Consider the following 71,420-nt stretch of genomic DNA (forward strand, 5'->3'; position numbering starts at 1 on the left):
TGTCCATCATGTGTTAAAAAAAAATAAGAAAATGGTTTAAACGTTTTCCCATAATGGCCACCTCTCATTAAGTTACCCGTTTCTACTATTTATTTCCGTGTGCGCGGTCGACTACATCAGCTGATTCCCCGCTCAAAAGACAAATTAAGTCGCCTCAGTCAACTACACCGAATAAACGGAAAATGTGAGTAAAACGTTCCGATAGATACATTCTTATTTTATCTTTTACCATAAAACACCAAGTAAACATGAGGGACGTTATGTTCTTTTAAAAATATATTGCGCCAACACAACTGACAACACACGAGGAGGATTGCATCAGTCCACTTTCTACGACCAGGTGAGTAAACGTTACAACCGGAAAAAGCTTTCGTTACAACACGACATAGATAAAGAAAATTATTTTTTGTATCAATGAAAGATAAGGTGAATTACCTTTATAGTCTTCTTGTTGACAATAGTGAAAGGAGACAGACAAAAAGACAGGAAAGCTGTTGCCGTCGTCGCTGATGAAATATCCCGCTCGGTCGCGCGTGTGTGCGGAGTTTTATCAGCCGCGAGGGGCGGGGATGTGTATAAACAAACTGACGCAAGCGGAGGTGGAGCTCTCCACTCATGAATGGAGGGATGAGTCTTTAGGTTTCTGATAAGGCTGTAGTAATATATACAGTAGTCAATATAAAAGAGAGCTTGGACGACAAAGAAAAAGATGAAACTAACATGTGAATGCGCGCAAAACAACGCGTGCTGTGTGTGTGTGTGTGTGTGTGTGTGTGTGTGTGTGTGTGTGTGTGTTTTCCCGTAGTAGAAATGACCATAAATGGACAGTCAGCGTCAGCGTCCCCCCCACCCCCCCTACTGTGAAAGCTATGTATGGGACCTGGCTCCAGCTTCTATTCTATATCCGCTCTTGCTTTGTCCCTGCAGATTAAAAGAGCAGGAGGGAAAAACTAAACGATTTCTTTCATGTGTATATGCACCCAGTGACCTGAGCATGCTGAAGGGTCAGTGGTGGTGTCCAAACAATGTGATTTTCAACATTTTATTCTTGTGTCACCCACTGACTGAGGCCTCACCATGCAAAATCTCCTCCAAAATCTGGCCTGTGATGCAAGAAGCGCTCAGATCTTTTACTTAAAAAGTAATAATACTAATACCACACTGTAAAAATACCACATTGCAAGCAAAAGTCTTATGCTGAAAATGTTACTCATAATGAGTAAAATGTACTCGAAATATTAAAAGTAAAAATTACCCCAGTGTTGTACTTTTATATTGGCTAATACATCACAAGATTATTATCATATAATAATAATAATATATTATCGATTGTTATTATTGTGTGTAACTGTGTAAAGCAAGATTTTACTGTTGTAGTTGGAAGCTCATTATTAACTATTTTATATAAGGCTGCAACTAAGGATTATTTTCTTCATGGATTAGTCTCCTGATTTTCTCGATTAATCAATTAATAGTTTAATTTGTAATAATTCAGAAAATGATGAGAAATGCCATCTCAATTACCCAGAGCCGAGAGACATGGTGTCACAAAGCCTACTTTGTCCAACTCATATTCCAAACCTCAAAGTTATCAAATATTAATTAAAATTCATTCAAATATGAAAAGTACAAGTCACAAATGCTCACATCTGAGAAGCTGGAAACATAAAGTAGTTGAGCAAATGTACTTAGTTACGTTCCACCACCAAAATCTGGCCTGTGTATGATGAAATTCTGTGACATCATGCATGTAAATGCACATAAATCCCAACAATGAGAGACTCAGTTCAAAATACTCCTGTCTGATGCAACAGCAATACTATATGACATCAGAGTTAATAATAAATAGAGTAAACATAGTGCCTTCACAGTGTTAACAAAATGTCACTGCTGAATATAGCCTGACCAATACTGGACTCTTAAAGGTGACTCCATTATTTGAGAGAATAACAATTACTTTTTTTTTGCAGAAACACATAATCTTATTCAGTGTTTTTTTTTTGCAAGAACATATAAAATTCTGCTTTTGGTAGACAAATATTTTTTTGTACTGCAGTCATCGAGGATCCACCCTTAACCAGCTTAAGAGTTTTTAAGTCAAAAGAAGTTGAATAAATGGTTTTTATTCTTAAGTTTACTAGTAGCAGTAAAAATTAAGATTTTTATTTTCTAAAATTTTCATTTTTATGATTTAATAAATAGTAGATGTATCAGCAAATGGAGCTGGCTGCAGGTCAGTTCAGCTCTACAGCTGAACCATGGAATTACACAAAACCTGCTCTTCCTGTGGCCCTCGGAGTTTTTAAAACTTCCCTTAACATACAGTTTTCCTCTTTTACTTCCCCTTAAGTAGACACATCTTAGTCCACAGTGTCTTCTGTATCGGCTTCTGAAAACTCTTCATTTCTTCATTCTGTCTAGTGGATATATTAAAAATGTCTTGCGCATCATTTTATACACATTTACCACAATAAAAAAGTCATATTTGGTATCTTTGGAAACAATGGGATGCCTACCAGAATTTAAAATAAGGTTGTGTTGTTTTGAACAGTGGGTTGGCCACACTGCATGAGTTTGTATCAACTGACTCACTGACTTCTTAAAAATATATTAGCATTCAAGTAGATGTTTAAACAAGAGTTTGAGAATACATCAGAGAATCTATACGTTTTTATTACTGTAATGTTTTTACACTTGAGCTATGGAATATCAAACACACATGAACACACAGATCGCAGTCACATAGCCGACGCTGTAATATTTATACAGATGGAAAACATGGTTTTGCCTGAAATCTGAAAAGGTTGTGGAACTGGGTGTGTTAATATTGGACTTGCTAACACTGCACAGGGAGTTTCTCCACCCAGCAGACATACATTATGAGACATTATTATTAACTTGTGCAGTCATGCAGTCATACTTTGAATGTGTTGCAAGGCAATGAAATGGATTGTTAAAATGAGTGAAATGTATAAATTACCCAAATTTAAGAAATTCAACATTCTGTCATGTGTCTAATTACAACACCTGATAGATAAGACCGGTGATGAACCTGCCTTAAAGTTCTTCATCATTTTAACTAATATTGTGGCTTAGTGTTGCATATTCCCAAACATAGGACAGTTGCTCACTTTGCCTGATGGGTAATCCAGCCATGCAAGGGAACACATGATTGTGACTGTTGTTGAGCAAATAATTTTACTTATAACATGTTCACACTGGTGGCCACTGTATAAGGTATCTCACATGTTTTTACTGACAACATAGAACTAAAAAGAGAAATCAAGGGCTGCAGTGACTTAAGGAATGGGGACTTCTGTGTGTGAGTGGATGTGTGTTTGTCTTCTTCGTTATGTGTAAAGGTCTGGATTACTGTTTTTATGGGATCTGTTCCTGGGAAAGACTGAATGTACTGACAATAGCCAGAGAGGTAACTTTAAATGAAATGGAATTATAAATTTCATTTTCTCCCTTTCAACCCATCACTCTCTGTCCAATGGTACTATAGTAGCCACTCGTCTCACCTTTTGTCCTTGCCCAGTCACACTGCTTTGGGTTGCTCTTTCAATTTACTTCCACTTTATCAAGCTAACCCAACTGGGTGTCTCTGCAAACACAACAAGCGTCATGGCTGCACACTGGGCTCCAGTGCTAGAACTGCTAACAAAACACCACCTAATCTCTGCCTTGGCCCACTGTGCCCATCCTGTCTGCCCACTTTCATTACTCAGGACAAGGCCAGCACATCAAAGCGCACTAGTTTTGTAGGTCACAGTTACTTGCTGATGAGGAAGGTCAGGCTCGGTGTATGTATCCCAGGCTTCCCGCAGACTTTCTAATTTCATTATTCATTCTGTTCTTGTTCCACTAGATTTGAAGATATAGTTGTGCTCTATATATGATTGATTCAAATAGCAGCTGAGAATCAAAACAATATTATCTTGTAGTTTACCAGAAGATTAATCTTCATAACCATCTTAATAACATTTGTGAATGGTGTGCTGTAATTTAAGATGTATTAAATGTATAGTCACAGAACTGCAGCATTTTCCTATTTTGTTTCTCATTCAAAATGTATTCAGGAAAAAGAACAAAAATCTCTAATTCATTTTCTACTTCTTTCTATTCATACATACACATGTATTGCATATTTGTGTCATCCTGGAAGAGGGACCCCTCCTCGGTCGCTCCTCTAGGGGTTTCTCATTTTTCGTCTCCTAAATCCAGGGTGTAAGGGTAAAGGATGTAAAATGTTGTACAGGATGTGAAGCCATCTTTTCTTATATGGGACCTTGTGTAGTTCAGGGCAAAACAGGTTGTGCACTGTATGAATCTACTGTTTATAATTCCCTTTTTGACATATTCATGTGGAAGCCACAATTGTGTCCAATTACAGTTCTGTCTAATTTGGATTACCTGCAGGTCAAGGTCTACATCACAAGATCACTATTCTGGGACAACTTTAATCCACCTGTGGCCAGAATTCCCCTTGCCCTGTTAATCCCCGCATTTCCTGAGGGTGAACGACAACAAGAAAAAGATTAGAGGAATTTAAGATTCATGTTTAGTGAAACAAAAAGACCCAGTGTTGCCACTTAAGTGCCAAAACCTGTACTTATTATGATACCTCCTTCCTGACTAATGAGCTGTTTTTTAATTGCTGCACTAGCATTGTGGGCTGGTTAAATCTTTTTGTTTAAAGGATTAATAATTGACATTGTAATGCACAAATTACACACTACAAAAGCTTTATTTTGTTTATTGATTTGTTTACATGAGCCACAAATAAAGTTCAGAAAGTTATTTAACACATTGCTGCAGGAAGGTGGAGCATGTTAGGTGTCAGCTAATGCATTGTTCTGGCAGTCAAAGCAGCCAAACAAAGAAAATATTCCAGGTTTATTACTGACTGTACAAAAAATTATTAAGGGGGAAAAGAGGGTGTCTGAAAGACACATCAGAGGTCCTTATTTTTTCTCACCCTGAATTTATAATTTTAATCATGGTTTTCAATATAGTAAGACTGAAAATAAATTATTTTCATTAGCAATGTATCTGTTGGTTATTTTCAAGGAATTCATCATTTTGGCATTTTGCAGTGAAAAGATGCTCATTATGAATTAATTATATATTAATCTGTACGTTAATCTCTCGATAATTCAATTATTTTTGTCTACAAAATGTGAGAAAGTAGTGAAAAACACTTCTAGTTTCTCAGGCCCAAAGCTGTTATCTTCAAATTGCTTTTTCACTCAAACAACAATCCAAATTTAGTTTACAATCATATACTATGACATAGAAAAGCATTAAATCTTCACATTTCAAAAGCTAGAAATAGAAAATATTTGGCATTTTTGCTTTAAAAAAAAATACTGAAATTACTGAATTAATTCCACCAAAAGTTTCACACAAATGTAGTGGAGTAAAAAAAAGAGTACTATTCCCCTCTGAAATGTTGTAGACTACAATTATAAACTTGCACAAAATAGAAAAAATTTCCAATTTTTTCCAATTAATACTGAATTACATTGCTGGGGGAAATGTACTTAGTTACTTTCCACCACTACATTTTACCATATGCCAAGCACAAAAGTTCTGTCACTTCATTGGTTTTTATGAAAATGTGCATTGGTGCCACACATTACAAGTTCCATTTCGATAATAAGGTTTAAACCTGTTGCACCAATTTACCATTATTTTGACATGTTGTGTTTTTTCTGAGCATGGGTTTAAAGAACACCAGAACACTACTTATGCTGGGAAGCCTTTTTACAAAGTGAAATATAAAGTTCGGTCCCTCTTGCTACACCAGTGATTTTCACAGTCCCTTCCTACCTAGGTCAAGGTGTAATACTGTATTTGTTTTCAACTTCGTGTTCTTTTTACATTTCATTGTTAAATTAGGTCACCTGCCAATCAGCAGCCGTTCATCCAACTCCCGTGACTCTTTTTGATCCGTCTCACTGCCTCTCTGTGTGACGCACTAATCACTAACTGTAAGCTGAGTTTTAGTGATTTTGCTTCCATCTCTCCTCTCCAAACTGAAAAGAGACATGTAGACATGACACAGCAGGCAGCAGGAAATTTAATTGGAGGACAGGAGTAACAAGGAAGTTCCTCGTCACCCATAGTGGAACTGCAATGATAACATGTATTAATACACTTCACAATAATATTGATAGAAAGAATAAAACAGCTGAAAATAAGCGCAGAATAATCCTCATTTTAGATCAATAAACCAGATGCTGATTACGCCTTTAAACAATGAATATTGTTCATATAATGAACCTCTTGTCACAGTGCTTAGATATGGTTATTTTACCTAACTTAACATTCCCAATAGCTGATTTGACAACACACAGCCCAAATGTAGGCATGATGATGTAACTAAAACAGCAGAGTTAAAACAAGTAATTGAGAAACAATCCTGTCTAAGAGCATGTACAGAACATAAAACTCAGGGGAAAATATACTGACTGGAATGACATGTCTGTCTTTTTCATGATGCTACATGTTGCTTGATTTTGGGCGGTTATCATCAAAATCACATCTCTGCCAGCAAAAGAAAACATGAATCAAAGCAAGAAATTACCCCCTTTTTAAACTTGATCAAATCAATTAAAAAGACATTCAGAAAACATAACCATCATTGTAAAAAAAAATCTAGCTATGGTAAAATGACAAAAGGATATATGGAACATGTTTTCTTTTTCACTGATTACTGAATCAAAAATAATGCACATATAGTATGTGGAATGACTGAATGAAGACACAACATCAAAGGTTTTATACATTGGATCTCTTAGTTTTATCCAGGAGCAATAGTTGTGTTTTTCCTACACCGTTGATACTTATCAGTTCTGACATTTCCACCAGCTTTATAATGACGTGATGTAGAAATAAATGTACACGGGGCAGGTGCAGCAGTCTGTATTGTCTTTGCAACAAGAGAGAGAGAAAGAGACAGATGGTAAACGTGAGAAACAGTTTTCACACATGTTAAAGCTATAAGTGGATATGAATAATGCTCTTTGCAGAGAATCTACTGATGCACTGATTCCTGTAATGGCACAATATTATAGTCACAGAAAATATCACAATTGGAGAAATGACTGTGGGTGCATATTGTGCAACACAGCACCCCCCACCCCCCACAACTTTTGACCAACTGCTAAACTTTTAAAATAATCAAATTCACATTTTATGCAATTGCATATTTTCTATGTGTGCAGGAATCCTGTTTGTATTTGTGTAATGTATTTCTTGTTAGATGAGGCAGTTGCTTGGGTCTACATACAGTCAAAAACACTGAACAGAGTTGCAACACTGTTGTCCACGTGTATTCTTGTTTTCCACAGTGGAAAACAAATATGCAGACGGATTTTTAAGTTGTACACTCATTCAAAAGTATCAGGCATATTTTGAAAATACCATTAAGTCCCAGAATAAAACTGGGCAAGCTGACTCCCGCACTTTGTTGGTGTCAGGATGTGGAGTGCAAGCAATACTCAAGACATAGTGAACAGATCTTTGCCTCCATTAATGTGTTGTATTTAGATTGACAACACTTTGCGGACTGTAATGTAATAAACTCTTATTCGATCAGACAGGCAGGTTAAAAAAAAAAAAAAAAAAAGATGTGATTGCTGCTTTAATACGAGCTAAACATGGTACATTACACAAGTCTGCATGCAGTATGTCATGACATAGTGTCAGAACTAAACAGATATGGCCTGAGCTGAGGGGCTGCAGTGCATCAAACTTCACCACGAAGCACCATGCAATGCAGATGTCAATTTCATGTGTTTTTTTTCTTTGCCATGATTCTATTCCTGTGTTTTTAAGACTTGCAAGGGATCAATATGTGGTAAGTGGAATGCAATGTGTTTTTTTAATTGATGCATTATATATAGACAATAAATTCCACTGATGTAGTTCATTAGACATAAAATGTGTCTAATGAAGTGTATAGTGTTGAATTGGTAGATGCAAGAGACAGGTGTAACTTGAACATAAAAATGCAGGATATATCAATGTTTACTTAATGGCAGAATTGACTGCTTTGTTTTTCAAATACAGATTTATCCATGTTTGAAAAACCTGAATTTAGGGAAATAATAAATTTGAATCAACAGACGGAAACAGCATGACGGTGATCAGAGGCATGTAAAATAATTTGTCAGCGAGACACACATATATTGCAAAGGCAGCGTGCAAGTTTGCCATGCAGCAAATGATTAGTGCGGTTGATAATGACAATGTATCAGAATTAGTTTTGAAAGAAATGTTTCAAAAAGAGTTCTAGTCATGGGTGACGTACAGACTTAGCCGCTATTAAACAATAGTTCACATAACTCAAAACACTAGTGGTGGTTTGTCTTTCCACTGGTCTGATACTGGTGGACTAAGGAACTTCTGCAAGCCAGTTTCTGAAAAACAGCTAATTTACTCTAGTGCACTCATTGCCAATTAAAAATTTCCAACTTTATATGAGATTTTACATTCATTTTTATTTACATGCTGGATAAGGGCTAATGCAAAACTGGATTGCAGAATGTTCTTCCCTTTGCAACACACCATGATGACGCCAACATTTTTTTGGGAATAACTGGTTGTGTTGTGTGACAACCAGGGACTATGTGTGGTATATTTACAAGGTAAAATGACAGATTTTTGTCCGATCTCTGTGATTTTTTTATATATGCTGCTAGCATTGTTTTACTCAAGTATTTGTGAACTATCGCCTTTGGTCTTTGCAGTGCCCATGCAACCACCTTTAACTTCCTGAAAGCTCTTAGAGACAGGAGAAAATAAAGCAAACTTACTTCATTCATACCTAAAAAAAAACAAACAAAAAAAAAACAAAGAGAATAAAACATGATCAGTCTTATTTACAGTCTGCACACATCCCTATGGTACACATTAGTGCCAACACACATTTAGACATTATTCTACTTTATTCACATTATATTACAATGATGAATATATGACACTCATCAGGGAAAGACTGAATATATCATACATTATTTTCATTCCTGAAAATTGCGATTAAGAGCCAAATCTTCACGATACAATCACAACTATGGAGGGGTGCATCCCTAATTGTACAGTTATAAAACAAATGCACAAGGGAGAGAAGAGTCACAGAGTTGTCTGAAACATTATCAACATTTCCTGATGTATAGTAGAAGAACATACTCTAACTCCAAGATAGAGTGAATATGACTTTACGATGGTATACAGAGAGAGAGAGAGAGAGAGAGAGAGAGAGAGAGAGAGAAAAAAATAGAGGAAGTTAAAGCCGAGAGGCGGGGCGAGAGAGAGAGAGAGAGAGAGAGAGAGAGAAAGAGAAAGAGAGAGGTTAGAGAAGTTGTGAGGGAATAGAAAGGCAAGTTGGTCCGTTCTACAACCCAGAATTTAACCCCCACATGCCTATCTCCCTCAGTAAACCCTAGTGTCGTACTTTTCCAGGAATGTAGTTACGGTCAATGCTTTCCTCTTGCAGAAACATGTGAAGACAGCGCTCATTCTGGGCCAAGGGGTGACCTGCAATTCTACAGAAACATACACACAGACGGACAACAGAAAAAAATACACTCAATGCTCATTTTAAATGCTTTTCATGGAGGTCGGTGAAATGCAATTGTGGATTAGCTAGTTGACGTGGTGCTGCTTTTCCAGACACAGATTAGGTTAAGCCTTGTGTATGGCTCGACACTTTTGGCAATGCCTGACTCATACTGAATATGTGAAATTCTGCTTCAACTAACACATTTTGTTGCTATAAAACATGCAAGGAGCACAATAAGAGCTTTGATACATGCTTTCCTGGATTTAACCATCCCACAGAGCTCAGTGATAGAATACAGAACTGTCCTTGTCTTGTAGTTCCTCTTTCAGCAATCCATTAGAATTTCAAACTCTCTTCCACATTTTTATGTGACAGATATGTTTGTTTGATTTATACCTACAAACACTGAGTATGTAGTTTAATCTAGGGTCTTTGAACTGGCTGACCTGTTGATGAACTGCTCCAGGCCCGATCGCCGCTCTTCAATAAAGGACTCCTCGAAAAGGCCCTCATCTCCGCGGAATGGCAACTGTCTCTTCAGGGCTTTGCCCGGCAGAGGTGGTACTACAATCTGAAGGTGTCAGAGGTCGGCACAAACCACAGTAAAGATAAAAAAATATCCAGTATAATCTGAAAATTTCATCAGCTAATTTGAGCCCTAGTTCAATGGCGGTGTAGAGGTACAGTTAATCAAGGTCACCACAAAACTTTTCATTTCATTTTCAACATTAATGCAGAAGATGAAACCTACAGTATAGCCCCAATCCTAATGACATGTGAGAAACTATTTACAGATTATATTTTTCCACCTATAACTCCAACATTATCACTTATCAGATTGTTGTAACCATTAGTTTGCACCTGCCAGCCTACTTAAATTATTAGCCTGAAGCGTGACATTGTTGCTCACTCACCTTACTGTCTCTTTCCAGCTCATTCTTTAACCACTCAAAGTCACTGTATCTTCTTCTCACACAGGAATCCTTCAGTTTGAAAATGGGAAGGTTTGTCTACACAGAAAAAAATACAAAGCAAAATAGCCCTTGATTTATACTGAATCATTTGCACATAGTCACTGTTGGAAGGTGAGAACAGGCCTTGCTCAACAATTGCCAACTACCAAGCCTCACTGACAGTGCTGAAGGTATTGTGGTGTCTCAAGAGACAAAGGCCTTATGTGGAGAAAACAAATATCTCTTCATATCTCACCATAATTTGACTAAATCATCAGTCATCCAAAAGTGTGAAATGCCAAACTGCTAATGTGTCATCTTAATAGCTGTTCACACAAACAGTTCAAAAACTCAAAGACATCCAATTTTACAATAATTACAATTTCACCTTATTGTGTCAGGTGTTTCTTTGAAATGCATATAAAAGACGTCCAGCAAGTGAATCTGATTCACAGAATGCTGAAATGTGTGCAGTTTAATTAAAAGGCAGATTATGAATTTACATTTTAAGGTGTTTTCAAAGTGTGTAACTGGCATTAATTTGTCTAATTGGCAATTTCATTTCTCAATTATCTGTCAGTGTTTCAGTGGCTATAGAGTGCGTGATACTTTTCCATGTAAGTCTGAAGGCAGTTAATCACTGTGCTTTCCAGTTAAGGCTGGTGTCTGGACTGATCTGGCTTTGTTCAAGTTTGTCTGTAATTGTGAGACAGCGATGTTTGGACATGCAATTTAAAAAAAAAAAAAAACGACCTTAAACAGGTGAGAGGTGAAAACAGTAACTTGTTTACATTATTATGGACTTACTCTCCCTGGAGACAGCCGCAAACGACACAAAATAAGTTCAAAAAAGTCCCCCGTCAAGACAAAGCTAGTAAGCTGCAATTACGCAATTACAGTGCAAGCATCAGCTTCCTGAAAATGTCTTGAAAGTTTGCTGTGTCAGTAATTTTCTCTGTCACACAATTTACTGCTTTAACTGCCGGTCTAAGAGACTAAGAAGTTTTAACTTACCACTCCTCTTACTATAACCACCACTGTTCATCATCCATGTGCTTATTACTTAATGTGAATAATAATTTAGATCTAAGTAAGAAACTTTACTGCATGTCATTCTCCCCTTTCCATGAAACCACCCACACTAACATTCCTCATTCAGCTACTTTGCGTTAACGTTACACTTGTACTATACTTTTACCAGTCTAAAATAGTCTGTTTTAAGTCAACGTTATCGACAAACGTAGTTGGTGTTTGACAACTAGATAGGCAGAAAATGTTACATTATTAATTATTTTGCTGACTGTGATAGTGGAAGTAGCAGTTAGCTTCATGGTGTCTGCTGGGACTACCGTGTTTTTCTACCATCGTAATTTTTCAATCCGTGTCTCTGGACTTGGCTAGCTACAGAGCACTTAGTTAAGAAACATGAAAGTATAACGTTAACTCTGCACTCTAAAACTGTAAATCTGCTTTCTCCATGTATGATGGAAGACGCTACTATCCTCACGAAACTTCTACATGCCAGCCTTGCTAACGCTACATCAACCAACCTCTAAATCCACAAGGTAGGCCGCTGACAATCCTCGGTCCTCGAGTTTTACTGGCGTCCCACCTTGAGCTACCCCTAACGCCTAACGTCAACGTCACAGCTCGGTCCGTGTGTTGACATCAGCACAGCGGGTAAACATGCTAACGCTAGCAACAACAGTGTAATTACCAGTTAGCTTAGCGAGGAAAAGCTAATGCTGCAACAAGGTGTTTTGGCTTGCGGCTCCAACACTTACCCGCATGCGAACTTCGTAAGTTGTGTAACGGTTCCGTCCAACTCCAACGATTTGTGGATCATAAACGTCTATTTCCAGAAAATTGCTGGGGGGGCCGTAAGCATCCGTCAGGTCCTGGGGCTTGGAATTCAACCGGCGAGTGTCGGCCACCGCAGACTCTGTCATTTTGTCGGGTTGTAATCTTTGGATGACCGACGGCGAATTAGCGTCAAAGCAACTAAATGCACGGTAAAATCTTAAATCTCATCTGAAGACATCAATTGATTGCAGTAGCCGATCGGTTCAGCTAGGGAAGTAGCTGACTTGTATCTCTCTTCTTGCGGGGGCCAGCCGCCCTGCGCCCTACCCTTCTTGAATCTGGAAAATGCGTTGACTCAGTTCCGTGCTGTGCGGGACACTCTGCACTCCCTCTAACGGACACGGGGATAACTGGACCGGACAGATTGAATTAAAATCAATCGCTGCAGTTTTACTATTCATAGGACAGAGCTTCTGACGAAAATAGACATATATTTTTATTTTATTTTAACACAGGCAGGGAAAAATACAGCTAGGACATTACAGCTGAGTCAGTTATACACAATGTAGGAAACAAACACTAAAATGCAAGTAGGTTACAATATTAAAAACCAAAATTTAAAAGTACATTCAAAGATATTTAGATAGGTAACATTCAAAATGATAGGAATATAAAACAAAAGTGGTGTGGCTGGGATGTACTATTGTGATACTGGTGTATATATCAACATGACCATATGGATATTGTAATGTGCTGTCACTTCCTAATAAGACACCTTTTATTAGAGGGTTTATTAATTTTATTATGCATTATAGAGCAGTTGGAAGACCTTGATAAGAACACACTTTTCGGTTGCCAGGTTGTGAAAAATTCCATTGGCTGGTGCTTAACCTTTCTATTTGGTAATAATGGAGTTATTAATACAGTAGTCCAGTAAGCCAACTTTGCAGTTATAAATCTTAATAAATGTTAAAAATAGATTTTGCACTAGATGCTCTGCAACCTTTTCTAGCTAGCTAAAAAGAGAAAACAAGTGTCATATTGGAGAAACATAAAGACTAGCCAAAGGAACTTTATAGACTTGATTACCACAAAGGTACACATATAGCATTAGTAAGTGTTTTTTTAATCAATAATTATTTTTTTTTAACCATTAGTAAAATATTTCCAAGTATTAACAAAGCTAAGAGTTTATAAGTTGAATTTAGAACCCATTTTTCAGGTACCTTATTAGAAAGTATTATGTGAATTTGACTCACTTAGTGAGTTAACAGTGAATGTTGGTCTCTTGGCTGTTATCTACACTGTTTTTTAAATTATTTTTTATAACTTCTTTTATCATAGTTCACAGTAAATATCTAAAATAAACCACATAACCAACAAGATATCTTGTCAAAAAATATATATTATATTTAGTTATCACCCAATACTTTTTGAAACTAACACTCAGTTCATTAGCAATAACTGTAACTTATTAACTGCAACTGCTAACACAGTTCTTCTTTACATTACAAAAACAAAAAAAACAAATGCACCTTGAACAAGCCATTTTCTCCACACACTGTTGAAATGAACTGAAATGTTTTCCTGAAGTTGTCAAACTCAAAGAGAGTCAAGGTCATATGGGATGCAATCATAAATATTCAAACTTTGTTCTTGAGTTGGGCAGTACCAGAGTCTGTAAAGTTGATATCATTTTCTGGTCACTAATAAACTAGTCTATTTGGTTGCACATTTTGTTATGTGTTTAATTAGATAATATATTACAAAAGATTAACTATATGAAAAGTGTAGTTTTGGACTGATAACAGTTTTTAAGAAACATTTACATTCCTCATGAGTATAGTTAGGCACAAATCCTTAAACATTAACCTTAAGATCCATTACATTAATATGTGTACTTCTCCAAAGTTATCTTCTCATAAGCAAGACAAACATGTGAATTTTAGGGAGATTTTACATTGTTTTGAGTTTCCTTTGTTTTCTTTTTTATCTGTATCTGCTGCATTTGGTGGTTGGTATCCTTAACCACTAATAGCTTTAATTTAATTGACTGCTTTCGAGTGCCTCAAGCAGATATCCGGTTTCTTCTTGTAAGGGGAGCTATAAGACCATAGATTATTTTCTGACCCTTGCAGTCATGCAGGAGATGTGTCTATCACTATAAGTATTTCTGGATTGCTTCGGCAAACCCAGCCCTGACTGAGAGGCTGTTGCTACTCCTGAGATGAGACAAGAATTGCAGAGGTGGAAGAGGAGCAAGGGGTAGACTGGTCTTCTGATTCGTTCCCAGGGATGGAGCAGTCGGTTTGGTCGGTGGTGACAGAGAAGGTAGAGCCGTCAGAGCTCTCGCTGTCGGACTCGGAGACTGGGCAGTACTCACGGACAGGACAGGCATGCTCATTGTAGCTAGCCTTAAAATTCCCTTTCAGGCCTTTGGAGAATTGAAGCCAATCCTTAAAGAAAGATAAAAAATGTACCTTCATCAGATGAATATGAGCACTGTGGGTATTTATATAGGGACATACAGTTTGAGAGCCCAAGACCTTAAATGTTTATATTATTGGCTTTGTAATATCTCTACAATGTTTATGTTTTAACCATGCTAGTGGTCCAGACTGAAATATCTCAACAACTACTGAATGGATTACCATGAAATTTTGTACATATATTCATGGTCTGGACCTTGGTGATTCCCTGACTTTTTCTCTAGCGCCACCATGAGGTTTACATTTGTGGTTCTTAGATAAATGTCTCAGCAACTGTTAGGTTTGCCATGTACTTTGGTACAAATACTCATGTCCTGCTCAGGATGAATTGTAATCACGTTGGTAATCCTTTCAAGCATCATCACTGAGGCAAAACTTAAATTAGTCCAGTTGACCAATGAAAATTCCCATCATTGTGTTTAGACCTAATTTGCAAAGGTTATCATACTGACACGCTACGCTAAGGTGGTTAACATGGCAAGTCTCACCTGCTTACAGTTACAGTCTCATGTGGATGCTAATATGGCTTATAGGTTTTAAGTCTTTGTCAGTTAATTCTTTCAATGACTGCAGTATCTTTTTTCTTGGGAGAAGACACGGGGCTGCTGGATGCTACTCACCTCGATGTCGTTAAAGACTGGGGATGGCTTGGGAACAGGGATGGGGATGATTCTCAGCCTGTATTGGAGGTAGGCACATTCTTACTCTTAGATGATCACATCAACAGCAGCTCATCTATACTACTTATGTTCCCTGTAAGTCTTCAGCTCTGTCATTGAGTGAGGTTTGGTTATGGAAGAGGTTGTCAAATAACTGACAATGTATTAATATATAATATGAGTGTTATTCTATCATCCCTTACATTTACTGCTGCTCTAGACAAGTAACAACTGTTGGTAACCTCATAAAATTAATTAAAAACTGAGGAAATAAGTGCACATTGCTGACACGCCACCATACTATACACCATAACACTATAACTACCAACATTTATATATGACATACGGGCCAACCCACCTTTCATGATGCAGCAACATCGTGACCAGTAGGACAAGGGTGAAAGCACCCACCACATACAGGAATGGAGTCCATACAGACATATTTATCTGATTAGTGTCTGAGTGGAGGACAGAGAGGTGGATATCAATTATTTCATTATCTAGTTAAATTCTGCTTGTTTTAGCATTGTAGCTGATAATTATTGTATCATCCAGCCAGTTGCTCCTCTGTAGCTGTACAATGTTTTTGAAAAAATGCCCAGATATTGCTTCTGTGCCTGAGACTTGTTTAGTAGGTAATGTTGCAGTTTCTATAGGTAGCCAGTAGAGGTCAGGGATTACTTCATTACTATTTCAGATAATATAGGCAATTTTACCTGTGCTGTTGTTGGATCCCCAAACCACAGGCTCACTCCAGTTACTCCAGAATAAAGACTCTCCACAGTTGCTCCCTATTCTGCTTCGCACTTGCAGCTCATACTGGGAACTGCTGGAGGGCAAGTTGATGCAGAAATTCTGTCTCCCGGTGATGATTCTATTACTCTGGAAAAAAACATGGAGTTGAGGAGGAAGATGCGTTGGAAGGGAAGACAAAAAAAAAAGATAATGAAGCAAAGAATGAAAAAGAAGGATGAGACTGTTCACTCAGATTGCTTACCTCCCACTTCTTATTGTTGGTCCTGAAGCGAACCTCACTCTCAACACACCCTGAATAAGTCTGGTTCCAGTAAAACCACAGGTTAAAGTCAGATCCATTCTCGACAGTCAGGTTTACTGGTGGATATAACTGGACTGAGAAGAGACAGACAGATTAAATTACAGAGAATACAATATACAATTTGGCAACAAGCGGGCAGACATGCCAATATATATGTAAATTTTTACAGCCTGTTTGTATGTCAGAATACTATCATTGTTTTTCTTTCCCTGGAAGAAAATGATGTTGAAGTTAAACCTGTGCTCCACCAGGAGGTGTAAAAACAAAAATACTCCCATTGAATAAAATTCACTGCTTCATTCATTGTTTTTTTTTTTTATTTGAATAGTACCCTCCAGTGTTATGTTACACCCCAGTAAATAAGCATACCTTTGTCTTTCAGATGGTGATCCTTTGTATAGGTCTTGTTGCCATGTGCCAGTTTTGTGCTAAATTCGATGAACCTTTTGGATCGCTCATCATAGGGCTGATCACATCCAATGTTAATGCTGTTCTCTGACATGTAGGTGGTACAGTTACGGAATTCTTTTTCAGTGATGAACCTGTGTAGAAATCACTATTTAGGCATTCACACACAAAGCAAAGAAAGATATGCAGGCATATCGACTGTAAATGTAGCACTGAACCACTTCATAATCAGGTCATCTGCAGTGGGAATATTGGATACTGGTAGCTGTTTACTACGGTATCCAGTCAGTTTTGGGGAAGGATTAGATAAACATATTCGGTTATAAAAAGTTGTACTTTTCTTGGTGATATTTAACTCTGTAATTTGCTACATTTTGATGTCAGGGTCTGTATTTATCAAATATATCTTCTAAGAGTTAGGCAAGAGGTAAGAAACATGTATTAAATGACTAACTTACAGTGAAGCCTCTCAAATCTCACTTTTAATCACATGCGCTCTGAGCAGGAAAGGCCAATCAGAGGCAGAAGCAGAGGCCGATCAGAGACAAGGACTTAGCCTCCACCCCTCTTATTTAAAAAAAATCCTTAAATCTTCTTAGAGATGCATTCTGCTATTCTGCAGAAACATGTGATTTTAATTTTATTTGTGTGAAATCTTTAATGCAGCCATTAGCAATTACTATATTAAATTAACAACTCTAATACATTTATGTTACATAAACAGGGATGATATAGCAAGAAACAAAGAGAAATTGTGCTGTTGGTTGGTGAGGTATATCAGACAAATCATTTAAAGAGAATTTAGCCCCGCACAGACAATTACAGACATTAACTGTGTGTATGGTTTTCAATTTTCTTTGTTGTTAAGATAAATGCAACTGTTAGGCAATAGGAACCATTGGGACAAAGCTTGGTGGCCTGCAGCAATGGTGTGCTAGTGGGACATAAAAAAAATCCATAAAGTTGGTACCAGCAGGAAAAGTCCAGGGCTGAATTTCTGTCCCTGTCCAACCATGGCTCTCTCTCCATCAAGTGAATGTCATTCTTGTTTTACATCGGTTTCTGTCACTTTCCCTCGTCACCTTCTTTGTCTCTTACGACAACAAGGCTCTTTTTTATGAGACATTTCATACAGAGTGCCAGACAGAATTGCATAGGGAAAGCAAGCTTATAGGGAATCAATATAAACGGCAATGGTGAGTATTCATTTTTCTATAGCATTACATTATGCAATCAACATTTACTTCATAATGATGAGTTGAAAATAAAGGTTGTCAATTACCAATTTAATCTGAGTGAAAGTAAAAGTGAAGAATTTTTACTTTTCTTAAATTTCACTCTTAGAAATTTGAGAAATTATAATAAACACTAAATAAAATATAAATACATTCAGATGACATTTAAAAAATAGTTTTATGGTTGAAGTTGTATTCTAAGACAACTGTCACCAAATTACTAACTTGCTCTGGAAGGTGTAATTGAGCTCTGGCGCCCCCTGCTTATTCCAGGAACAACTAACATATTTCAGATGCACCACCAAACAGTCCACATCTGTCAGAGACACAAGAGAACAACAGAATAGTTTCATGAAGACAATAATTCAAAGGTCTTTGGAGTTACACTCATGTATAGTCAATAAACCTACAGAAATGTCAGTAGACAAATGGCAGTCCCCTCTCTCTCTGTCTCATACACACAGACACACAAACACACACACACACACACACACACACACACACACACACACACACACACACACACACACACACACACACACACACACACACACAATGAGGAAATGGATGCAAAATGACGTCAAGGGGAATTTATGTATCAGGAAGCAAGGTTCTACTTTAAAATGAGAGTTTAATTAATTTCTATAATTCAAGTGATTGATTATTTACAATATTAAGGCCTAATCATATTTCAAGGCAGATGTGCTGCTAGCCCCTTTTACTCTTGGATTTATATTTAGAAAACGTATCAAATTTTTAGTTAAAATCACTCATACAACATCCATTGTAAAGATTTTTGTTCATGATGGCTTAATAACTAATATTATAGACATAAAAAAGATTAACAAAGAAAATAGCCTCACATCATAATGGGAAACAATAAGGTCTGCCTATTTACACACCCAAAAGGGCTAAAACAGTTGTTATTAATATAATAAATTGCCTATAATTTAAAAAATGTTAAATGTTAAATTTTGTTAAATGTTAAATTTTGTTACCAGGCGGTTCTTTGGCAAACACATAACCCGTCAGACAGAGAAGCAGAAGAAGTCCAGTCGACATCGTGCTCACAGTATTGGTACAAGTCTACTTCAGCATCAAAGTATTTTCATTTCTGGCTATGCTGTTAGCGTTCGTGGGTTTTGTTTCCTGTAAACGGAAGCGAGATATTAGGCAACAGATCAAGATCACATGTCTGCAGTTAGGCCTTATGCAGTACGGCTTTAATATCAAATAACTCACAATTTGACATTTAGGCTATATTTGACCTACCTATACCAACTGTAACTGATAAAGCCTTAGAGCCACGTGAACATAATAATTCAAAATTATACCAAATATATTATAACCTAAATGACTGACTGAAAAAAATCAGACACTATATATTGGATTAACAATTTTCCATCTAAATATAAATGGAGGAACGTCTTTCTGCGTCTCAGATTTTTATCTGTCTGTCGTCAGTCTGTCGTTTCTCGACAACCGCTCGTCCAATAGACTTAACAATTCAGAGCTGTAAGAGGGTTACAGTTTTTTTTAATATGTGGTTATCTAGACAGAGGAAACATTAAATGGAAGTCGATTAGTAAGCAGGCATTTAACTGGAAGAAGGAAGTTGAGATAGCTAAACAGAAGCAAGCACCAAATCAAAAATAAAAGTGGCAGCACATTTGGGACACTGAGACAAAAGGAAGACACCTGTATAATGTGCAGAAAAAAGGTGGAGAAACAAAGACAGAGGAGTAGAAGTCTCACGGGTAAGAATAGAACATACAGGATAAAATCTCAGACAAAAAAGTAGAAACAGGGGAGAGCATGGGGAGATAAGTTCAGGAAAATTATTACATGGAAATATGAAAGACAGTATAGGGCAGCAGCCTTGAGTTTTTTTGAAAGAAACTGAAATAATATAGAATCTAAATATATATATATATATATATGATATTATTTGGATGTGTATTTATATTTGAGGATTCAAATTAGAATAATAGACTTTTGCGGGATGGAAACTGACTATCCCTTGCTGCGTTATTGCAGTTTAAAGTTTTGTGTCCACAAAACTATAGTAGGTGGCGGTAATTCACCTAAACGTTGGATGAGAACCGCATTAAAGACGACGAAGCAGCAGCAGCAGAAGCAGCAGCAGCAGAAGCAGCAGCAGAAGCAGCAGCAGCAGCATCCGTTTGTATTCGATTACGCAATGTGCGTGTCTCAAACATGCACACGCACTGTCCAACCCACAGACAACCATCCGTGGTCCAACCATGCAAGCTGCAGCTACAAAACCTGCACACGATCATCTTAAGTGTGGGGGAAAATTAGATCGGAAATGGCTTAGTAGGCCAGTATAACAACTATTCACGGTCACTAGAAGCGAAAGGATCTCGTAGCCACAGAAAGACAACACCGTTTTGTTTGCTCACGTAACTTTACACCATGCATCATCTAACGCAGAGGTCACTAATAAGAGGACAGCAGTCCTTGTCCGGACCCAAACGCCGTCCTATTAGGAACCGGACGTATGACCTATAAATTATTGAGAGTTATTCAACTTAAGCGGAGCGTTTCTATTTCAACTGGCGCAGCTTTTCTAGCCTTTATGGTACCGATCACATGACTACTCAGCCAATCATTGTGACTCGAGCCAGTCTGAGATACACAAGGTGAGAGACGACGTCGGAGCAGTGAAGAAATTAGGATGAAGAGGGAAAGACAGATTAAAGGACGAGTTAGAGCCGTTCAGTTGTGAAAATGTGTTGAGATTGTTTATCAGTCTATATGTTTATCATAAAAATGGTTGAGACATTTGGTTAACTGTTGGAGTTAACCATACAGAAGAAAAATAGAAAGTCAAGTTACACTTTTTATTTCATTTAGTAAAATTAAGCATATTATTATCATTTTTCAAAAGCCCTCTGTTATGTAGTTACTATTATTACAGCCATTCATTTTCTTGAAATTATAAAAACATGTCATTATTATATTATTTGTATAGAAGGTATCATCATTATTATCGTCATTATCATTATTATCATCCTGTGCACCAACAGGCTTCATCCCCAAAAGACTGTAAAACACTGCACTCAACACTAATTACTTCAGTTCGTTTACTCCCGATAGAATAGTTTACTTAGTGTGAGATATTTAAAGTTTATTCAAATGTGTGATGTTTACAGGTATTTTGTTTTCCTTTAGCAGTGCATGTTAAGAAATAAAGTTTGTGATAATATTAAAATTTTTTATGTTGGAGTTTGTTTACAAATTGTGATTAAAAAAATACCACAAAATGACAGCACTCAAAGCTGACACAGAATTTCCATACATTTGAAGATGAAAAAATAGATATACAAATACAACTTTCAAAAAACAAATATCGCAAATGTCTACAGAGAATTCCTTGGACTTTGTGGCTTGGTTTTTGTCTTGACATGCAGTGTGAATTGTGGGACTGTGTATACACAGGTGTGTGCCTTTATAAACTATGTCCAATCAATTTAATTTGTCACAGGTGGGCTCTAATCAACTTGTAGACACAGCTCAAGGATAGTTAAAGTAAAGAGGATGCACCTGACCACAGTTTGTGATTGAATAATTTTGTAAATGATTTCAGTTTTTGACTTTTAATAATTTTGCAAACATGTCTAACATGTTTTTACATTACATGCCATTCTGGATTATTGACTGATCATTAGACTGATAGACAAAAATGGTAATTTTATCCGTTTAAAATAAAATCTACAACAAACAAGATTAAAGTGAAGGGTCTGAATATTCTGAAGCCACTATAGGCTATGTGTAGCATCATGGCCTACTTAATCTCAGGTATGGTTTGTACATGACAGAAAAGTCATGTGACTCTTGATATGTGTATTATGTTCTGTGTCTGCTGCTCCACAGTTAAGGGTTTGTGGGTTTTGTTTCCTGTGAGAGGAAACCGCTACAAAATTAAGATTGAGAAATACCTTTAACTGAAGTGGAAACTTTTATGTATGCGTAGGTATGTTATATGTGTGTACCATCATCCACCTGACAAACAACAAATTGTTAAATCAACTTAATCGAAGAATTACCTTAAATGACATGCTTGTAAGTGTATCAAAATCAAACAGAAAAAGGGGATCTACCTATCTTTTAATTTGGCATTTGATCTCTTATGCTACAATCATTTCATCTCAGTTCATTTCCAGTGAATTGAACAGTGGTTTGCTTGTTTGCATGTGTGAAAATAACTGTAATCTTAGTGCTCTTTTTCCTGTTTTCACATAGAAATGTCTGAAATATCTGAACTGCACAGTCTTTGTGTAGCCTCACACAGCTGTCCGAATCTTTTGGCTATTCATCAATTGTGAGAAATTACACGGTCACATGAAATACTGACTTAAAATCAAAATGACTCAGAAATGTCAGAATAATATTTTTCTTACCTTTATAAAAACAAAGAGATTGATACTTAAACTATATTGATATTGCATCAAAGACGAATGAAAGCCTTGTGGTGCTAAATGCTGTCTTTAGATATACCAGGTGTATAATATACTTCTGCGGCATAACCAAAACTAGAGAGTTATAACGCAATACAATGACCATGAGGATGAGTAAGTTAGATGAGCATTATTCAACCGTTATTAGAATATGTGAGGAGGAGTTGAAAGCCATTCTAAACAAAGACTGTATTTTCTCCACAGAGATCATATTACATTTGTTAAATATCACAAATAGTGTCAAGTCTTAGACAATCAAACCACTTGTAAAATAAATATCACACTAAGACTGTGAGACTGATTTATTACCAGCCATGACAGCAGGGCTGCTATTGTTCTCACTTTGTGAGTCTGTGTGTGTGTGTGTGTGTGTGTGTGTGTGTGTGTGTGTGTGTGTGTGTGTCATCATGGCAAACTGTGGCCCTGGAGACACTTTGGCTGGACAACCACAGAGGTGCTTTTGAGTATGAACTGGAAGTTTTTTGTGTGATTGTATTTTCAACTTGTCTTCTTATTGTAATGGGGATTTGTCTGCTATAGTATAAGAGCACAGCAAGATTTCCACAACAGAGTAATCAGAGTAAATTTCACAGGTGGCTTACAGGTAGCTACTGTGATTTAAAAAAACAAAACAAAAACAAACAAACAAAAACAAACAAACAAACAAATTGAACAAAAAACCCCAAAAAACATTTTGGGTGTAGTGTTGGTGTTGCTCACGGGACTAGCACTAATCATGAGGTGACTTTTATTTTGAAGAACCGGAAATCCCAGTGTTTTGATAACGGCTGCGGAAGAAGCTGTCATTTGCTCCCCTTTAGTCCAAGCAGGAGTTTCCCTACAAAACCGAAAGGAATTAAACGACAAATGTAACAGTTTGACAGAAAGTCGAAATGGGAATTACACTAAGACACTCTCTTGGTGTTAAACCGTCAAAAGCGCTTCTGTTGTTGCCTTTTCTGTTGACATTCGTGCTCGTCGGGAGCCAAGGCGAGAGCAATGCAATGGACAACGTCGCAACTGAGAGGATGGCTGAGGAGAGCCATCGTCAGGACAGTGCCAATCTTCTCATATTCATAATGCTCTTAACACTCACCATTTTAACTATATGGTTGTTCAAACACCGGCGATTTAGGTTCCTGCACGAAACAGGACTCGCCATGATCTATGGTAAGACTACCAACGTTAGCTAACGATAATGTCAATCAGTTAATTTAACTTAGCGTTAATACTAGCTGGCTATCTTGGTGTTAGCTCCTCAGACTTGACCTGTAAGCTCACTTTGACAGCTTATGCTTAGGTTTCATTGTGCATGGGGGAAACTCCCTGAGTGAGTCATCTATAGAGATGTTCGCATTCAAATTAGTATTATGTATCCAGTATTATGCGTACTTTCGATTATAAATAGTAACTGTCTTAGGACTGCGGGATTATGGTGATCTTTTTTTTAGAGTTTTGTTATTCTGTCAGCTGTCAATTAAATAATGAAATATAATGTAATATTGATAACAGCTGAAGTGTTAGGGAAAATGTGTATTTTTGTTACAGTAGCTGGAAAAAAGCATATCTTCTTCCCATTTAACTAGTCAGACACCTGCACCATCATTCATTTCCAGCATGCAGCGAGAAGCTGCGTTGATGAAGCTATTGCTTTGAGAATAATTAACTTGGCCCAATTAATATTTGTTGTTTGTAAGACCCCAATCTAATTCAAGTATGTAGCACACTCAAATAATTCAAGGCAGGTGTTTTAAATAGAACCTCACCCTATTTTGGTGCACAAGGGATATTTACTTGAGATCCGTGGCTAACTGCTTTGCCCTTCTTCTCCTCCCTGAAGGCCTGTTGGTGGGTGTGATCCTGCGGTTTGGTGTCCACGTGCCCCAGAGCATGAGTGACTTGGTCCTCAGCTGTGCAGTCAACGCCAGTCCTGCTACTCTGTTGGTCAACGTCAGCGGCCGATTCTACGAGTACACTCTGAAGGGGGAAGTCAGCCGGAGCAAAGGGCACCAAGTTCAGGATGATGAGATGCTGAGAAAGGCAAGGGGATGAACAGATGAAGCATATAAAGTTGCCAACGGAAAATATGTTTTATGGATATACTGAAAAGGGTTTGAAAATAATAATAAATACAGTTGAGCTTTGTCCATATTACTGTGTATAGTGTGATAAACAGCCTCTTACGTATGGTGCTTTTCCAACTCAGCTCCCCTACCTGTGTTTCCACCAGAAGAACTATGGTTTGAATTAAGTTCCAGGGAGATAGTTTTAACCCCCTAAAAAAGTGCATGCTAAGGTGGCAGTAGTTTCTTAAGATTCAGGAACTTCTGGGTTGGGGCTTGCAGTGCTCAGTGTCACTGATTATACACTTGCCATTTTTAAAAACTCAAACATGTTGCTTTACTTGTAGTTTCTGGCAGACAATTATCAGCCAAGAAATTTTTTGACCAATGGACAGACGACAAAATCCACATCCGACATTACACACTTGTAGAAAAAACATGAAAAGCACTTTTGATGCATCAATGCAATGTACTAGTTACTAGGTGCCTGGAGCCTCTGGTGGAATAGCACCTGCATATCTAAACATGATCTCTGTCAATAAAAATGTAAAAACCTTACTTGTTTGCATACAAAACAAAACAATATATGCTCTGAAGAATATTGGAAAGGTGTGTCAGGTTGTGGGGAATGCACTATTTGTAAATAGGTGTATAACTTCTTATAACTACTGCCTTCAGGTGACCTTTGACCCAGAGGTGTTTTTCAACATTTTGCTGCCTCCCATCATCTTCCACGCTGGTTACAGTCTGAAAAGGGTAAGAGAGTCAAAGGGATTTATGATGTTCTGTTCATGGAAATTTACATTCAAATGGAAATATAGATTCAGGTTTTTCACAAATAAGATTTTACACAAGTTAAATAATATTATTTAAAATTATATGTTGTTTTCTACAGAATAAGTTACATTTTTTGTATGTGATTCTTCATATATATGTTTCTTAGGTACTAGACAAACTCTATTTTAATGAACTGTCTTTGTCTGTTTCAGAGACATTTTTTCAGAAACATTGGCTCCATCCTGGCATATGCTTTCATGGGAACAGTTGTATCATGCTTTGTTATTGGGTACGTCATTTTGTAGTCTCTGAAATAACCTCAGAGATTGTGATGTTTTGTTTTTACCATTATGCCTGACATTCAGACTCAGTTTTGCTTGCCTCGTTTCATCTGATAAGTTTGTTTTGCAAATGTTTCATCATCCTTCTTTCCTCCTAGGTTGATCATGTATGGCTTTGTTTCCTTCATGAAAGTTGTGGGTCAGCTAGCGGGAGATTTTTACTTTACTGATTGCCTCTTCTTTGGGGCCATTGTTTCGGCAACAGACCCAGGTAGGTAGAGTCATATTAGCTTTCAGTCGTTTCAGCTTCCATATATTCAATAACAATGCTTAATCTGGCTTGTGTTGTGTTATACAATATTCACGTCAGTGTTTTTTTTTATCCTTCATATTTCAGTGACAGTGCTGGCTATCTTCAATGAGCTCAAGGTGGATGTGGACCTGTATGCTTTACTCTTTGGGGAGAGTGTCCTGAATGATGCTGTGGCCATCGTCCTCTCTTCGTAAGCACTGATAACATGCTACAAAAATATACACACACTTCGCCAAAGCAACAGTAGGTCCACGTTAAAGGATAGTTTGTGTGCGGCTTCAGCAGTCTGAGTTAGAGACTTCAAGTTAGTGGATTTCCTTGTGAAATTCATCCTTTTTTCCCCCTGCTAAGCTGCAGCTGAAGGATGGTAAAACAAAATAATTTTCCATTAAAAATACTGAAACTTTAAAAGATACCAGCTTGTTTGGTCTGATTCTGACTGTTGAAGCCTCATATTAGCTTCAGTTAAAAATCATTTTTGCACAGAGGATTTCATCCCCCCATCACTTAAATTAGTATTGCATTAGGAAGGGATTCTTTCATAGCCTGGACAGGAGGAACAATTACAGTGACCAACAACTTTTAAAATGTGCATAGGGGCAAGTCAGTATTTTTTAAATTTGAAAAGAATGTGAACCTGACCTTTAATCCCAGATGTGTTGCTGACCTGCACTATAATGAGTCTATGATAACTGTGGCAAATTCAACTGTTGTACATTGCACATGAATGAACACTAATCATACTAACATCGATCCCTGTCATTTCACTGCTTGCCTTCCTTCACCCACCCGTGTCATTCATCGCCTGCCTGTACGTATGTATGCAGTGTTCTCCTCCGCTTGGAGAAACAGAGTAGACAAGGGGCTGGAGCTGTGCACTCCCCAGGAGATGACGGCCCAGTCTTTCCCGAGGGGGTAGAGGAATGGCTGGGAGAAAACCAGACATTGAGCCCCCGGTGGGTGGGTGGGTGGGTGGGTGGATTGGTTGTTGGGCTGGTTGCGTGGTTGTGGTGGCAGAGTTGTAGTATTAGAACCTGATCATCTCAAGTCAGTCAATGTGATGCAGATCTTTTATTTAGAGTGTAGACATGATCCATTACGATGATCACTGCCCTCCCCTACACCCCACAGCTTCTGCAGCCCCTTTATATCCACTCCTTGTCTTATTTTTCATTTTTCTCAATGTTCTACAGAACGAGCAGATGACTAGAAAATTTTGTGTCCAAAAGGTCTATTACTGCTGGATGTTAGTGCTGGTGATCTGCTTTGTTAGTCTTGAGGTAATTTGGGTGGTACTTCTCATAAAGGAGTAGCGCTTGAATTGGTTAATTATTTGCACTCTTATTGGATATCAACCAAATAGAGTTGAGATATCCAAGATCCAAGAGCATGCAAGACCCCAACCTCTTCCCTTTTTATGACTGTAAAACCCAACTCCAATCCATGTGTGTTAAGCCTTTGTTACTACTTTTATTTTTTAAAGGGAAACCAAAATCCGCTAAATGTGTACAGAATCAGAATTGGATTTGGGTTTGGGTTTCTGCAGGTTTAATTTGATGCTTGTCTAACATCTTCAAAGATATTTCCGTTGGTGTCTTTATCTGAGCATGTGTTTGACCCGTTGCTCTTCCTGGATTCTCAGAACACAGGCCTATTTCCTTTCTTCATGAAAATGGTTTTATTTCTGTGTACTCATGTCTACCTGCCCTTCAGCTCCATTGTGGCGTACCAGCCTGCGGGAGACAACAGCCACAGCTTCGAGGCCATGGCCATGCTGAAATCCTTCGGCATCTTCCTGGGTGTCTTCAGTGGATCCTTTGCTCTTGGAGTGGCCACTGGAGTCATGACTGCTCTCATATCCTTTCACCTGGTTCTTACAGTTACATAATGTTGAATGATAATATATACCTGTGAATATAATAATTTATATTCTCAGGTATGCATGAGCAGCAACAGAGTAATACTAAATGAATTAAAACAGATGCCCAACTTCTATCTAAAACTGCAGCTGTTTAATCATTGTATGTGCAGCTTGGAGTCATAATTGACTTAAAACAAGAAAAAGCCTGTATAGATGTAGCCTGAATTCTATTCATGCATACCAAAATAGAACAGTACTTCTGTACTTTTACAGATTTATTTGTCTTATTCAATCTGCTCAGATTGTCTCATCTCTCTGTTTCTGTTTTCAAATATCATGGCTGCAGGTGTTCCAGCTCTTGTTTTTTTCCTTGACGCTCAGTTTTGATCACGTGACCAAGTTCACTAAGTTGCGGGACTTCCCCTTGCTGGAGACGGCTCTCTTTTTTCTCATGTCCTGGAGCACTTTCCTGTTGGCTGAGGCCTGCGGGTTCACAGGTACACCTCCTGCATGCAAAAATATTATTTGCAAAAGTGATTTTTTTTTTTAATGCTTTTGACCCCCTCCTCCAAAGTATAATTTAATATGTTCTGAGTGACATTTAAGTTAAATCTGTGGATCTTTGTTTTTATTCAGGTGTGGTAGCTGTGCTCTTCTGTGGGATCACTCAGGCTCACTACACCTACAACAATCTCTCCCCGGAATCTCAGGACAGGACCAAACAGGTGAAATGCAATCACAGTGATCCCATCCCATTGTATCTACTAACAGCTTTAATCTTTGCTCTGTAACACGTTTTGCAATAGTGCCACTGCCAGTACTAGTCCAACCAATGTTATAGGTTATTTGTATTTCCATTGAAAAAAAAATCTAGTTTACAAAGTGCAGAAGGTACAGAATTGAAGAAAAGCACAGAATAAAAGCAAATAACAGAGAAATGCCTTGAAAAAAATATTCAGAAGACAGGATGTTGAAGTTGCATTAAGTTCAGATACATCCACACGCTGATGTCATTTATTCACTGAAGCACAGAGCGGATAGACCTGATGGTCTGCTGGTCCTTCGTACAAACAGCTTTGGGTCATCTGGCTTCGGCATATAGAACCTAAACAATATTGACCCTATTATCAATGCAGTGCAGCGTGACAGGGCAAGATGTTTGTGGACATGAGTATTTACCACCATAGATAGGATCTGAACTAGAACTTGTGTCATCCTTATCAGCAGCAGCAGTGAGATTGAGCAAAACCATGATACGCATGTCTCTGGATATCTAGTAACTAAGATTCAGAGTTAAGAAATAACCTTAAATAGTTTGTTAGCTTGATGCAAACAATGTTCTTAGTTTTACTCGGGACATCAGCTGAGGATTTTAAGAATAATGTAACTTTAGTGAGTAAATTAAAAGCAGATACCGACAAAGTTCACACATATGTCTTTTGGTAGCACTGGTTTTTATGGCAGTAACTTTATTTTCAAACACTGCAAATAAATATCACAGTCTTCATTTGGGCAAGGTTTACATGAGATTTAGAGCATTTACAGTGACCGCGCATGTGGACATCCACCTCACATATTTTCTGAAAGTTATACACTTAGAGGCAATAAATAAAGCTGAGTAGTACAGTTTATTGATAGTTACCGTTTAGTAGCACTATAAACATGTATTTTTCGATATTGGAAACTATAAATGAGAGAACTAGAGAGCACACACCACCGACTATGCCCGTTATTTTGATCTCAACTACACAGTTAAGTTTGACAACTGCATCTTTCATAGTTATGGATAAAAATCAGCATACAGACATACAAACGAAATTACTGTGAAATTACTCAAGTGCTAGTTCCTGGTAAAGTAGTAGTTCTCTCGAACCACAGTTTGCTATGATGGCACACACACACACACACACACACACACACACACACACACACACACACACACACACACAAATATAAGCATTATTCTCCGTAAATTTGATAAGACATGTAACATTTCTCACTAATGCCGTCATGAGTCATCTGATGAACACAGTGAATGCATGGTTTACAAGAAACATTCACATGTTACCTTACCTACCCAAAGTGACATGAATGCTATGTAAATTTTTTCAGTTTCAGTTTTCATCCTGTTTGTTTTCAGTATGTGTATCTGTTTGTCTCTTCCCCCATCAGTTGTTTGAGCTGCTGAACTTCCTGGCAGAGAACTTCATCTTCTCCTACATGGGTCTGACTCTCTTCTCCTTCCAGTCACATGTTTTCAACCCTTTGTTCATCATTGGAGCCTTTGTATCCTTTACTCTGTCTGGTGTTGATGCGCCGCACAAACAAATGAAGGCCTTTCTGGTGCTCCAGAGATGTGTGGCTATCTGACATACCGTATTGTTCCACATGACCTCAGTTTTGTTTTTTTTTAAACCATAACATGCTCACTTGCCTGCATTAGTTAAAAATTCTATCTATCAATCTATGAAAATATGTCATGATACTAATGCTAGCAATACTATCACCAAAACTTTTATGATGGACTGACAGTACATGCATCTTATTTTATTCTGTGCTTCAGGGAGCCCAAGAATAATAGGAAAAGCTAAATTAAATTGAGAACACATTTAAAACTAAGATTAGTCAACCATGAGGCAGAATTTCCAAACTGCCATCTACCCACGATTATTTTCCATTCCAACCTGCCCTGAACTGTATCATTATTTCAATTTGTTGTGTCCTTGACCTTCCTGCGTGGTATAGGTGGCAGTGTTTCTGGGCAGAGCAGCAAACATCTATCCTTTGTCCTTCCTGCTCAACCTGGGCCGCAAGAACAAGATCGGGTCCAACTTTCAGCACGTCATGATGTTTGCAGGTATGTGAGGTCTGTGGGGTCTCTTATTTTCTACACAGTAAAGATGAGTAAAGTTTCTCTGGCTTGGACCCAAATTGAGTAAACTACTACTCACCTGGGACATGGTTCCATGAAAATACACTGTCAGTGGAAGTGTAAATAAATTAGCCATTGGCCTGGATAATAATCTCCTTCTAGACCAACAACCCTCCTACTCACATACAGTATTGTTATGAATAACAGCCCCTATTGTATGTCAGCTGACATTTACTGTTGAAACAGGCTTAAAAATAGAAATCCCCTTCATGTCTGTTTCATAATTGTTTCCTAGTTTTTAAACCCACAGGTTATTTCCTGTAATTATGCTGAAAATTTAAACCAATTTATCACAGGACATTTTCTAAATATGTTCAACTTTTTTTTTTAATACAACTGATTAGCATGCTATGGCGACAGATGCTTATGTGAGTATGTGTCTCACGTAAGGAGACTGTGCAGGATAAGCTAGTCAACAAATGACTGCAGTAATCAGTAATTATTGAGTTCAGTTAAAAACATATTTTGTAGGTGTTTCTTGAGTTGATGATGAATGAAAAATTGCACACTGCCTCACTGTGGGCCCCTCTCACACATAAACTCTGTCTTAGTCTCTCATTGTTTTGTCTTTTTTCTCCTCCAGGTTTGCGTGGGGCGATGACCTTTGCTCTTTCCATCCGAGACACAGCGACGTACGCTCGTCAGATGATGTTTTCAACTACCCTCCTCATTGTCTTCTTTACCGTCTGGATCTGTGGCGGGGGCACCATGCCCATGCTGTCATTCATGAGCATACCGTAAGGCTGTGCATCTGTTTGTATGTGTTTATCTCTCTGTGTGTGTGTTTCATCCGCACTAATGAAGGTCTCTCTGTCAAAATCCCTGTTGCTACTTTTTCTCTTTTAGGGTGGGTGTGGACTCTGATCAAGAAAACTCTGTAAGTGATCATTACACATTAGAGGCTCATGTTTTTGGTTGAATTGTCAATTTGCTAACTCCAGGTCAAATAAAAAACATTTAAGTAATGAAACAGTGACTAAATATAAGAGTTGTGCTTCAGAGTTCTGCAGTGTTGGATGGGACACAGCGGAGGAACACCAAACACGAGAGCGCGTGGCCCTTCAGGATCTGGTATAACTTTGACCACAAGTATCCTTTGAGCCATGGATTACATGAAAACCTTGTCTTCAGAACTGTAGATGCTGAATTCAGCTTTCAACACCAGAGGGTGCTCTTTATAAACTTTAAGAAATATATAGTTGTAACTTGATCTCCCTGCACAGGAGTGATACTGATCTTAATAAAAGAGCCACAGCCTTAATATTTTAAAACACATACATACTTTTTGATTGTTTCATAGTTTCATCTTCCAAGACATCAGACAGTTTGTTGACTAATTAGGTTGTTTAATTGAAAGTTAGTGTGTTTAAATTGTTTAGTCCTTGACAGAAGCTTGTTCACCAGCTACCTGAAACCTCTCCTGACCCATAGCGGTCCTCCTCTCACTGCTACTCTGCCTGCTTGTTGTGGACCGCTGGCACGATGCCTCACCAGCCCACAGGCCTATGAGGTTTGAACATAAGACATCATTCGATAAAGTTGAAGTGTCTTTTCATTAAATGCCCAAACAGTAACTTTTTAGACCGTATGAAATACAGCATTACACCCTGCAGTGTGTGCTGGAGTTGGCTGCTCACATTCATCTTCATCTCTTCCTTCTCATGCTTTTCCCCGCCTTCTCCCTTTCCCCTCTCCATGCACCAGAATGAAGGTCCGCTCCATGACGATGACTCTGACTTCATCCTGAACGATGCCAACGTGAGCTCCATGTACGCCGACGTCACCGTCAGCACAGACGCATCAGGATCCCACACTATAAACCGTAAGCGCTCCACCGCCAGCATCGGGGGCGGCCCGTCTGATGAGGGTCTGGATCACGAGCTCGCCCTGGCGGAGCATGAGGTTGCAATCAGGGGCACCCGTCTGGTCCTGCCGATGGACGACCCAGTGGAGCCCCCGACCACCGTCACCCTGCCCCCGCCGCCCTCCCCGCCACGCTCTGACCCTCGCAGACACAGACTGTAAGACGGCTTGCACTGTCAGGATGTTTTGTTTCAAAAATCTCAAATCATCTAAGCTGATTTCACAAGAAAACAATCTGTTAGTTGATTTGGTTGGATTTTTGATTGAAATGTCAAACTGTTGTTGTCCCATGTTGACGCTGCCACCTCTCCCCTCTTAACATTTTTAAAATAGTCTCAGCTTTCTGACAAACTTGAGGCGTGCTTGATTTAACTCACCATTTAGGTGGATTACTGTAATCCTTAATGCGAATGCACTGTATGTAAGGTAAGGTACTGTAAATCGAGAGCACCTCAAGCTTACTAACTTAAATCCGGTGAGATGCACATTTAGCCAGTATTTGAGGCTAAAAAATGGGGCAGTAGTATGTGCTCCTATGTTTGTACTACTGTGGCAATATGCCAGTGCTGTTATCTATGCTCTCTAAAAGCCCCAAACACCCTGACTGTGCGTGGCAAACCCTAAAACAGTTTAATATGCAGTTTACACTTTTCAATGTGGTGAAGTTGCTCCTGACAAAAGGTCCTGTATCTGTCTAGCTTCTGTATTTGTATGACGGCCTACAGTATCTAACATTTAGGGCAGTTCACAGTTACCCTGACACTTTGCTCTGGTACTACTTATGACAATTCGTTGCTATTAAAGAGCATTTAGACTACAGTTATATTACTAATCTCACTAACTGAGTTATCTTTTCCTACATCCCGCGTGTTTGCCTCCTGCTCAGTTGGTGGAGAAGGTTCAAAGGGATGAAACCAAGGATTTTGATTGGAGGTAGCAACTAGGCAAGGACATTGAGACTTGTGATGGGAGTACTGGGTTTTTAACTATAAAAGACATCAAATATTTGCTACAACAAGATTGTAGGTAGAGCTGCAGCAGTTAGCAGATTAATTTATTAATTGATTGACAGAAACTCAATTGGCAACCATTTTTACACTCCAGTCATGCGATCAGTTCTCTTATGTTATCGTAATATTTCAAGCAAAAATACCAACCACTCTCTGGTTTCAGCTTCTCAGATGTGAGGATTTGCTACCTTTCGTTATGACAGTGAATTAAACATCTTTGGGTTTTGAACTGTTGGTTGGACAAAACAAATTGAAGACTTTACCCTGGACTTGGAGAAAATGTAAATGGAATTTTCACAATTTTTCTTTTTTTTTAGAGAACAATAATCCCATAGACTTAACAATTAATTGATTATTTAGGAAAATAATTGTCAGATTAATGAAAATAAACTTTAGTTGCAGCTCTAAGGCTCTGTAAATACAATAAGGCCAAAAAACAACCAAAAAACTCAAACTGCTTTCACGACAGTGTCCAGAGCATCTCCATTATCTTAAATTTTAGCACTGCCTGCATCTTCTCCTCTTGATCGGTCTTTTTACGTATTGATTTATTTATTTAACACAAAATGATTTATTTATGTAATGATTTATTTTGTTTATTTATTTATTTATTTGTTATTTTGTAGTGTGACATTAATGATTATCTTGCCCTGTTTTTAATTAATAGGACTGCTTGGTGATGAAAGGCTGTTGTTGCGAACCTTTTCCTAAAAAGCACTATGACTCTTCCCACTGAAGGTACATTGTACAGCAGGGAAGTCACGGGGGAGGTAGATGTTCATTCCAGGAGTTTGTCGTCCTCTACAGTGTGTGCATGTTAAAACAATATCTCCTTCCCATACTGTAGCAGACGCTTGTACTTTATACTCGGAAACTAGAGCTTCCCTGTGTGTGAATTTTGTGTGTTTGTGTGTGTTTGTGTGTGTGTGTGTGTGTGTGTGTGTGTGTGTGTGTGGGGCTGAGGCTGAGGCTGAGTGTGTGGCTGATCTGGCCAAATCAACTGCTGTGGTTATTAGGGCTAATGTCTTTCTGGGTTTTCTGTCGTCATCTGGTTTAATCATCTTTAAATGAAAAAAAAAAAACTGCCATGTCTCTGTGATGTTGTATCATCAAAGATGACTGAGGGCTGGCTGAACTGTTCTGAATTAAAGTGCCTATTCATAAATTGAATTAACTAATGTAGATTTGTACATATTTGATTTGCTAATGTGAAGTAAGATGATCTTTTTGGTTTTTATATGACACTAAACCCTTTGATGTTATATATTGTATTCCCAGTATAATTAGGCCATTAGGCGAGTGCCTGCATTTTAATATTTGTCTTAAACAGTGCAAACTAAAATATTATACTAATTAATGGAAAAAAAAACTCTTAATATTTTGTCAGATATAATCTTTTTGTGTACTTTTGGAAAATGTATACTTTGTCAAAAAAGTACATGTGGCTTTTTAAATGAAACAATTAGGAACTCAATTTGAATTTGAAGGTGAAGGGAAAGATATAGTAGTAGTACACAGGAGGATGACACAGACTTTTTACTGATGCATTGTCTGTTTTGCACCTTTTTTGGCAATTAAGCTCGTCTACTCTGTTCCCACCTCAATGAGAGGCATTTTGCACCATGTTATCTCCTTAGATCCTTGTTTATCCTGTTTTCTGCTGAGCAGGCCCATCTAACATAGCAAGGCTAATTTTTATGACTTCCTGGTCAAAATTATATTTTTAAATGTGAAAATGTTTGTTTTAATTGTATCAACATGATCTTCAAGCAGTATTCTTAATATGAGGTTTGGTGTCTGTATAATCACCCAGACAAATGAACATGAGTGAATTTGCATTTGTTTTCTTTTAGTAAAGTACTCTTTGATTTTCATTTGTTTGCTAAATGTATTTGAACCATAAAACTTTGTTTATATGGGAATTTTGAAGAAACAGTTGTAACCTTACAATAGCAGCCACAACTAAAAACCTGAAAATGTTAGACTATGTTTCTGCTGTTTGTAGAAACTGTTCATGACAGTTATATTTGTGAAAAGTACACCTGCAATAGGCCTATATGTGAATGTTTTTAAAATGTGAACTTATGTTGAAGGGAAAAATAATCTCATATTTAATAGATTTTTTCCCTGTGTAGTCCTCAAGTTATTAACAGTGTCTTCTAAGTCAGACATCTTGCGAGTGTACTGGAAATAAATAAAAACAACTCGTGAAATTGACACGTCTTTTCTCTTTTAAATGATGTAGTCCCTAAATTACGTCCCTATGAAGCCCTTTACCGTAAGGCTAGTAACTGATCATTTCTCATGATTTGTCTCCATGACAACTGGGCAAAGTGCATCTGCTGAAGTATGAAAGCTCAGGATGAAGCTAGTGAGTGAACCTCGTTGTTAATTTTATTTATTTATTTTGGACTATTTCCCAGGTCAAGAATGAACCTTAATTTTTTGTTTCTTTCCCTAAACATATAGGCAACAACTAGGTAGCACTAACATTATCACAAATTAGCAAGTATAAGGAGACTGCAGTTTTTTTTTAGCATGTTCACACAATTTTCTCAAAAGCTGGTGTGAGTGGACATAACGTTTCTATACATAGAAATGTCACATTGACTTTTATTTTGAAGGTAAATTCACCACTTCTTTTCGAGCGTCACACTTTGCTTTGTTTTGAAAGTAAAACACTCTCTTTCCGGTCTGAGCCTACTCTTGAGCGTGTGGAACTTGACGCAGCCACACACTGCGGTACTTATAACGTGTGAGGGTCTCGTTAAAGCGGAGTTCCGCTGCCTCCAAAGAGCCGCTCATCCACCGCTGCAGACATCACTCCGAACCCGGTAAGCTGGCTGACGAGCTCCGCTGTCTATGACTCTGCAGTCTAACCAAACCTCTTTCTCCTTAAACTTGTTTTTAAACAAAACCGACCACTTATTGTAGGTCTGTTTGCACTTTGAGCATGCAGGATATGTCACGCCTGATGTGATGATCTTCAACTTCCGAGCCGCTCTTTTATCTTTTATTATTGCACTATAAAAGTCTGACTAAACAAACTATTGATCTTCATGAAAAGGCAGCTCAGGGCAGATCACCTATACAATATGTCCCGCAACAACAAACTGTACAGTAGCATGTGATATGCTCCTCTCTCACACATCACATCTGGAGATTTCATACACACTTAATTTGCAAAGCAGCACTTTGATATCCGGATAGGAAACACGCTTTTAAGTTGTCTGGGGCGTTGGCTGTGTCTGTCTATGTAAGTGTGTGTGTGTGTGTGTGTGTGTGTGTGTGAGCTACAGTTACATGCTGACTTGTGGAAGCCTGGGCTACTCCTGAAATCTGTTTCCAGTTAGGAAGTCTCCTTTTTTCACCCAATGATGGAACTGCTGAGGCAAAAAAATGCATGGCAGAGGTCAATTAAAATTCCTGTACTGCTATTTTTCATTTCTCTATGTGTGTGTGTGTGTGTGTGTGTGTGTGTGTGTGTGTGTGTGCGCGTGTTCACATCCATGTCAGAGATGCATATGGCCTCAGTGTTGGATTTACCAGCCACTGTTATTCTGCAAGCAGTTGAGAAGCAAATTCAAGATCCATATGTGTGCGACTGACATCTTTCTTCCAAGTTTTAGGTGTTTGGAATTTTGATTCTCACTGCAACCCTTAATTCATAGTAGGAAACCTGTGATTATTCATAAATTGCTTAATAAAACGTCATTTATCCATCAAACGACTCAAAGCAACAAGACAAGGCTAAAAGGGGAATGAGAAATTTTCCAGTAAGTTTACAGGAAACACGCATGTTGTAAGTTGTTGAAGTAATACCTTCACAAATGTTGCAACATCTTAATATAAAATGTTTGGTAATATACTAGATAGCACTGCTGATTTTAACAGTCATATGGAAGTACTTGTAGTATTACAGCTCGCACTAACATATGCAGAAACACACAGACAGTAAGTAAACCAAGACCCATATGTGTGTGTGTGACGACCTTTCTCTGAAGGCTGATGGGAGTTTTTAGTTTGTTTAAGTCGAAGCCAGTGCCTGAATGTTAAAGAAATTACCATGAGCTCAGTCCCATAAAATACATCACAGGCTCATAAAACTTTATGCAATTTGTCTGACTTCACGTCATGGTAACTCCCAGTTGTGTTTTGCCTGTTGTGATTTTAATAGGATAGACTGTAAATTGGATACTGGCGCACTGTGTTCTTCTATTCATTGATCCCCAGTGGTAAATTCATATTTTTGTAATGGCTTTCACTGAGAAACTTAGCAGTGTTTTATCTTTGACCTGCCGCCATTCAAACCTGTTGTGATGTGTTGGAGTCAGCTGACGTTAATCAGTGGTTGTGAAATTAACAGAAAGAAAGAGCTTTTGTCTTGCGTTGTATTATGTGAAAAGAGGGAAGCAAAGCTAGATAGATGTATATCTGGGACGTCTAAGATACATGTCTGAGAAAATTGGCCGCAGCTGTATGACCAATTAAATATTTTACAGATATGTTTGGATTTAAAAAAACAGTTTTAACACTGGGAGATTTTTTTTGTCACTTCTTGGCAAGTGCTACATAACGGCATCAATACACTTATGTCTGTTTTTCAGCAATATGCTCCAAAACATATCTTACTGTGGAGAGGCTAGCAAGCCGCTGCATTAGATGCGACTGGAAACAAGGTGAAAAAGGTAGCCTGGCTCTGTCCAAACATTAACAAAAATCAGCACCTCTAAAGCTAACTAATTAATACGCTATGTCTCATTTGTTTAGTCTGTAAATCCAAAGTGTAGAAATGGCAAGTAGTGGTTTTACAGGGGGTTATGTGCGGGACTATTTCTTGGCTGGGAGCAGTGACTTCTTGGGGTCTTGTCATCACCATGCAATCAGTGAAGACTGGTAAAACCACAAATTGTAATTTTTACACTTCATTTTATGCACAGATCAAACAAACAAGATATAATGTGTTAACACGAGAGCTTTAGCGGCTCTAGGCTAGCTCTTGCCCTGTTTCTCCAAATGTTAAGATAGGCTAAGCTTCTCCTAGCTATCGTTTCACATTTATCATCGTTGATCATTTGACACTGATCCTCCCATCTAACTCTCGGCAACAAAGCCAATTAATGTATTTCCCAACATGTGAAACTATCATCATTTAGCCCCTTGGATTAACTGTTAAACTGATGGTAAATGATCTGATGCTTGGTCCCCTGAAGAGAAAGTTTGTTTAATAAGTATTTATATTTTAATACCAGAAATAGTTATGTTTGGCATTCGTTTAAAAGTGTTTCTGTTCAAGTATGGGCTTGGTGAGGTCATTGTCAGGGTAGGAATCTGGAGGAATGGTTAGAAACTGAGATTTGCAGGGATTTTGTTGGTTGGAGATTTATGAAGGGAGATTGGAAGAGTTTGGAAGCAAACAGGCTCATGAGACACAGACAGCTTAAATGTCCCAAAAGATCATTTCAACATTAAATCTTAACCGTTAGCTTTGGAACTTCTGTAGTTCTTCAACAGGACTTCAACAGACTGATGTGGGGAAGGTTCTCTCACGCACGCACGCACGCACGCACGCACGCACGCACGCACGCACGCACACACACACACACACACACACACACACACACACAGAATGTCATGGATATTCATGGAAATGGAAATTGGTCATACACTGCTGCTGCTGAAGGCTTTTAGTTTTGTCAGCTGCTCTGTTCTGAAAGGCGTCTCAGTCACTGAACTGCGAAGTGAGAGACGGGAAGGAGAGAACAGAAGATCATGCAGAAACATTGTGTGTGTAAATCAAAGTGAGTTAGGTTGAATACAGCTAACCAGCACCTTCTGGTAAAACCATCATGTCTGTCCTGTTGTAGTGGGACATGCTGGGTCTACATGACTCAGATCTGTTGTATCGGCTTTATTCCTGTGTCTGGAATGTGGCTGACCAGGGCCAAATAAAACAATTATCTGTCTTTGTAGGCTGATGTGGAGTAAAAATGTTTAGCTGAACTCGCTGCTCAGTTTCAAATACTGATGTGTATTTATTTTTGAAATAGCATTGGTGGGAACGCTCCCAGAATGATGTTGTTGTAGTTGGGCCATGATACATTTTCATATTAACAATGGATAAAATGCGTTTAACGTGAAAGGTGTTGCTAATGACAACTGCGCAGAGGATTATCACCTGACTCTACACTTAACCTCAGCTCTACAGAGCCTTTTAGCGTCTTTGAGCGCATTGTTTTGGTTTTATGGCCCGCAGCCTTGATGTTTTGGTTCACTGCTCTCAGCAGTGATGTTCAAAGAATAGCTCTGATAAACCCACTTTAAACACGCTAAACAAACAATGGATAAAACGCAGAGACAAAGTTAGCATGTCATTGGTGAACAGCAGCTATGAAGAAAGCTTTTTGCTCACAGGTATCCTTGACACAATGCATTCTGGTCTTTTGAGGCTTTTGTTGATGTATCTTTTCCTCTTCTTTGATGGATTTCTTTGTGTGCAGAATTGTGAGTTTTCTCTTGCTACTTCATCCTGAAAGACAAAAAAAAAAATGAAATTTACTTAAGACAACGGAATATTTTTGCCCTTTTAAACATATTTTGACAGATTAATATATAATAGCATCCAAATACACTGCCAGCGTTTTGGGTGCATTTTCCCTTAAAACTTTATCCCTTGAATCAGCCAGATGTTGAAACACAATCATGTGAAGTCCATTACTAAATTACAACCACAAACTTTCACACTTCCACAATTTAAAGGTCATTTCTATCATAACCATCACAACATCATGTCGTGGCCTTGACATTTAAAAAAAACAATGAGTGACCCTTTGCACTGAGGAGGTGAATCTATTTAAAAGCCATTATTCTTTATTTATTTCAAATTTTAAGTCTACATTACTATTACAGTGGGAAGAAATGTAGATAAAAGGGGGCATTACAGTACATTCACTGTTTCAACCCAAATCTGTCTTTAAATCACCAGGAAGTGCCATTAAGATATTTTCTATTTTCTGCCACCAAGTCCGTGATTTAAGAGTCAGACATTTTTCAAAGGCAAGTCTGCCGAGGTCCCACCTGCAGCACACTGAGTGTAACATAAGTTCAGCCAGGGACTATGTTAATGTGGGTCTGTAGGCATTAATGAAATGTTAATGTAAACTTATTAATAGCCAGTACATTAAAGAATTTACTGAGTGAGTGTGTGAGTGTGTGTGGCTGGACGGTGCCAACTTCACCCTTCTGATGGAGACTTCCTGTTTCTCATTTTTCCACTACATTCTTCAGCGATAAGCTCATGCCAACACACACACACACACACACACACACACACACACACACACACACACACAGTACACAGATGGTTGGTACATGCAGACTCTCTAAAATAATACGCACTGTTTCAGTTTGTCTGGTCTAGATGGCCCCGCCTGATTTATTCCCTCTTTCTCTCTCTCCCTCTGTGTTTCTTTATTTTTCTTTCTCCGTCTCTTTCTCATCCCCCTGTGTGTTTTAAACATGCGTGTGATTTTCTTCCTGTACACAGGACATGATGTCACCTCTGTGTGCTCTATTTTTACACGACAGAGCTCCGACAGCGGTGTGGTAGGCTTGGAGGTTTGTAATTGTAACAGTCAGGTGGCTGAAACTTCAACAGCGGTGGGAAAGGATAAACAAACCCAGAGGGAGAAAAGATGAGAGGGAAAAAAAAGCAGGAGATGAAGGGATTCAGGAGAAATTTCAAGCTAAATCACCAGTAGTTTTGAAATCTTTTAAATTGAGTGGCCTGCAGGCTGCATGGAGACTTAACCCAACTCAAAGGATAATGCTGGTGATATTTATCTTATGACTAAAACCAACAATAAACTGATCCCAACAAGCACTGCCTATGTATCCAGAGCTTGATATAACTCAAACCTCCACTGTTGTCAAAACTATTAAAAACACATGAATGAGCCACAAAGTTGCACTGGGTGAAATGTTCCTTCATTACCTTGAATATGGACACTGTAGCTCATTTTGAGTCATTATCTGTGACTGAAAATAGTCCTCAACAAACGCGCAATTTACTCCTGTTTGAGTTGATCTGATGATAGTAAGAATGTGGAATAACATCAGCCTTATCTTTTAACCATAACCACTACGTGCTGTACCCTGACCCTCAGACGAACCATGGAACAAGTCTTAACCATGAGACGTAATGTCGGTTTTCGCCTCCAAATGGGAGGCGAGTCCCCATAATGTGACTTTATGAACAGTTTGACGTCCCCACAATGTGATTAATACGAGCACACACACAGAGTTTTCCTTGGCTGCAGCGCTGCCCTCAACCCTGCCTCCAGCTCCGACTGCACGTCACAACTTCATTTCATATTGAACTGTTTCCATGGAGATCAAACATAAGGGTTTTGTATTGGCAGCTTGGAGAGAAGAAAATGATGTATACGTGCCGTTGTGTCACGACAAAGCAAGAATATTTACTGCAGAAAAACAAAGTGAAGACATGTAGCAACACTGTCCTCGGGAGCCGGCTGACGTCAGTGAAACCTGATTTATTTTCTCCCAACCTGTGTGGATACTGGCTCGCTTCCTGTCAGCCATTGTTCAGCTCCCATCAGATAACATTTTAACGATGCTGTTAGCCAAGCATTATTACTGCCTGCCTTACAGCCTTACATTTACTGTTTGTATGTATATACAGTATATACACTGTATATATACAGTGTATATACTGTATATATGTGGCCTATATGTTAAGTATTTCTACTAAGTTTGTCAGTTTTGAGGAAAAACAAGCAAAGAAAGGGACAGAAAGCACAGAAAATTCTATATTATTTCTTATTAGTTTAGTGAGAGGCAGGAAGTGACAGAGCAAGAAGGACATGTAGATAAAATGAAAAGAGGTAAAGAGCAGAGGAGTGTCGTCTTTGCTGTCTTCCAGTGGAGAGGGATGATTTACCTCGCCCAGTGAACAAATAAACCAGCTGCAGGTTTTTTCATTAATGAGTAACGAATTAGCAGGTGACTGAGAGGAAGATGTATGTCCACTCCACATGATGCTGGCCTCCTGTGAGGCTGTTGTGGACCACAAGACCACAAAAGAAGTTGAATCAACTTTATGAACCTCAGCCACATAGCTGAGTCAAACAGCAGTCTGACTCTGAGTAACAAACTAACATGTGGAAATTGCTTAAGCCTGAAGTGGAGGACTGTAAAAAGCTTTTTTTACTTTATGTTGTGCTGTCAGCTACTGGTATAAATGTGTTTCCTCTCTGGCCACATTAAAAAATTGTAAATACAATGGTAAAATGTTTTCTTTAAACAGGTTAAATTTAATCACTTAAAACAATCAAATTAAAAAACATTTGGGTCTGATCATTTTCGGTTTCTACCTAAGTGGGAAAAAGTTAGTGGTTTAATTGAAGTTGTAGTATTTTCTTTTTTGTAGAAAATTGTCAGAGGACTCAGTTCAGAACAATTTTCAGTAATAAGGTCAGCATGTGCCTCGGCTAGTAAGAAAGTGAATAGAAAAATGGGGGAAAAAATACACAAAAGAGCAACTGAGTTGCATTAAGTAATCCAATAAGATATTGTTTAGCTGCAGAATATTTGGGCTGCAAATGTTATTTTTTAGCCACACTAGCAGCATGGCTCTGGAGATGGAGATTCTTCTAGCGCCATCATCAGGCCAAAATTTCAATTCGTCCAATACTTTAGTTTATGAACAAACCTTGTACCTGTGTTCATTGCAAATTAGTAAGTGTCGGTATGCTAACATGCTAAACTAAGATAGCGAACACAATTATATTATTCTTGCATGTTAGCATGCTGACATTACCATTTAGCTCACAGCCCTTCACTAAGCTGCTAATATGGCTGTTGGCTGTCAGTCTTGTGAAATCATTCAAACAGAAAATAAGGAGTTCCATTGAATATTAACAGACCAAAAAAGGCCATAACTCTAATTTCCATTTGTCACAATCCTCCCAGATCAGACTTAACATCAACAAACAACAGCTATTTTTAACTGAAAATCTTTGAGTAATGATTTCTTGATTTAAAAACAAATGGTCTGGGGAATGATTTTTAAACTAGATCAACTTGTAGTACAAGTCCTTGACATAAAGATCAAGTTACAGCACCTGACAGACAGCCAACAACCACTTCTGTACACCTGTGGACATCCAGGATTTCCCCTCTGAAAGCATCAGAGCGTCTGTCAGCATAAAAAAAAAAGGCTCACATCCCTCGGGCCTTGCCTATAAAAACTAATCTCTGACCCAACTCTGACTTTTGCGGAGAGCTTAAGGAAAGACACAAGAAAAGGCAGGATTTGAATGTTTGTGAACGCAGCTCAAACTCGTGGTAACGTCGGTCTTGAGCCAAAAGCAGAACTTCCCCATGACTCTGTGCTGACATGCTGCTCCAACCAAGAGGCAAATGCTATAGTTTGTGGCTTTGGTGGTTTCCTAGGGAGTGGTCCATGTATGAGGTGGAGTGTGTGAGTGAGTGTGGCGTATGTGTGTGTGTGTGTGTGTGTGTGGAGGTTCTGTCAAAAGAGTTGTCGACGTTCCAGATCTCACCACATTAGTCATACCAGGCATTCCTTCATGTGTTCACCTCATAGTGAGGGCACACACTCTTTCACACACACACACACACACACACACACACGCACGCACGCACGCACATGCACACACCCTCAGCTCTCTCACAGCACTTTGGGAGAATTCCTCGCAGGCAGCCGGCGTGAATAACAGAGTGAACAGACTTCATCCATCTCTTCCTCTATGTTTCTGTGTGTTTGTGTAGCCGTGATGTTGCCCTCATCTTGTCTATTATTCGCCGTCTGAAATCCTGACCCTGTAATCACAGCTCTCTGGTCAGTGTTGTTGTGGTTGACGTTGTGATTTTCGGCTCTATGTTTAGGAAGTTTATGTGTGATGTATTTTAGGGGGAGTGATTTTTGGACTCTGCGGTGTAAGGAATCAGTTACATAAGGATGCTGAAGACAAATCTATAATTGAATTATTGAGCACAATCCTTCGTTCAGTTTTGGGACTTAATTTCACTTGACCAGTACTGAGATGGACTCCTTAACTTAACTATAACTACCAATACCACAATGTAAAAATGCTCCATTAATCGTAGAAGTCCTGCATCCAAAATCTTAATGAAGTACAGAAATCATTTGGGTAACAGTATACTATCATATATTATATTATTGGATCATTAATAGCAATATATTAATGTCTACAATGTTGTAGTTGGTGGAGGTGGAGCTAATTTTAACTAGTTTATATGCTATAATCCACAACAATGCAACAAATTTGATAAATATAAAATTTATTTTTTATAAAATAAAACAAATGTAGTGAGTTAAAAGGCAGAAAATCTGGTGTATTGTACTGTATTGGGTAGAAGTATATAAAAATGAAAATGAAATACAAGCACATTAAAACTATATGTACAAGTGTAGTCATTGCGTAAATGGATGGATGGACTCATAATTTGGGAGTTTGTCACGGCTGAAGGCAGCTGCAGGTCTTTTCAGAGTAAAAGTTGTGCCTGATCATCATCTGATGAGTATATACATGTAGTCAGACACTATGGGAAAGTAACATAAAACTAAATTAATCAAGGCTCACTGTTTTGTTTTTTTTAATATTATTTTTTTTAACTGATTTTCACTAGGAAATATCTTTTTTAGATTTTTTCAGGAACAAATCTGTATGAATTGATCTTTAAGCAGATTGTATGTCAGAATAATAATAAGCACTTTCCCCACACTTTACAGTAAACAAGGTCCTTCTGTGTACAGCTCAGAAAATGCCTCCAGTGATAGACAGAGGCTAAACAGAAAAATGGGAGTTGTGTTACTGTAAGTGGTTAAACTCCAGAGTGTATGTAATGCAAACAGTACTGTGTCACCTGTTTGTTAATAATCATAAGAAATATAGATAAACTCCTTTGTCTTAGAGCTGCGCTCATGATGAATGACTTCATGACTTTGTAGCATGACCTACAAACTTCAGATTTGGTGACATAACTACTAATGAAGTCGGCTTACAGCACAATGAGGAAATTAGTTACTGTGACAGGGATGTGTATGTTGAATTCAAGAATCTGATTAAGATTTTAAATGACGTGGGTGTTGGTAATTTTACTGCCTCTCAAATCAGCCATCAAACTTTATTGGCCAAGTTATCAGTTGTATGTTTAAAGCTGATAAGATGTGAGGGTGTGAGGAGGAACATGCTGCCCTCACATTAATGTGGTGCGCATACAGTATGCAAGCACACAGGTGGGCACACACAGACTCAGATGTGTTGCAGCAATGCTTTCAAATAAAACAAATATCGGAGCAAGTAATGAGAGACATCTAAACAACAGCAGCAGTAAATTTTCTTTCTATTCAGTCACACTAAATGCACCAACAACGCCTCCATGTGGTGATTTTAGGTCGCCTCCTTAAGATGGATTACTGGAAGAGATGTGAAATTCAGTTCAGGTCAGTTATTGCTGATTAGCAGTAAAAACAACATGGTACAAACACTGAAACTGACATGTGAGCTCTGTTGCTTTTACAGAAAAATGCAGCACCAGCGGCCCCGTGTGGTGGTTATTGATAGTCAAAAGTGTCAAATTCAGCCATTTATCAAGTTAAAATGCCAAACATTTGCAATAAATATGAGGTATGAACTGAGCATTTTGGAGTTTCAGTTGCCACCTTTGGGAAATTATGATGAGAATTTTTCATCCTTGGAGCAAAGAATGACTGAAGTTATTAGTAGTTGAGTTCATAAAATCAGTATCAGTTTTAACATGATTTCTACATGCTGACTTCATGATGAGCATGAGTTTACCTTCCCTCCTCTCTTCCTCCGTTCGCCGTAGGTGTGAGCCTCCCTCAGTGTGACAATGGCAGACAGCTCGAACTGTTTCTACTGTCGGGAAGACCTCGGTGGGAAGAGGTTCGTTCGCAGCGAGGGCAGGCCGGTGTGCGTCCGCTGCCACACCAAGTTCTGCGCCAACTCCTGTGCCGAGTGCCACCGACCCATCTCTGTGGAAATGAAGGTGAGATGAGACGCATTTCTCTTTGGGTCTGTTCAATTTGACAGTGTTGACCCCTTTTATATGTCTTTTCACGTACCTCTGAAGAAAACCTCCCTCTCTTCCTGCATCAGGAGCTCAGCCATAAGGGCCGGTACTGGCATGAGGAGTGTTTCCGTTGTGCCAAGTGCTACAAGCCTCTGGCCAAGGAGCCCTTCAGCACCAAGGACGACCGCATCATGTGTGGAAAGTGCTGCTCCAGAGAGGATGCTCCGCGCTGCCACTGCTGCTATAAACCCATACTGGCTGGTGAGACTGATGACCTGCAAACATTGATGTTGTAACAAAAGAAAGCAATGCTTAAAAATCAAAGACCTATGTGTTGTTGTAGAGGAAAACCAGTTGGAGATTACAAATTAAAATCCAAAGAAAAAAACTTAGTCAAGACATTTATCATCTGCAGACTGTACTTATTCCTCGCTTGTTTCCCTGAAGTACTGTCAACTCTTCTCTCGTCTCCTGCAGGCACAGAGAGTGTGGAGTACAAAGGCAACACGTGGCATGATGAATGTTTCACCTGTTTCAACTGTAAACGGCCAATAGGGTCGCAGAGTTTCCTCTCCAAAGGAAGTGACACGTACTGCAGCCCGTGCTATGACAAGAAGTTTGCCAAACACTGTGTCGGCTGCAAACAGGTAATTTTTTGCCAACAGGTAACATACCAGCCCTCCTCCTTCATTCTTCCAATAGTGTATCTCTGTGTGGCCTTGAAACTGAATTAATAAAACAAGGAGGATTTTGATATAAACATTGGGATGATACCACTGTTCATACTATTAGCTGTTCTCCTCCATCTGTCTCTAGCCTATAACCTCTGGTGGAGTGAACTACCAGGACCAGCCGTGGCACAGCCACTGTTTTGTGTGCAGCTCATGCTCAAAGCCTCTGGCAGGGACCAGTTTCACCAACCACCAGGACCAGGTCTTCTGCGTCGACTGCTACAAGAGCTCTGTGGCTAAGAAATGCAGCAGCTGCCAAAACCCCATCACAGGTAAACTTTAGCTAAAACTTAAGATTGTGATGTTATAAAATGCTGATGATTAAACACTGACAGGGCAACATACATGAACATGTTGAGTTTTACTCTTAAACTTTGTATTCAAAAACTTTATAATGTTCAGAGTTAGTTAATATAATCTAGTCAAACATATTAAAGGAAAAGCATCCACACTCGCCAATGTACACTGTTCCTTCCTTGAGGCTTTTGAGAATCGACTGTCTCCCATCAACAGTTTGAAACTACAGTCCTCAGAGATCTTTGGTGTGATAGCAGAAGCCGAAGTAAATAAAAATGAAGGAAATAAAAGACCGGCAGACGTCTCTAACTCCTCTCTCCTCACAGGTTTCGGTAAAGGAGTGAACGTTGTGAACTACGAGGGCAGCTCCTGGCACGAATACTGCTTCAACTGTAAGAGATGCTCCCTCGGTCTGGCCAACAAGCCTTTTGTAGCCAAGGGAAGAGACATCCTCTGCACCGACTGCGGCAACAAGTAGTGATGGAGAGCCTGGTCACTGTCTAACAGCAGTTTATTCAGTTAAGTTTTTGGTTTTGACCAGTGTATGTTCAAGTACTCAAACATAAGGTTAAAGGCTAGTGTTGTGATAAAGGTTGTGTTTTTTAAAACTCAGAAATCAATGCTTTCATGTTGATGTTAAATGACACATGGATTTTAAACAAATACGTAAATTGGGATAATTTTAATTGTATTTTTCCATCTTCTTTTAGCACAAATTACTGCTTGTGTTAGTGACTTTAATGTCTTGTTTTTCTGTGTTTAAAAAGTGATATTTTCCTATGACCAAAAAAAAGTTGTTTCTTTAATTATTCAAAATTAATCTATATTTGTAACTGCTAATTCCCTATTCCCTATTAGATTGATATGCTTATTGTATGTAAGTAAATAAACTGCTATGCACTTTTCTAAGCCATTTTTCCTCAAGGGAAAGATGAAAAATATATATTAAATTGGAATATATGCAAACTGCATGCTTCGATGTGTTGCTAAAATCAAATAAACTTTCTACAAAACTGCGGCTCATTTTGTTTTTATTCATTATACATAGATTTTAAAGGTCCAGAGGTTTTTTTATGAATTTGTTCCTTGTGGAAATGGGAACAGGGAACTTATCTGTTTAAAGGTCTCATATTGTTTAAAGATAAATTTCCATGTCTTTTTTGATTATAAAGCAGGTCTAGGTTCTATATTAATACTGTGAAAGTATAAAAGCGCTCAGTCCACAGAGAAATGCACACAGCCTGTATTCAGAAACTGAGCCTTAAAACGAGCCGTGAGGACTTCTGTAACTTTGTGATGTCGCAACAAAGCAGTCGCCGCTCTCAGCCATTCCCCAGAACTCACTCAGAAACAGTCAGTCCACCGACCTTCAACCACAAATGTATCTTCTTATGTGTCAACAAATCAAATAAATATATGGGACCTTTAATAATATGAACCTTCATATAAGTAAGTATGGCACCAAGTTTTGTCTGAAGCCTTTTGACAGAAAATAATTTACTGAACATTTTGGAGAGATTGATGGCATTTCTTTATGTTCCTTGCTTCACATAGATTAGATTAGTTAGATGACACACAGAGACAGTTACCATCCTAGTAAAGGTCAGCACGCTGTTTTTATGTGAGCTTTAAAGAGTGATTTAGCTTCACATATGCAGGGAGTGTGTTTACAGAAAGCAGCGCATGTTTGTCAAAAGTAATTACCTTACAGTTTATGCCTTTGTTTGGGGGTCAGTTCATTTTTTTTTTAACTTTAATTTGATTTTCAATATGTAAATACTCATTCTCTCCCTCTCTTTCCACCTTTCTCTGTCTCTCACCCACACACAGCTGAACACACACATAATTACACAAGTGGACCAATCACAGCAGGAACACACCTGTGAAAAGGTGTTCTCCGCTCCACACACAGTCATATCGTCTTTGTTTGCAGAGACAGGGTTGCGGTTCATCTTATGCTCTTATGTCTCAGAGCTTGTTGGATGAAACCAGCGTTGTCTTTTGCTGCTTTTGAGATTCTGGACCAGATTTTTACCTTCACAGTTCCACTTTGCTTTTAGCATCATTTCATTTATGCAGGTAAGTACTTCTTCACTTCTTTCAAGGCATGAACAGTGTTTGATAAAACTTTTTAATTGGACATCAGAATAAATGGTAGCAAATGTTTAGGTGGCTAAAAATAATTTAATGGAGAGAGATGATTACTTACTGAAAGATACTGAAAAGATAATAAGCTTATTTTTTTTTCAAATTTCAGGATGATTATCTTTCAAAAATTCCTGAATGTATTTGTCTCTTTGTCTCTGCTGAGCAGCCCTGCCTCTTCTGTGGAGCCAGGTAGGTCTAAAGGTTTAAATGGCTCTAAGTTGAATTGTGAGTGGAGGAAGGGGTGACAGTGAATTTTATAATAATTCATAGAGTTGTGGTTAAAAAAATAATAAGACAAGACAACTGAAAATAATTGATGCTGGCGAAGATAAGGAGCTCACTTTCAGAGATAAAAGCCTTTTTCTGTTGTGTGTTCATCAGTGCTGTCTCAAAGTCACTGTGTTGATTATAAATAGTATCTAAAACAAACACAGTTTACAGTATTTAAACACTATATGGCTACACTATTACATACAGAATATGGTCTGTCTAAGCTGCAGATAAAAGGTCAAAAGGCTGAAGCGAGGCTGTTGTGTCTCTTTACATATTAATCTTCTGCAGACTGGAATTTAAATTTTTCCAACAAAGTGCTGTAAAAAAAAATGTGTCAACTTATCCATCAACAGGAAATTAATCAACAATTTTAAAGATTTATCAACCAAAAGTTATCAAGCATGTGTCAAACATTTGTTGTTTCATCTCTTTTTTGTCTTTGAAAAACTTAAAATGATATCAACATCTTGATAAACATCTTGGGCTCTGAAAAGAGCATGCTGGCATTTTTCTGAACTTTACAACGTAAATGATCAGTCATTATTGATAAAAGTAACCAAACGAGTCGATTGTTAGTGTACAAATTACAAACAGTGCTTTAATTAAAGTGGTATAAATTGAAGTTTCCTGAGCACTTCTAACTTTAAACTACATGGTTTTCCATCGCATTCATGGCAGATTTGTGAATATCAACAGTTATGTGTTCAATTTGATGATTATATGACCTTGTAAGTGCCTGTCATTCGGTTCAAAGTTACATATCATGTTGGCCTATATGACTTGAAAGTTTGGATTAACAATATATCAATCAATATATCAATAATATCTTTGTCTAAAATATTTAATGTACAAAAAGTAGCTTCACAGTGATATAACACTTGTTAGCTCACACTCTCTCTTCTTATTTGCTCTAACAGATCTACTCCTATGTGCTGCAGGTTAATGATTTACTGTATGTTGTTCACTGTATATTGTCTGTTTCTGTTGTCAGTCCCTCAGTGCAGTCTATGGGGGAAGGTGGCCGACTTCAATTACCAGTGCAGCCACTTGACATTAAAGCCTCACGTCTCCATCCCCGCCCTGCAGGAGTTCACCGTTTGCCTCCATCTGAAGTTTGAGGTATTGATGGAAAAGGATGTAAGTTACATTTAGTCTTACAGTAACTTTTAGAGGCAGATTTAATAGGACTGCATGGTTGAAGTCTGTAGGAATCATGTTTTTATGATATTTCGTCAACCATATATAGGTGCAGGCCATCTCACCGTGGACCGCCTTCATGTACCACCATCCTGATGGTCAAAATGTTGAGCTGGGTTTGGGGGGGGAGCGGGGTCGTTTCGTGGTCTGGCTGTTTGGGACAAAGTGGACGACCCCTCAGATCAACCTTGGTATGTCACAGTGGTACTCGCTGTGCCTGACCTGGTCACATACGAAAGACAGACTTGCCCTATACATCAATGGCAACTTGGTGGGCATGATGCCAGGTAGGCTTTATTTTGTGGTGTAGTATCTTACAGTCAGGTCTGATTATGTTATTTTTACTTCTCATAATTTGTGTTTTATATACTGCAGGTGTCCTGTTACCATCTTTGTTTTATATGTCATATCAGGTTTTCTCAAAGCTCAAGTCACCTGGGGGCCAGAAGTTGTTTTTCTCCCAAGGGGTATGCCCCAGGGGTTTGCTTGAAAAACTGCAGTAAAAATCAAATCTCAATGCACCCTGAGACAACACACAGTGCAAAGCTGAGTTTTACTGCAGGGTACACATATATGTATATATATATATATATATATATATACATACACATACATATGTAGTAGTCTTACCACATGTCCATGTCCAGGTCAAGGACATATCTTTTCTCTCATTCACCCCTCTCACTGAGACTGATGTGTCGAAACTTCTGAGTCGTCCTACTACATGTGCGCTGGACCCCATTCCCACAAACCTCATCCAAACTGTATCTCCTACCATTGTGCCAGCAGTCACACGTGATAAATGCTTCGCTGGCTTCAGGAACATTTCCAACCACATTCAAACAAGCTCAAGTAACTCCTCTGCTTGAAAAAGCTCACTTGACCCGGCTCAAGTGGAGAACTATCAACCTGTCTCACCACTTCCATAATTATCTAAGTGTACAGAAAGGGTGGTTTTCAAGCAGGTATCAGAATTCCTCTAACGAATTTACATCCTTAATCCAAATCAGTCGGGTTTTAAGGGCAGCCACTGAAACGGCTGTTGTGACAGGAGCCCTAAGGGCAGCTAGAGCTGCAGCTCAGTCCTTAGTTCTTATATTGCAGGACCTCTCAGCAGCCTTTGATACAGTGAACCACAACATCCTGCACTCTCCGCCATGGGCATCTTGAGCAAAGCGTTTTCTTGGGTTGAATCCTATCTCACTGGGTGCTCCTACAGGGTGTGATGGCAAGGACAAAAACCCTTATCCCATCCCATCCCATCCCATCCCAACAGGAGTGCCCCAAAAATCTGTACTGGGATCCCTCCTCTTTGAAATATACAGGCCTTACCTGACGTAGTACGCCTCCCAGCTCTTGGTCCAGGCGATGATTGTCTCTTGCCTCAACTACTGCAACGCTGTTCTGGTGGGCCTCCCTTCACACACAGTGAAAATTAGATTCAGAGTATAGCAAAGGAAAGGGAAGCATGACAAGTTGAATTATACTCTTTTGTTTCTACATTGTGTTCTTTTGGCTCTGGGGAAACTGACAACTAAAAGATTTTGCTGTTTCAGGTTCTGTGATAATTTTAGTGTGTATTTGACCCTTCTGTGCATCATGATACCTTCATCTCTCCTAGATCACACTGTCAACTCTTCTGAGTCCTTTTCCTCCTCATACCGCAAACTGGCCCCCAATGGGACACTTACTCTGGGTGTGGCACACCTCAGCAGTAATATCCAGACTTTTCCATTAACCGGTGTGTTTGGCAAATTATCTCTGTTTCGGCTGTGGGGGCGAGAGCGCAACAAACAGGAAGTGACATCCCTGTACTGTACAGAGGGGGACCTGGTGAACTGGGAGATGGACAACTGGGACACTGAGATGTGTGCTCTGCTCCCTGATTCCAGCCTGCAGTGTGGTGAGACAATGGAAAACGTCCTTTACATCAACTACAATACGTTTTCTCTGCTTATTTCGACTGAAATCAAATGCTTTATTTAAGCCACATTTACCACAGCAACTGCAATTTCGAGTATCGACATGTTGAATATTTTTAGTCAGTTTCTGATTCATTTTGATGCAGTAAATGGTCTGTCAGTTTCATTAAGCGTTTTACAGCTGCTTCCAGCCTCACTGGCAGCCACAGCCACAGTGTCTGCCTTTTGTTTATGTCCTCAGCCCTCAGATTAAATATTGACCACCCGTCTTTTTGTCAGATAAGTAAATATAGAAGCCATTCTACGATCAATAACAATAAGATCAGAGGCATTAATCACACAGCTGTCACAGGTTGTTATTTTCTCTCTGCAAAGGTGGAACTGACTGTAACTTTCACCTTAAAACTAATGGCAACCCTTAGCCTTAAGTAAACCTAAACCTCTTGGACAAAATTGCCATTGAATATTAATTGATAAATATATTTTGGTTTTCTCAAAACTGTTCTCATCATCATATTTAATATTTCCTCTTTTGTATACCATAATGCATTAGTTCATAATGAAAGACAATTTACATAAAACAGAGACAAAACCGGTTCAGCAAAAAGTTAGACACATGCTTAATACTGAGCTGTACTTGGCAGATATATATATTTTATTTTTATATGTCGTGTTACTACTACATTTCAATGTACTTGTACTTTCTGTTTACATTTACAGATACTTTATAGTGTCTCATATTCTCTTTGGTTGTTTGGCAGAATGGTCTTTTTACGAAGTGAGACTGATGTTTGACATCATTTGTTACGATGGGAACAACACAGAGCCCTACACTGCCAGAGAGATCGCACATCACTGGGTAACAGAAACAAAGAAACCAATATACAGAAATAAAGAAACAAAAAAAACACAAATATTATCAATTAAATCGCAAAAACTGACCTGAAGATGTTCTGTATATTACACTCTGAATATTGACACTGTTTATTCTTCCTGTCACTTTGGGCCGCTGAACACAAAATGCAGTAGATTATGAAATAACTGCTGGATAATTTTGTAACCTGTCGAAATGTAATGGATGAAGATTGAATTGCATTATATTGTAGAGGTGTTATAATGACTTTGTTCACCTGCAGTAACTACCAGCAGCTGTAACGCTGCTATTTGCTGTTTGTTGTTCCTGCAGATCAGAGAGGTGCTGCCGGCCAGCATGTATTTAAACAGAGTGTCTGTGTTTGAAGGGACCAGGTAAGAGAAGCCTCGGGTTTACAACACTGACTGCCAAGACTCGTAGTATATTTTGTAATAAAATACCAGTGAATGTCACTTTGTGTCGCATCAATTAAACCATATTTTGTAGTATATGTTAGAGAGGGGGAACTGATGGGCCATAAGCTCACAGAGTTTCTCTGATCTCTTACGCAGATCCAGTTCAGAGGACAGCCTTGTAAAAACATCACATGTAGACAGGCTGGTAAGCAAACACATTAGAGCCTGACTGATGAATTAACAAGGCCGTTACATATCAGCCGATATTGGCTTACAGCAGATATAGCTGCATGAAGGTGTATGTTTGCCAGTAAGTAAAAGAAACCACAGTGCAGACACATAAAACTAATGTTTGAGGTACTTTGAGATTTAATTACAAAATGTCCCATTCAGTACTTGCCTTGATCACAATCCTTTAATAATTAAATCTAAGGCTTTCTTATTAAAAATGTTTGTTTATGTGTTTATATAAAAAATTTGAATTACCACCTCACGGTTTTATGCCTCCACCAATCTGTCCAGTTCCATTTTACATGTATATATGTAGTTTTGGCCAAAAATGTGTAGTCACAATGACCCTTGACAAACAAAATCAAATCAGTTCAACCTTGAGTCCCAGTGAACGTTTTACGCTTATACTGCTCTTCTGTCTGACTGACAGACGCCCCCTGGAAAAATGCCTCCAGCTGTGGCCGAGGCATAAAAACATACTGGCGAATATAAGAGTCTCAGATGTTGAGTTAATGGCCTCAGTAACCCAGTATTAGTCAGGCTCTAAGGCATGTATAATTTCTTCAGCTAAAGTCTATGTTGTATGTCTATGTTGTCATTAAAAAAGGAAAACAAATAAAATAAAAAGTATTATTTGATGTATGTATGCGATGGCAAATGTAAAGTGTCTTTTACCCTTCAGGTGTGGTGGACTTCCCCTAATATTAACAGGTAACATGGTTCAGGTTTACTGTTTCACTTAATAAGATGGTCAACTATAGGGTTCAAGATAAATTTCCAGCTCAAAAGATATCCTCACATTATAGAATATATCTATATGTAAACGTAAAGTAAGACTTCCATTCTCAGACAAACTCCTCTGTATATAAATCAGATACTGAAATTCTACAGTGAGGCAGAACTAAAAATTACAACTCATAATGGCAGCAAAGAAATCATCAGTATGTCACATCATTTTCTCTGAAGGAAAAATCTGCCTAATTTTTAAGGGGCCATAAGCCAAAATACCTGGAAACCACTGCTGTAGAAGACAGTAAACACTCTCTGCATCCTTTAACTCTCCCTCTCCCCTGTAGGTTTGAATGTCTGGTTCATGTAAGTGTTATTCCCAGCTTGGATGTCGCAACTGTGCAAAATGAGATTTACATGGACCTTAAGGTGCCCTACCGTCACCCCAATCGTCTGCTACAGCTGTTGGTTCATGAAGAAAGCATACACACCACACCTATTGGTAGGACATAGTTCTTGCTATGCGTGAGTGTGTTCGGGTGAACTTTACAGAAAAACTCATAGTGACCTTTTTCTATTTCTAGAAAGCTTCTCTACTGCCACCACCAGTCCTCCTGAAGTGGTGACAAAGCCCTCTCCAGTCACAACCACCACCTCTACGACTTCAACTACAACTACAACCACAACCACAACCACAACATCACCTTCTACTTTCTCCCCAACCACCACACTTAAAGCCACAACCACCAGCATCACCACAAGTACTTCTACTGGTGCAGTCACAGTCACCACCACCACCACCACCACCACAAGCCCTACAAATATCTCTGGTCAGTCTGATCATTTTTAGTCATACAAATGTTTTGTGATGATGCCTTAGGAACAAAAAAAGAAAAAAAAAGTTTCTTTAAGTTCAGGATGGTTTTGTTTTGTCTCAATCTTCTCTGCAGAGCTGTATTTTGAGGTCAAGGTGAATGTGTCCATAAGAGGAGTTTGTGACCCAGAACAGATTCTCTCTACCTGGGTGCGTCTCACAGAACAGCACTGCTCTATCATTCTTTAACGTGTCCATTTAAGCAATCTATAATGCCTGTCTTTAAAAAATGTTTAATATAAATATCCATGTTTATGTTAAGGAGGAAGAAGAATTACAAACTGCTGTTATACTGGAAATTTACAATAGTAAGCTGTGCAACCAACCTCAGGCAGTTGCTGCGACATGTTACCATTGAAATAGGGGGAAAAGACAGATATATGGTTGAAATAATTAAACTAAACACATGGATATTTAACTCAAAGTAATGAAAACAGTTGAGCAGCTGAGATTCATGAAAAATAGTTAAAATAGTTAAGTGAAATAAACATCGGCCTTTTGTTCCAAGTGGTAGTGTACTACAAATCTAAAGCAACCTAAACAGATAATTCAACTGTATGAAAAAAGGTGTCATAACCATATCCTCTTTTATTCAACTAACAGTCTTAGATAACATCCAGTATCATGAGAACGTATTTGTACATGAAGGGTGGTGCTGAGCTCACCTCACAGTCCTGAGGATAAGTTACAGATGGGTCAGGAACCGCTGTACTAGTCTTTTATTTAATCTTCACAACGGACCATGCTGAGATTTCTCTGACTCCTCACAGCTCAACTCGAGTCTGCCTGATGACATGATGAGAGTGCTCGACCTCCAGCTGCTCACAAAAGCTCCAAGGTAGAGTCCACCGCCACAGCATCAGCTCACGCGTCCTCTTCCAGAAATGTCACACAACCTGATGCACGTGAACGACTTTGAACCTTTATCTCGCTTTCAGATATCATCCGCACCCGCAGTCAAACCAAACTGATGGAGTGAGTAAAAAAATTAAACTTGCATCTTTTTGCAACAGCTCTGAGATTATTACCAGCACTGTGAAATCTGAGATCTAAGATTTGGCTCATTATAGGTTTTGCAAACTGATGCTGATATTACTATTTTCATGCCACAGAATTACACCTATTAAATATTTGCAGAGTTTTAGATTTTTATTTTATTGTAGAGGAAAAACCTTCCCACTGAAACCCATAATACAAAAATGTTGTTACAATACTACTCTCAAAATGGGTATTCATTTACATTAAAAATAGCTGGTAAATGAAATGAATGAAAGCTAATTATTTTGTGGATGCCACTGACAAACCACTGGTTTATTCTTTGTATGGTCTCTCTTGAAGTGAAACTGCCAATATATATATATATATATGTATATATTTTTTTTTTACAGGTGTTCGTACACAGAGTTTCAAGGTATGGATAATACAGCTCTACACGATTTCACTTAGATCAAGAAGCAATTAAAGTAAACTGAAGGAAATGATTACATGATATGGAGAGAACACAATAAGGGAATAATGAAATGGTGCCAGTATAACAGGCGGCTCAACAGGCGTGTTTACTCTTACAAAATGCATTCCAATTTTAGGTTGTAATTTCATACGTGTAATACATACTATTTATGCTTCCTAAAAGTGTCGTATTTGAAAAACACTTCAATATATTGCATGTTAATCCATTATATCATTAAGAGGAACTCATACTGTGTTACTGTCTTCAGAGAGAGCTGCATTTTCCAGGTCCAGGTCATGATGTCGCTGTCGGACACACAGGAAATGGAAGAGCAGATACGACACCTACTGCTGATGCCTTATTACAACGGTTCCATCACTATAGCGACCGAGGACGTACAAATAAGCCGCATATGTGAGTGAGGTTCATTTATATGGTATAAAATTACTTAAAAAAAAAAAAAAATTCTTTCTGTCTTAGTCTCTTTCTCCCTGTGTTGCTGACTCAGTGATATTAAAGTGCAATGCAGAATCCCACCAGACGAGGAAAGGCCTGTTTGAGTGGCCCGCCACTTCAGGAGGGAAAAATACAACTTGGCCGTGCCCAAAAAATCCTCGCCGCTACGCCACCCGACACTGGTGAGAGCTCCGACAGTTCATTCATTCATTTTTTACTACTTGCTTAATCAGTGTTTCAGGCTAATGCAGGCATATATACAGTATGTTCACAAATTTGTCCTCAACCACCACTAGTAATGGTAAATATGGGAATATGCTGCTTTTGCTGCTTCCCTCTGTTTTATATTATCATAAACAGAATATTTTAAAATCTTAAGACTGTTGGTTGCACAAAAGAAGGACATCATCTTGGGCTCTGAGAAATTGTGATGGATGGATGTTACATTTCTGATATTTTACTTAAGCAGAACTAAAAGAACTTGTTTCATGTCAACCAGTCTCAGAGTTACTTTTTTGAACTGGGAACTTAGAAAACTAAATTTTTTATATTTTAAATATTCTTTGGATGGTTTTAAACCGGACATTTCACATTTTCTACCTGACAACAAGCTCGCTACCTGTGGCTACAAGCCTGGAAGATCACCGGCGGGGTGTATGTGTCTCCACATATAGAGTATGTGAGCTCTACAGTATTTCAACACCGGCCTGATTATTGTATCCTCCAGTTGCACTTCCTATTATGACTGATACAGAGTGTGTGACTCTTTTCTCCGTGTGACTATACACTCACAAGGAGAAAAGAGTACATGTATTTCGCTGGTTGACTCCACTAACATGAATTGAACACAAGAAAAACAAGCGCGCCTATCTGAGTATTGATTACATCCGTTGGCTCATTTTTACACGGCTGTCTCACTGTGTTCACAGCTGTTTCTGTGTTGACTCGCTGTGACAATAATCATTAATGGCTGCTTGTGAGCTGTGGGAGGCTGTGCTGTAAAAGCATTAATCAGGTGGTCCTTGTCACTAATGAGTGCAGTTAATGGTTAGGTGATTCCCAGATCAAACACTTCACAGCTGTTTGAGGTTTTATACCATGTCCATCTAGTAGCTATATAAAAAAGGTCGTCAGAGGCTTTAGTATCAGGAGTAAAAGATAAGTAGCTTGTTAATGAAATAAAATGTGTTTTTTAAGGCTTCTCCCCTGTTTGTCTGACAGTAAGCTGTGTCTCAGTACCCACTGGATGGCCCCAGACCTGGAAGACTGCCCTCTAGTGGTGGAAACCATCCCAGATCTGGACCATGTTGAAGTCACTGCTGGTCTGTTGCGCACTTTTCACTTCAATTGTCTGTCTGATGTTGTAATTGTCAATTTAGAAATAATTGCATGATTCAGTCTAAAAATCTATGAGATCCAAAAAAATCATAATGACATACATATTTATAATGTCTAAAACACTCCCTCATTAATTGTAATTAAATACAAAATTGAGTTACTTCAATTGAGTGTTTCCATTTTCTACACCACTATTACTATTTTTTACTGTGCTACACTTATTTACTAAATTAAGAAACTAGTTACTTTGCAGATTCAGATTAGTAATACAAAACTACCCAGCAGCATTAAAATCAAACTAATGTATATTTACTTATGTATGTTAATGTATTTTAAGTATATTTTCATACTAACACTTGTAACAGAGTATTTACAGAAGGTCAGTACTGACTCTAAGCGAGATCTGTAATATAACGGCACCAGATTTCAACAAGTATCATTTACCTCCAGACAATGCACTGGACGTGGTGGAGATGATTGAGGATTTACTAAGCAACCAATCCACACTCAAGTACCACGAGCTGGAGACAGTTCTCAACAAGCTGGAGGATATTGTTGACCTCAGTGTGGTCACACCGAACCTGGGCCAAGCTCTAATCAACATCATCTCTGACATACTGGAGTCTGAAAGCAACCTGCTGCCTTTCACCAACACGTGAGGACGGAAAACTGAGCCAAAAATCCAACCCGCAGAAATCTGCGTAACCTTTCCCATTTCACGTGTGTTTATTAAACCCTCTGTCATCCACCACAGTATCCTCAATATCACAGAGGCGGTGGGAGACCGGATGGTGGGCTACGAGGGCTCCTACACCCTGGTTGCTTCGGCTGTTGCTATCTCAGTGGTGGATGTAGCTCCTGGACAGTTTAGCAGTTTGACTTTCGGAGTGTCATCTGACCGCGCAGGCACAAAGCCTGAGGTTGGTAAATTAACAGCAGCTGACAAAAGTCATCAAACTGTTAGACTCCTCAAAAAACAAGTTTATTTTATATGAATGGGGCAAGAAAAGAAAAGGGATTAGCATCTTTTGATTCCTCTGGCCATTGAAAATAAGGTGCTTAGTACATTATATTATATATTATATATTATATTATGCTACAAAACTAAATACATTAAAGTGGCATTAGCATTTAAAGATTACAGTATTGAAGGATTGTTAAACTACCAATCTACAGATAATATTTTTCATGAGACCAAAGTTTTATACATTTATATTCATATAAAGATCCTAAAAGCCTGAAGCCAGTGAATATGTCATGTCAAAATGAATGAATGAATGAATAATCAACAATAATATATTTTTTCAGTCAAAAAGTGATAAAGTCATAACATATAGAGCTGAGCTTTCGTCCAGCAGACTCAGAATCTTTCATTACTTGGTCTATAGGAGGAAAGTTTCCAGTGGAAACATTTAACTCTTCACATCTAGTTTCCCCTGTAATTTCCACTTCAGCCGGTTTGAGGTTGTAAAAATCATCATATTCCACAATGTGTGACAGTCACACATATAGTCTGTATCATCTTGTCCCAGCTCTGCAATGAAGCATGTTTTTAATGGCTGCACTATTCCATCGAACGGAAATATATGGAATAACTTTAAGACACATTTCCAATTGTCATATTTGGTATCTGTTGAAACTTTGAGATCTGCAATAGAATTATCATAAATCTCTGTGAGTCTGAACAATGTTTGACCACACAGCATGAGTTGGTAGAGAGTGACCCACATGCTTGTCAGATTTGCCATTTCAATGCAGTGGTGTTTAGGCAAAAATGCAATTTAATCTGTATTTGTTAATGTAACTTCTCTCAAATCTACCGTACAGGGAGCAGCACTGCTCAAACCATCATTCACTTTGAGTCTGAACTGAACTGAAGTTCTTTTCTTCGTGTAGATTTTTATCAACAGGTATCCATTCAACAGCACAGTGGCTTTCATTTCCCTGCCGTCGGCCCTGCAGCACAGCTTCCCACAAAACAGCCTGAACCAGAGCCCGCCACGAATCCAGTTTCAGTTCTATGGCATACCGATGCTCTTCAAGGTATCAACTTGTACGAATCCTTTCTTCTGAGTTCTGGAGTTCTATTCATACCCAGTGAGCACCGTTACACTTAAATACTTTGATGCTCACTCCCGCAAACAAACTGATTAAATGCACGTTAGATAATTGAGTTACTCACATGCGTTTTGTGATCATTTTCAGAACAGCCAAAAGGGTCAGACCCTCAACACCTTTGTGGTGTCAGCCAGTGTGACCAACGCCTCCTCTCCAATCAAAGACCTTGATGAAGACGTCAAAGTCACGCTCCATCATCTTATACCTAATACAGGAGTATCAGATGGTTCTTTAAAAATATGTTTAATCACTGAAGGACATAAATTTGTTTCAGAGTTCTAGCTGCTAACACTCCTGCCAATATACTATAACAATGAATGAGTTAATAATGCCTTTGATTAACGAATGCATTTCTTTTTCCTCTCTGTTAAAGCTCTACAAGGACGTACAGTGTGTGTACTGGAACTTCAATACAAACAGTAGGTTCTGATTTAAATCACTTCTCTCACTTTCTTATAAAAGCTGATTGAACTTTGTGACACTAAACGTCCGAGTCATCCTTTCTAGACGGACACGGAGGCTGGGACGATTACGGCTGCAGAAAATACAACAGCAGCTCTGACTACACAACGTGCCTGTGCGATCACCTCACACACTTCGGAGTTCTTCTGGTACAAACCATGTGTTACTGTTTTACTGTTTCCTTTGAAGAACACTTTGCTCTCAGAGAGGGACTGCAGCACATTTAAAAAGTTTTGGTAATGGTGGTGACAATGGTAGGAGCAGTACATACTGTAGAAGCCAAAGTGGCTCTACACATTTGCCCAGCAGAGGGTGCTCAAAACACAATAATTAAAATAATCCAATCCTATGAATTGTCAAGCAAAGTTGGACACAATTATTTTTGACTTGACCAAGTCATTATTTTGTTTTTACCGACATCAAAAGACACATCATTTCAAAATGAGCATAGTTTTTAGTATAATGTTTTAAAATGATAATACATAATAGAATCAAAGGGTCTTGCAAGACATATTATTTTGACAAAATACACACTTAAGAGACACTTAAAAATACAATAAGAGTAGAAATTTCCCATATTTTTGCTACTGTCAAAAATAATCCCCATTAAAATACCAAAAGCAACAACTGCCTGCGGCTCTCATCCCCTGCCCATTGGTTCCTACAGAGAATGGGAATCTTTAAAATATTAAACTTTTATCTTTTAAAAAAGGCAAAAATAAATTCCAAAAGAGCTGGTGATTGTAGTTTTTAGTATATTCCTCAAACGTCTTAAAAATGTTTTGTTTTGTTTGACCAACAGTCCAAAACTCAAGATATTCAGTTTACAATGATATGAGACAAAGGACAGCAACAACTCCCAACATTTGCAAATCCCATAAATGCATCATTTAGCATAGTAAGACTGTAAGACTAACTGTAGAGTTACCTGCTGTTTTTTTTTTTAAACATAGGATTTGATGACAATAACAAATATAAGATCTCACTAGACTTGTCCTGTAAGCTCTGATACCCAATTATTCCACTAATTTACACACACTATTGCAAGGCAGAGCAATTAATTTAAGTGTTTTTCTGAATAGAAAGATAGAGAGATCAGTAGTAGGGACAGGAGCAGTTACTTTTATTACTGTACATGACTTACAATGTGTGTTATTGTTTTATAGTTATTGGTGGCACACTGGAAAATAAATACACACTCAATGTGTGTGTGTTTGTGTCTAGGATGTCTCTAGGACTCAGGTGGACCCGGCTAATGAGCAGACCCTGACCATTATCACCTATGTTGGTTGTGGAGTCTCATCACTGTTCTTGGGAATCACTGTTCTCACGTACACAGTGTTCGAGTAAGACTCCAACTACCGAGTTGTTATTTCATAAATGTTTTCTGCTTGTCATACACTGACTATGTTTACAAGCCATCTGCCGGTAGCTCTGAAATGTCACGTCAGCAGTAACGCAGATAAATTTGAACTCTGTTTAACGGTTCCCTGCCCATACTCAACCACCAAACTATCTGTCCTTCATTTCTATAGATAAGAACCATGGATATGTTTTTACCACTATTCTTGCAAATTCAATGCAAATGTTTCTCAAACGTATGACTGCCTTTTCCATAGACCACATTGTTTCTTATTGCTACAATTTAGTTTTTTCATTTATTTATTTTTTTACTTTACTGAAGAGTCTTCTTCTGCAACCAGGCAGTACAGAAGCATAATAATGAAATTCTGCATTGAGCTCAGTGTGATATATATATCTTGAATGCAACTATCACTTCAAAGAAATCTGGGCAATACGTCCATATTTGACGCTAATGAGAGACTCTGAGAGGGACGTCACTGGAAGTAGGAGAAAAAGTTTCAGTTTCAATGTCGTGTTCGTGACACTCAGTTACTGCAGGTTTAATGAAGTGATAAACATAACACTTTAACTTTAAAAAATCCCCAAGTTCATGCTGTTGTGGTGCACATGTAAAAATCTCCTATTTACACTTCACACCTTTAATGCTCTGTGTTTTACCTTTCATTTTCCTCCCGTGCTTTCTGTCTCTCTCTCTCACAGGAAGCTTCGTCGAGACTACCCCTCTCAGATCCTCATCAACCTCTCCCTGGCCCTGCTGGGGTTGAACCTGGTGTTGCTGGTCAACTCCTGGTTGTCCTCCTGGGGTCTGTACGCCCTCTGTGTCGCTGCAGCATCCACGCTGCACTACTTCCTCCTGGCCTCATTCACCTGGATGGGATTAGAGGCCGTTAACATGTACTTCGCCCTCGTCAAAGTCTTCAATGTTTATGTGCCCTCATACATCCTCAAGTTCTGTGCTCTGGGATGGGGTGAGTTGAGTGTTCAGCCGAATGACTTTAAGTTAATAGGAGAATGCTGTTGAAATGAGGCTGATGAAAATCATTTAAGCAAGATAACTGATAATTATGATTTCTGAGGCCGTGACACATGATGTAAAAGTATTTAAACTCTTCCTCCAGGGCTTCCTCTGATGATCTGCATCCTTGTGCTCATTGTTGACAGAGATGCCTACGGCAGTCACCTCTACACGGATGGTCAGCCTAACTTTGAGTCACTAGACAACTCTAATAACTTGTGAGTTTTTGGCCTCATCGTAGATTCACTGTTAATGTCTCGATGCATCTTTTCAGAAGTGAGACTGAAGATTTTAAAACATAATACTGGTTGGTTGCTGTTACACACCATGTACAATGATGTATGTGCAGAGTCCGTCACTAGAAGGCTGTTGTCACATTCATCTGGGGGGGGGGGGTTTGTCTGTGCTCACCTTAAATCTGAGTCTCAGACATGTACCAGATGATTTTGTGACATTACAACTGGTTCAGAAGCCAATCATGATCCAATATGCAACAATTTACACACAACTCTGGAAATGTGTATGCACACACAATCAAACATATTCTGGATTTATCATTGAGGAAGAAGGAGTAGATGTAATTAAATTTTTTTTTTTATCTGGGTAATTCAAGGTTTTTGAGGAAAAACCATCTCAGATACAAATTATTATTCTAATCGGAGTGTTAGTAAGTCAACATGTCTGAACAGGATCTTTAAACATTCAGAGGCAACTACATTCACTTCTTTACAACATTGTACGTGGTTATAAATGGTATTTGGGTTTGTTTTGTCACGCAGCTTGTTACTAATTGTTAAAGCAAACACCCACTAATATCCAAAAGTGGTCTTAATAGTGCCAAAACTGAAAGTCATGGAACATGATATCAACATTTTGATTTGCTGTTTTACTGCTTTTCTCAAATGAAGTTGAAAAAATCGTCCCTACTTTTTTATTAATTACTTTTCCCACTTAACCCTTGTTTCCTCAGCTGTTGGCTACAGGACAATGTGACATTTTATGTGTCTGTGGTTGCCTACGCCGTGCTGGTCTTTCTCTTCAACATTGGGGTAAAACATAATTTCCTTAAAGTTCATTCATTAGTTTCAACTATTAACACACTGGCCTGTGTCCACATTTTACTGCTCAATGTATCACAGTATTCTCCTAATTGGCTTTCTAATTGTCACACAGTTTTAGGAGTATCTGCAGACGTTACCAATTAGGCAGCACTTATTCTTGACAATACTTCAAAACCACAGTAATGTATACTGTACATCTTAAAATCTGATATTAAAATAGACAGACCAGGCGTTGTAGCTCACGTAGCCTGGCATGACTCCACCAAATCTCCCATTTGAGGGCACTTCATTATTTTATCTCTTATTTTTAATTTCATTATTGTTTTCTTGTAACTTAGGCACTCTAAACCTTCCTTTGAATTTCTTTTTAGGTTTTTGTGGTGGTTTTGATCCAGATTCGCCACATGCGAGTCAACAGCCCAGCTGGAACCCGCAGTGGACTGTTGCATGACCTAAAGGGTGTTGCCAGTCTTACTTTGTTACTTGGACTAACGTGGACTGTTGGCTTCTTTACCTTTGGGCCAGCCAGAGTAGTTCTGCTGTACCTTTTCTCTGGACTCAACTCTCTGCAAGGTTGTAGTTTCTTTTTTTCTTTTTTTTTGTACAAGAGACACTTACTGAAAGCTGAAAGCTGAATAATACATGTCTAAAAATGGAAGCATAGAGAGAGGAGGCTTCAAATAGAAGTGTTAAGTGGCATGTATGACGGATTTAAGAGTCCGGCACACCTCAAGTGTTTTCACTTATTCTGGCTGATTAGGTTTCTGCTCAGGTTCAAGGTGAGCAGAGCTTCTGCTGGGCATTAGAAATCACACATCCTGTACCAACAAGAATGAGAATTGTGTCCCACCCTGGCAGGTGCAACCAGGTGCAACAGAGCAAACTGAAGAGTGAGGGAGATGCAAATCAAACACAGTCTGCACACTCATTGACATCTCTGAGAAAAGCTCTAATCAACCAAAATAAATCAAATTACCTAAGTGGGTATAATATTGGAGTGCAGGGCTTTTAAGAAAATTTATGGCATCTACCAATTCCTGTGTGGCTCTGACCTGCTGCATGAGTCACGTACAGACCATCTGCCTTTTCTCAACAAAAAACACTTGTGTGACTTAATTATAATGCCTTAATCCAAATGGATCTGAAGTTTCGAAATGTCAGAACCTCAAATAGTTTATTTACTCACTATATCATCATCTTCATCATGGCTTTACTGAGTGGTTCGATTTTGACTTTTTTGCGAATTGCTGCCCCAGGGTCTTCATGCAAGTCTCTGTCAGTGTGTAACAGATTTTCTCATTAGTCTCCAAGACCGTTGCATCCAATGTCTGGGTTGTTCATCTGCTCATTTGGATTGCAGGACCTGAAGCTCCCTGGTGTGAAGTTCTGCTTTCTGATCTTTTTGTGAATGAAACTTAACCACAAAGAGAGAGGAAGCATTAAATTGCAATTTTTAGGGGGTTGACTATGATGACTCAAATCTCACTAAGAAGCACCTCCTCATGAACAGGAGGCATTCATCAAGTTGAGAACAAGCAATTTATGATAAGATTGTGCACTCACAGTGAGAGGGTTTGGTAAATCCAACTACTACTTTCGTTCTTGCATGAGGGCCACTGTGAGTGTGTGTCCATTGAATGAAGGTTTGCTAACCACACATACACTTTTCCTAAACATCCCATTTCACATTCACAGTTCAAAAGAAACCAAAAGAATTCAGTAAAAAAGGGAAGAAATCAAACAGAGGCTGAATGATGCAACTGTTTCAAAAGTGCTTTTACCTCAACTGGCCTCTTGTTATATTACTTTCTGTTTTATCTGAGAGTGATGCAACGAAAGCCCTCCACTGTTTACCTCTCGGAGTGAAATGCCTTGTTCAAGGACAAATCAACTGTATCTACAGAGGAAAGAATAGAGCCACTAACCAAGACCCATTTGGCCCACCGTGGTTCATGAACTCACTTTTCTTCATATTATTTTTATTGTTTATATATTTCAGGACTTTTTATCTTCCTCTTCCACTGTCTGATGAAGGAGAATGTCAGGAAACAGTGGAGGATTCACCTCTGCTTTGGACGTTTTCGACTTGAGGAGTACTCTGGTACGACAGCCACACACATTATGATGTTACTTTATCAATTCATTCTTACATTTAATAAATAACTAGTGAAACACGTGATCAGTCAGTTAACCGGTATAATCCAAAGTTTTGAGATCACCAATCTGGCTTTCCATCAGTCTGTTTTAGTTTGCGTTGTCAGTGTGTTGTGTTATTGGGTTCCACTTGTGAGGTTAATTACTTACAATAAAAGCAATTAAAAAACAAATTAAACTCTGGGCTTGATATTCTGTTACTTGTTTGGTGTTGTCATCCAGAGTGGAGCAACTCAGCCTCAGCAGGAGTTGTGGCTAAACCCAGATTAAACCCTCTGAGAGCATCAGTGCCATCGGTTCACTCCGTCAAGTCCAGCTCCACAGAAAGCACATCAGCTTCCTCCGACTCCAGCCAGAGAGACTCGTCCTGCAAGAGACCAAACCTGGGTGAGGAAACACGGCATACTCGTTCCAAAGCAGCACACATTTACTAAATTCATAATGTCTGTCGACACTGCTGTCATTTTAGCACACTTAAGAGCAAAAACAATTACAGAAGACAATCCAAGATGAATTAAAAGTTCAATGATAGTAAAATTCTAATACAAAAATAAAAGCACAGCAAAGTCGTAACATGTGTTTTGTGAAATAATAGGTTTTAATTATAATCCTTAATGAGTTCTTCAAAAACCACTTTAGTGAGATATTCTTCATTTTTCATTGGTCTATCTTCTTTTGACATTATACTCTTGATGAATTCTTTAATCCTCATCTGTTGTAAGACATTTAAGGTTGTAATTGAAAGGTATAATTCATCTTGTTGGGATTCTGCCCCCTCCCTATGAGATGATTGCAGATTTAGTCAGACATCACAGTCCCTCGGCTGCTGTATCACAGTGAATGTCACTGCGTGCATTAATGAGACTGCACTGACATTAAATAATTACATGAAAGCCTTTGTAATTTAGCCAGTTTAAACACAACTAAAAACAAGATAACCGTTATTTCTTACAGGTTTTAGCCATCAGCAAAATTTAGGTTTAACCCCCAACTCCCAGGCATACGTGAGAGAATGACTAAATATTTGTTTTTCACACCTCTAAATTGTTCACTGATGTTTAATTACCTTGCAGGCCTTTTTGTGAATTCCCTGGCTCTCCTTCGAGCCCAGAGAAGCCCCTCAGGTATAAGAGCCGTGCCTTCTCAGAGGGGGATGAACCAGGCATCTGGCAGGAGGAACCACTTGCTCGACCAGCAAGAACAAAGATAAAACACAGAGGACACACATGCATATTTGCATTTACACATAGACATGCAAATTCCAGAAACGATAAGCCTGAAAACTCAAACAGCAGCCTTAACATAGAGCTGTGTAATCCATGCAGTGTAGGGATGAATTTAACTATAAAGCACCATTGTATTCCAGCTTCATTAGATAATTTTAGAATACAATACTACTGTTTTTTTGTTTTTGCTAAATATTGTAAAAGAGCCTGTAATTATAAAGACATGAGTGGTTGCATCAGTTCCAAGGAGGAGTTGGTTGCCAAGCAACTGGTGAGTGGAGCCATGGTGACAATGAACCACGGTACCCAGTTTGTATGAAAAAAGAATAACATTTTAAATTCAAGATGACACAAGTCTCCCTGTGTTCTTTCTTTACCTATTTCTCTCTGTGCACTTCAGATTAAAACAAATTATTCTACAATCACTCCTTATTACTTATTGAAATAATCACTAAACCGCTGTTTGAATGTGACTGCCATCCTGTGTGTCTGTATTCTGACACCTTCTTTGTGATGAAAAGGTGATGGTTGTCCAAAATTAGTCATTTTTATAATTTAAGCCTCATCTGTTGCTCATTTCCTTAATTCCATCCACACATAAGAAGTTTTCACACTAGTGAAGTCTTGGGTCGATATACACTCACTGCCCCACTTTATTAGGTACACCTGTACAATCTATGTCAACCCAACACAACAGTTGTGCCATAAATTCTTATTTTACAAATCTTATAAGTTTTTGTTTTTGTTGACTCTGTAAGAAAGGTGATAATTCTCCTTCATATTTATCACTGAAGTTGTAGTGGGTGGTGTTGTACTCTATAAAAATACTTTGTCCACAGGGGACTGATCAGGTGTACTGACTACAGTGGCCAGTGAGTGTATGATTTAAATACTGTACCACCGATATTGATTGGACTTGATCTGTAGCACTGTAGAGAGACAACTAAGATCTATCCCCACAACATTTGACAGATAGTGTTGATCTTGTCTGCCTCACTTTAACACCTGCACAATGTAATGCAAACCATTACAAAAGCCTGACAGTAGTTACTGGTTCTGCAAAGTCTTGCAAAACTTTTTAATTTTTTCTTCAGAGTAGCAGAGAGGTTTTGATAAAATTTTATGATAAACTTTTGAAGGCAAAGATTTATGGATTGCAAAAGTTAAACTAACTAATACACAGTATATTAAGCAATATTGAATAAAAGTGCATTAAATGACCAGTCAGAAAATATGGACTAAAGACCTCTGACCTCAAACACACTGGGCTTGCTGCAGGTACAACCGTAAACACTATATATGAGTAAAATCTCAGAGGGTTTAAAATCATAGTGATAGTGATTTTCATTAAGCACTGAATTGTAAAACATAAAATAATTACCTGTTCATAATGGCCTCTCCATACCAATGACTGGTTGTATAATTTGGTTGATACAGCAACACAACTTGCTTTTTTGTTCAGTGCAAGCTTTTGGCGACAGAACGACAGGGTGATAATGTTGCTCAATTCTATTTGACAGGGCAGGGAAAGTGTTCCCTTTCAGCTTTGGCCTTTAAGCAATGTTCCCACCCACAACTCATTCAAACTGACTACTTTACTGTGGTGCATAACAGTAGGGTCTCGTTTATTTTTCTCAAACACCTACACAAAACTGAAAATGTTATGCATAAAACAAAAGCTGAATTACTGATAAAAGGTGATTAGTACATAGACCAACAGCAAACAAAATCTCAAGAGGAACTAGGATAAACTTGCACATTGCCAGGTTCTGGAAAAGTGTTCAAGCACTAAAGCAATCCACCAGCTTTTTTGAATTCCATGTACCAGCATGGATTTTCAGAAACTGTTGCTTGACCAGATCTTTGACTGTCTGGTAGACGGCGGCTTCCCCCTACAAACAAACCATTAACAATATCATTCATCACATCTGTCTAAAAACTGCATTGCAGGAAAGTCACAACACACTCAAGCAGAATACACAGCACATTCATCATTACCACACCTTATAGGTTTACAGTGACACACTTCTCAGGAGTGAGCACCAAGCACCAATGAGATCATCTATAGCTGGAACACACCTTGACACTGTGGTAGGTGGGAAGATCCAGCAGATAGCTATGCCCACCCAGCTGTGCAACCTGGCGGAAATAACTGTAGAGGGCTCTCTTGCTAAGTCTGCTGGAGAAGCCTGGCCCACTCACAGAGGGAGAGCTGGGAAATAAGAAAGTGCAACATAACTAGTAATC

General features: G+C 38.6%; 6 protein-coding genes across 7 annotated transcripts in view; 2 read left to right on the forward strand and 4 right to left on the reverse strand.

Annotated features, from left to right (window-relative positions):
- The window catches only part of slc7a3 (solute carrier family 7 member 3), a 16,296-nt gene extending 15,775 nt beyond the window's left edge, over positions 1–521 (reverse strand). Inside the window, exon 1 of the mRNA XM_022738833.1 lies at positions 436–521. The gene's annotated coding sequence lies outside the window, so the exon portion shown is untranslated. The remainder of the gene's footprint in view (positions 1–435) is intronic.
- A 5,537-nt stretch (positions 522–6,058) lies between these two features.
- snx12 (sorting nexin 12) lies at positions 6,059–12,676 on the reverse strand. 2 transcript variants are annotated; one of them, XM_022738881.1, is made up of 6 exons: positions 12,309–12,675; positions 10,486–10,581; positions 10,018–10,142; positions 9,464–9,554; positions 8,826–8,836; positions 6,059–6,937 (listed from the first exon to the last, which is right to left on the reverse strand). In XM_022738881.1, the coding sequence occupies exons 1-5, from the start codon at positions 12,471–12,473 to the stop codon at positions 8,831–8,833; spliced, it is 483 nt and encodes a 160-aa protein (XP_022594602.1). In that variant the 5' UTR covers positions 12,474–12,675; the 3' UTR covers positions 6,059–6,937; positions 8,826–8,830. The 2 variants fall into 2 exon arrangements, with proteins under 2 accessions (XP_022594602.1, XP_022594601.1); XM_022738880.1 differs by lacking the exons at positions 6,059–6,937; positions 8,826–8,836 and having other exon boundaries at positions 9,452–9,554; positions 12,309–12,676.
- A 129-nt stretch (positions 12,677–12,805) lies between these two features.
- il2rg (interleukin 2 receptor subunit gamma) lies at positions 12,806–19,292 on the reverse strand. The gene is made up of 8 exons (XM_022739010.1): positions 19,174–19,292; positions 18,401–18,491; positions 16,902–17,074; positions 16,473–16,606; positions 16,192–16,357; positions 15,834–15,933; positions 15,437–15,494; positions 12,806–14,783 (listed from the first exon to the last, which is right to left on the reverse strand). The coding sequence occupies exons 1-8, from the start codon at positions 19,235–19,237 to the stop codon at positions 14,544–14,546; spliced, it is 1,026 nt and encodes a 341-aa protein (XP_022594731.1). The 5' UTR covers positions 19,238–19,292; the 3' UTR covers positions 12,806–14,543.
- Positions 19,293–23,452: 4,160 nt separating this feature from the next.
- Positions 23,453–35,973, forward strand: LOC111217162 (sodium/hydrogen exchanger 6-like). Its single transcript, XM_022738909.1, has 17 exons — positions 23,453–23,826; positions 24,497–24,696; positions 25,398–25,475; positions 25,709–25,785; positions 25,936–26,048; positions 26,175–26,280; positions 27,804–27,945; positions 28,343–28,448; positions 28,588–28,676; positions 30,124–30,237; positions 30,697–30,808; positions 31,467–31,620; positions 31,730–31,760; positions 31,884–31,972; positions 32,288–32,393; positions 32,588–32,904; positions 34,424–35,973. The coding sequence occupies exons 1-17, from the start codon at positions 23,550–23,552 to the stop codon at positions 34,434–34,436; spliced, it is 2,124 nt and encodes a 707-aa protein (XP_022594630.1). The 5' UTR covers positions 23,453–23,549; the 3' UTR covers positions 34,437–35,973.
- A 510-nt stretch (positions 35,974–36,483) lies between these two features.
- LOC111217108 (four and a half LIM domains protein 1-like) lies at positions 36,484–48,898 on the forward strand. Its single transcript, XM_022738826.1, has 6 exons — positions 36,484–36,590; positions 46,654–46,833; positions 46,944–47,118; positions 47,335–47,504; positions 47,674–47,860; positions 48,212–48,898. Exons 2-6 carry the CDS (start codon positions 46,678–46,680, stop codon positions 48,361–48,363), a joined length of 840 nt encoding a protein of 279 aa, XP_022594547.1. The 5' UTR covers positions 36,484–36,590; positions 46,654–46,677; the 3' UTR covers positions 48,364–48,898.
- A 22,056-nt stretch (positions 48,899–70,954) lies between these two features.
- The window catches only part of LOC111217045 (adenosine deaminase domain-containing protein 2-like), a 7,515-nt gene continuing 7,049 nt past the window's right edge, over positions 70,955–71,420 (reverse strand). Inside the window, exons 9-10 of the mRNA XM_022738725.1 lie at positions 71,253–71,385; positions 70,955–71,065 (exon numbers count right to left, since the gene is read on the reverse strand). Coding sequence (XP_022594446.1) covers positions 70,955–71,065; positions 71,253–71,385 — 244 coding nt within the window. The remainder of the gene's footprint in view (positions 71,066–71,252; positions 71,386–71,420) is intronic.

This window comes from Seriola dumerili, unplaced genomic scaffold (genome assembly GCF_002260705.1).
Source record: "Seriola dumerili isolate Sdu_G_001 unplaced genomic scaffold, Sdu_1.0 BDQW01000040.1, whole genome shotgun sequence".
Classification (NCBI taxonomy): Eukaryota; Metazoa; Chordata; class Actinopteri; order Carangiformes; family Carangidae; genus Seriola; species Seriola dumerili.

Excerpts from the sequence above, each read along its gene's own strand:
- LOC111217108 (XM_022738826.1), top strand. The coding sequence starts at position 46,678 with ATGGCAGACAGCTCGAACTGTTTCTACTGTCGGGAAGACCTCGGTGGG. Across the intron at positions 47,119-47,334 it reads CTATAAACCCATACTGGCTG|GCACAGAGAGTGTGGAGTAC; the intron begins GTGAGACTGATG and ends CGTCTCCTGCAG. Across the intron at positions 47,861-48,211 it reads CTGCCAAAACCCCATCACAG|GTTTCGGTAAAGGAGTGAAC; the intron begins GTAAACTTTAGC and ends CTCTCCTCACAG.
- LOC111217162 (XM_022738909.1), top strand. The coding sequence starts at position 23,550 with ATGGGAATTACACTAAGACACTCTCTTGGTGTTAAACCGTCAAAAGCG. Across the intron at positions 23,827-24,496 it reads AGGACTCGCCATGATCTATG|GCCTGTTGGTGGGTGTGATC; the intron begins GTAAGACTACCA and ends TCCTCCCTGAAG. Across the intron at positions 25,476-25,708 it reads CTGGTTACAGTCTGAAAAGG|AGACATTTTTTCAGAAACAT; the intron begins GTAAGAGAGTCA and ends TGTCTGTTTCAG.
- snx12 (XM_022738880.1), bottom strand. The coding sequence starts at position 12,473 with ATGACAGAGTCTGCGGTGGCCGACACTCGCCGGTTGAATTCCAAGCCC. Across the intron at positions 10,582-12,308 it reads CTTACGAAGTTCGCATGCGG|ACAAACCTTCCCATTTTCAA; the intron begins GTAAGTGTTGGA and ends TTTTCTGTGTAG. Across the intron at positions 10,143-10,485 it reads AGCTGGAAAGAGACAGTAAG|ATTGTAGTACCACCTCTGCC; the intron begins GTGAGTGAGCAA and ends TGACACCTTCAG.
- il2rg (XM_022739010.1), bottom strand. The coding sequence starts at position 19,237 with ATGTCGACTGGACTTCTTCTGCTTCTCTGTCTGACGGGTTATGTGTTT. Across the intron at positions 18,492-19,173 it reads GTTTGCCAAAGAACCGCCTG|ATGTGGACTGTTTGGTGGTG; the intron begins GTAACAAAATTT and ends TGTCTCTGACAG. Across the intron at positions 14,784-15,436 it reads CAGTCTTTAACGACATCGAG|GATTGGCTTCAATTCTCCAA; the intron begins GTGAGTAGCATC and ends TCTTTCTTTAAG.